Source organism: Phoca vitulina, unplaced genomic scaffold (assembly GCF_004348235.1).
Source record: "Phoca vitulina isolate PV1807 unplaced genomic scaffold, GSC_HSeal_1.0 scaffold19, whole genome shotgun sequence".
In the NCBI taxonomy this organism is placed as follows: Eukaryota; Metazoa; Chordata; class Mammalia; order Carnivora; family Phocidae; genus Phoca; species Phoca vitulina.
In genome coordinates this window covers 4,387,349-4,459,437 of record NW_022589722.1, presented here as the reverse complement: position 1 = coordinate 4,459,437, position 72,089 = coordinate 4,387,349, and positions in this window count along the sequence as shown.

Here is a 72,089-nt window from a genome sequence, read left to right as displayed (position 1 = left end):
AAAACAAACATTAAGGACTGAAGACCAAGTGATGTGGGAAGATTCTTGAACCAGAAAGCCTGGGTTAGGGATGATTACTACAATGACACATAAAACTTACTGCAGTAGTTCCTGGCAGTTAAGATCAAAGCACTTGAATAATTTTCTTTACAATAATTAACTAATTCTCTTTATAAACAAAATGAAACATATCAATTTATACTGGATACATATTCCCTGGCTTTCTGCTCTGATAGGGAAATTTATCATGTACACAGTGTCCACAATAGTAGTTATTACTAGATGAAGCAATCTCTTTTATAAACCTCCATAAAAGGAGCACCTGAGTGGCTCAGTCAGTTAAGCGTCTGACTTTTGGTTTCAGCTCAGGTCATGATCTCAGAGTCCTGAGATCCAATCCCGCATCAAGCCCCACATCAGTTTCCGAGTTCAGTGCGGAGTCGACTTGGGATTCTCTCTCTCTCCCTCTCCCACTGCCCCTCCCCCTGCTCTCTCTCTCAAATAAATAAATAAATCTTTTTAAAAAAAACCTCCATAAAACTTGAGGACTCTGAATTTAAAATTTTTATTCTCTGAAGGCATTCTTTGTTTCCACAGGGAACAAAAGTAATAAAAAATGATACAGTCCAGGAATTTGGCTTTCTGATAATTTAAGAAGACAGCTTACACTGACTGGTAAGAATATCACTTATACGGGACAGTCCCTGTTGAGTATTTATTCACTAATAAATTTTAGTCCGATTTAGGAGAGCAACTTGAGATAGAAGTGATCATATGTGCCTAAAATATAGTTATTCTCAACTGTTAGTTAAAGGACATCCATCTGCTTTAGATAAAATGCTTGGAGTGTGTTCAATCAAACTATCTATTTTGTTATGAAAATTAAAGAACAAGACTTCATTCTTATGTAAATTGAAGGTGACCTTCACAGGTGGGTTGCAGGTAGGCAGGTGGGCCAGGGATAGTAAAGAAGCCTCCCAGGAATCTATCTGAATCTCAAACGCTTGAAGCCCCAGAGCTCCTTCCCATTAAGCGGTAGTTCTTACCTGGAGTCCACAATAGAATCACTTAGGGAGTATTTTCAGAAGATGCTCTTCACATACCCACCAAATTTGAATCTCTAAGAATGTGGCCTGGATGTGAGTATTTAAAAACAAAGTCCCTAAGAAATACTGATGCAAATCCAGTATAAGAGCTCTGGCCGCTAGAATATCAAGAGATATATGGTTTGAGAGGGTATGTCTACTATCTAAAGACTCCTAAGGTGGTTTTTCTAGAATACTTTGTTTTGAGGAGAATAGAATTTCAGTAGTTCTAGTAATTCAAATTAGCTGCACAATATACTGCAAGACAACTAAATGGATTTTCTGTAGAATGAGATTTATTTAGAATTATCCTTCTGTATGTCAAAATATGACAAACACCACTGGTTTTGGTAAAAATGATATTGAGCTTGGTAATAGGTTTAGGTTGACATACTATTTAAGGCCACTCCTAGAATGCACAGTCATCACATAATCAGTACAGAAAAGATTAACTTCCCATTTGGCACGGCAGGAAGGCACACATCCTATAACAGATGATTTACATTATTTATTTAAGACCCATAACGATATAAAAAATATAAAAATATATAAAAAATATAAAAAATTAAAAAAAGACTTGCAGTGGGATACAAATTCTTCATAAGCAACTTGAAGAGGAGGAAGGCTGGGATAGAGTATAATTGTATGCCATTTCTTTAGGCATTTGATCCACCAAGGGCTCATTTCTAGTTTAATTCCTGTGCTGGTTTGAACACGAAAGCCTTCTAATAAGCTCTCTGTCTACACTCTTGCCCTTGGGATCTTAGCTATACTTTCAAATTTACATCTTCTGTCCAAAACTGTCCAATAACTTCTTAAGCTCTCCACACAGATGTCTAATAGGCAAGTTAAACTTGGTATGTTCAAGACAAATCTCTCGATTCCTTACTTTCCCCACAAACCCATTCTTTTTCTAGTCTTACACATTTCAGTTGTTCATTCTTTTTTTCTAAACTACTTTATTGAGGTATGATTGACACAAAAAGCTGTACATACTTAATATATACCACTTGATGACTTCAGAGATAAGTATATGTGAAACCATCACCACAGTCTATGCCATGAATATATCCATCACCTCCAAAGTTTCTTCACACTATTTATTATTGTTATTATTTTTTGTGATAACAAAACTTGAAATAAGATCTACATTCTTGGGGCGCCTGGGTGGCTCAGTCAGTTAAGTGTCTGCCTTCCGCTCAGGTCATGATCCCAGGGTCCTGGGATGGAGCCCCGCATTGGGCTCCCTGCTCAGTAGGGAGTCTGCTTCTCACTCTCCTTCTGCCCCTCCCCCTGCTTGTGCTCTCTCTCTCAAATAAATAAATAAAATATTTTATAAAAAAAATCTACATTCTTAGCAAATTTGAAGTATACATTATGTATTATTAACTGTAGGTATTATACTATGCAGTTAGACTTACTCATCTTGCATAACTGAAACTTTGTACCCTTTGCCTAATACCACCCTATTTCCTTTTTCTAGCCCCTGGCAACCATAATTCTACTCTCTGCTTCAGTGAGTTTGACTATTATAGATTTCTTATATAAGAATTTTCATGCACTATAGATCTTTCTGTGTCTGGCTTATTTCACTTAGTATAGTGTTCTCCAATTCCTGTATGTTGTCTCAAATGGCAGGATTTCTCATTCTAAAATCTTCATATTTATCCTACTTCTCTCCATTTCCTTGCCACCACCCTAGACAAGCTACTACCATTTCTCACTTTGTTCACTCTAATAACCACCACACTAACCTCTCTGCTTGCATTCTTGTACCCTAGAATACATTCTTTACAAAACAACCCTAGAGATGCTCTCATTAAACCCCTGTTTATTAATAGCCTCTCACCTTAGAAGATCCTTCAAGAAAATCTTTAGCTACTACACTCATTCAAATGCATTAAAGACTAAAGTACCCTAATATTGGTGAAATTAAAAAATACATGGGAGCTAAGGAGAATCTTGTAATCAGCAAAACACAGGATGAATGAAACAGGTCTACAGAGTTGACATTTGGGAGTAGTCCACTTAAAGCTGAAATTAATGAGAGTTGATTTGCAATCTTTCAATGGAGGTAGTCAGTATAACAAAAGTGTAAAACATTCTGCCTCATTAGATCATAATAGTACCATGATTTTTCAAGAAGGGCTGAACAAGATGATTCAGAAGAATAGCTATTTGTTGATTTAGTCTGTTCTAGAAGAAAATGTTTTCTAAAATTCCTCTTTGCTGTAGTATATGTATTTAATATAATGTGTTGTTTTCCCTGAATCCTCTGTCATATATATGAGACCTTATTAATCATGCTGCCTTAGTTCTGCCAACCACAGTACTTTGAAGGAATGTAGCTCCTGAGTTGGCGCAAGATTTGTAGTTCTCTGTGGCTTGAAGGGAGAGTGTGAAATGGGGATTGGTGTCAGATGAGGCAGGGGTTTGGTCACATATCTTTCAAACTACCTTAAGGAGTTTAGAGTTTATTCTGAAAGCAAGGAGAATACACAATTGACTCCCACTTAACTTTCATTTGTTTTTAAAAACTTTGTTGCTAAGTGAAAAGCCATTCAATGAAAAGAGGGATTCCATTACTTTTAATGGGACATGTTGTTATGTGTCCCATCCCAAATGAAAATACATAAACAATTTTTCCATATAGACAAATATATATCACTTGAACACTGAAAACTTTGTGTAAGTATATAAATGGATATTCTTCTTCCAATCTCCAGTGTGGTGGTGGTGGGGTGTTTCCCTATGCCAACAAGCAGTGTTCTGACACCAGCTGGGTGTCCCACAATTTAACTCAGTCCTAACATTGTCTACTTGGAGATACCATCAGATCCCACAGGTTATGGATTCAGCCCTATAAGACGGCCCTGCCCCCATGTCAGATGCCAATCACAAGCCTAGGTTGTCACCTGTGCTTCTTACCAACTATCTATAAGTCAGAGGTTTCCATGAACTCTTCCTTGGTTTCCATTAATTTACTAGAGAGGTTCACAGAACTCAAAGAAACATTTTACTTAATAGATCACTGGTCTATAACAAAAGAATATAATTCAGGAAAAGCCAGATGGAAGAGATGAATAGGGAAAGGTATAAGAAAAGGGGTGCAGAACTTCCCTGGGTTCACTAACCCAGATGCTCTCTGAACCCTGTCCTTTCAGGTTTTTATGAAGACTGCATGACATAGACATGATGGATTAAATCATTGGCCATTGGTAATTGAACACAATTTCCAACCTCTCTCCCTTCCCTGGAGGTTGAGGGCGGGGAATGGTGGAGCATTAAGAGTTCTAACCCTCTAATCTCAAGGTTGGTTCTCCTGGCAACCAACCCCCATCCTCAGGTTACCTAAGGGCTTTCCAAGAATTACCTTGTTGACATAACAAAAGATGCTACATCCCCCCCCCCCCCCTTATCACAGGAAATTCTAAGGGTTTTAGGAGCTGTGAGCCAAGAACTGTGAACAAAGACCAAATATATATGAGAAATATATTTGGTCATCTGTATGACTAAATATGTATTTCTTATAAATCATAATATGACAACGATAAACAATCTGTACATATAATATATAATAAAATATTCTGAAGATTTATGGTACTTGCTAAAGAAGGATTTGCTTGTGGGTGGTGGAGGAGAATGTGAAGGAGAAAGTCTAGGAAGGGGCATATGATTATCCTGCACTCAAACTGCACTAAAAATGAAGTTTTCACACACAAAAACATACACATGCGCACACATACCAGCTATAAGCTAAAGTAAAGGCTAACATGAAAATGGTGCATGCTCACAAGACTAAAGAACATAACTCTTCATCACTTTCATTTGGCCTCTGTAAGCAAAACAACATGTTTTAGATTCATCCAAAAATTGCATTCACATCAGATTTGTCTTCCTGTGTCAAGTAAATTGGTAAATATGTCTTTGCCTAAAATTGTACTGTCTAAATATTATTCCATATAGTGTATTCATTTAGTGTGCTTAAATGTAAAAAATAAAGCTGTTACACTGAAAAATAAGTTTTCTGAAAAATAATCTAACTCTTCAAGAGCCATTATGGCAAATAGTCATTAGTAGTCATCATGGGATGTACATACATCTTTGGGAACTACAGAGGAAGGGAAAGACATAATCAGATTTGGTTGTTATGAGTAGAATTGATTATAGGCAAGCACTTACATAATTAAAAGAAATGAGATAGAGTATGGATGGATTATAGCCCTAGTTAGTAGATGGATTTGACAGGACTTGCTGGTGTGTGAAAGTGGAGAATGTCAAGAAAAAATAGTTGAGGGGTGGTGGTAGTGCACATACTGAGAAAGCATCTCAGGAGCAGATGCAGCATCAAGGTAGGGCAAAAGCTGACAAAGTCTACTTCAGACTTGTTGGTTTTGAAGTCCCCATAGGAACCCTAAGTGGAGGAGTCCAGTAGGTAGTTATGCAAGTTTGGAGCCCAGGAATGAGATCTTGGCTGAAGCTGGAGGTTTGACGGTATTTGAATGCCAGATGAGTAGATCGGATTGCTTACAGGGAGAGAAGAAAAGGGACATGGGGGAGAACCTAAGGGTCATCAAATTTTAAGGGATGGGCAAAAATAGAGTTCACAAAGGATATTGAGACACAGCTACCAGAGTGTGTGGGGTCACAGAAGTTAAGGAGAGAGAATTTTCCAAGGATGAAGGGTCAAAGATTGAGAGGTCAAATGGGATAAGACTAAAAAATGTATATTGGATTTGCAACAAGAAGATCACAAGTTATCTCCATGAGAATGATCTCAAGGGGATGTTGGGAACAGAAGCTATTTGAAATGTGTTAAGGAATGTGTTAAGTTGGAAAGAAACTTGAGAAAATCACCTATAGAGCTGACATCCTTAAACACAGAAGTCGGAATATTTATATTGAGAAATTCCTTTGGGAAGGTCTCAAAGCACCTATTATTTCTCCACAAACTGCTTGGCTGCACGTTGAGAGATGAAAATAGCTCTTACATTGATCTCACATCCTCTTTTCCCTTCTAAACAGAGACTAAAATGGATTCTATTTTACTGCATTTACTTAAAAAATTTAACTTGACTTTTGGTATATTCTAGATTCATGTCCCAATTCAACAAACCTTTTTACATGATTGGAATAATTTTTAAATGGGCAAATTGGTCCTCTCTTCTGATAGCTTCACGCAAGGTGATCCTGGGATCACCAGGAATTTCTCCATCATCAAAACTCATATGAGTGGTCACTTACACGGAATTTAAACAAAGATGCCAAATATTTTTTTAAATCAGTTCTAAATAGTCTTAGCAAAGACAGAAGTTATAGATTTAAAACAAATTGTTTTTTGGTAAGACGCATTGTTTTTGTTTTGGTGGTGGTGTGTTGGTTTTGTTTACTGTTAGAATCATGTTCCTAGATTAATATTGACTGCTTTCAAATGTAATTTATAGATCACTCTACAATTTGGAAAGTAATTTTTGTTCTGCTATTTTATTTAATTCTTTCAACAACTATGTGAAGTAGATACTAAGTAATTTCTCTACTAGTTACATTCTTAATAAGTAGAGTCAGAATGAAAATCTGAGCCTTCTGGTTTTAAGTCTTTTGACATTAAATTTAGGAACACCTGGATTTATAAATAATAGCAAGATAAAATAATTCAAAATAAATAAGAAAGAAGGTGAAAGGAAAATTAAGGACAAAAATGTCTAATAATTTTAGGTCGTTATACCAGAAAACTTGAGTTTCCTGTTGAGGAAAATGAGGTTGACTGTTTAATAATTTGCCTGAGGTCAGATAAGTGATTGGTGGTGTCATGGAGGATGACAGTTCTATTCATTTCAAAAGCTAAAATGTTTTGTACTGTATTAGTTTGAAAACTGGTTTCCCCCATAAGTTTACACAAGAGATTTTCATACCCAATAGGATACTAGGTAGAATGTAGGTTCAGCCATTGGCATTTCTAAGTTTAAACTTCCTTGTCTGTAAACTGGGGATAACAAATACTCACCAATTTAGGGAATTATCAGGAGGATTAAACAGCATCTAAGGAGAACCATTCTAGGCATGTAGTAGATGTTAAGTCAATGTTAGTTGTGCTAATTTTGGATAGATGAAAGAAACAGTACTTTGCATATCAATGGAACTCTGAGTATATATCACTTGTATATTAAACTATGGCCATGCTTTTAAAATAAGTAATATAAGTTTTTTTTTTTAATTTTGTATTGATAGCCCAATGAGCTTTACTTAAGATTTTGTTCTTAATATGTCTTTCCCAAATTGGTATTTATTTTGATTTCTACCCTCATAGTTTATGTGACCACTTTATTAGAATCCAAAACAAGGACCCCCAAAACACATTTTGAACTATATAGTACCCTGAAGTAGCAATAAAATTTGCATGCGGTAAATTTGCTCTTTTGGGGGAAAACCAGTTTGTAAAGGATAAAATAAAGTAATTCCTTCACTGAAGGAAGCAACATTATGCTCAGGTTAGAAATACACTGCATTTTGAACATAATAACAGGAAATAAAATAGAATTTTGAGTTACCTTGGCAAGATTCAAAGTTAAAGGTATACATGGCTTATAAAATGGCTCAAAGGTATTATGGAACATCAAAGAACTATTGCTGAATAAAAATTTGATCGAAAATGAATCAGGGGCGCCTGGGTGGCTCAGTCGTTAAGCGTCTGCCTTCGGCTCAGGTCATGATTCCAGGTCCTGGGATCGAGCCCCGCATCGGGCTCCCTGCTCAGCGGGAAGCCTGCTTCATCCCTCTCCCACTCCCCCTGCTTGTATTCCCTCTCTGGCTGTGTCTCTCTCTGTCAAATAAATAAATAAAATCTTTAAAAAAAAAAAAAAAAAAAAAAGAAAATGAATCAAACTTCAGAGCTAAAGTAACTTAAAATGAACATGGATGTGAATTTTTTTTATAAAAAAAGACAATGGTAAAAAGTGAAAATTAGACTGGGTTTTAAAAATTTCAGAATCAAGTGTTTGGTAAATGCAAACCTAGATTTAATGCAATTCTGCCAATGTCAGAATGCAATAATGAGGTTATATATGGCATTCTAGAGGTGTCATGTGAAGGAGTTGATTTTGGTCTGTGATCCAATACATGATGTTGTGTGAGGACAGATAGAGTCAAATAGTCTTGAGTTAATTGGTGTGTGTCAAACTAGGAAGATGCTGACCAGGAAGAAAAGTTAGGTTCATAAATTTGAAAAGCTATGCAGGAATGGAAGAGAATCTCACCAGAAACAGTTCTAGGGTGATCTGAATAATTTACTCTGTCGGTATCTTTTCAGCCTGGTAATAGTTTATGTACTAATTATTTAGCAGCATCCATTCAAAAACACATATTCAGCATTCATAATGTTTTAAGCATCACACTAGGCCATGGGGATACAAGGTCAAGCAAGATGCATTAAATATGCAATATTATTGCACTGAGGCAGAGAGGGCCATGAGACAGCATTGCACAGATAAGAATAAAGTGTGCTGGGTAATGATTCTGGCCTTGAGGTCTGTTATTGCGTGTCCTTAGGTGGATTAGGTGCCCTGAGTTCAATTTCCTCATCCAGATAATGAGAATGATTGTAACACCTGCTCTGCCTCCTTCATACAGAGTGGATGTTAGGATCAAAGGAATAGATTAAAAAATAAGTTCTGAGTTTTAAGATGTTCCACAAATGCTAGATAAATGAGAAACAGCAATTAAATAACACTATGGGTTTAAAAAGAATAATACATTTCCAGATTTGACTTAAAACAAACAGAAAATAAGTTGTGTCTCTGGAAAATCATACGTATTACCTATTAACTATTGCTATCTATATTTACTGATACATAATTAACCACTCCAAAATTTACTTGCTTAACTTATTTTAACATCATTCTGTGGGTTAGTAATTTGGGCTGGGTTCATTTGCACAGTTTTTTTGCTGTTCTAACCTGGAGTTATTCATGTAACTGCAATCATCTGGAGACTTAACTAGAATTGGTTGGTATAAGAGAGTTATGTTTCTGGTGGTTACTACTGGCTGTTAGCTAGTTGGTCTAGGGGGCTTCAGAGGGTTTTCTTGCTCCATGAGGGCTTTCATTCTCTAGTTGGCTAGATTAGGCTTGTTCACATGGTAGTCTCAACATGGTGGTACAAGAGAATGAGAACAGGAACTATAAGTTCCTTTGGAGCCTAAGCTCAAAATTCCTCTATCATCATTTCTGCTGCATTCTGTTGGTCAAACCAAATTTCAGACCAACTGAAATTTAAGGGCTGGACAATAAACCCTGTCGCTTGATGTGGGGGGAGTAATAGTCACTTTGCAAAAGCCCACAGGGTTGGGAGAAAGTACTGCAGCCATTTTTGTAGATGGTTTATCACACCATCAATCTGGTGTTTGATTACTGATCTTTTAAACTATTGGTATAGGAAGAACAATCCTTGAGGAGGGCTCAATGGCAAAAATCCCAAAGAAAAAGTCAAATTTTCAATAAAGACACTTCATTAAGAATAGTAAGTCAATGGCAAATGTGAATCCACTGGAAATCTGTGAAGGAGTTCATGTAACAAATATAGGAATGAGTTAGGAAAAGACAAGACAGAGACATGGTCAAGACAGCCATGATTGAGAACAATGTGGGTTAAACCAAAGGAAAATGGCATTAAGGCCATGTGATAGAAACAGTTATTTCAGGGTAAAAGTTTAGAAATCATAGAAAAGGGATCATTGGAAAGAGTTTTAGAGGAACAGATAATATAGACAAGAGCTTTCTCAACTGGTCCCAAGTAGAATTAAGCAGGGTGTGAATCAGGATATATGTGGCATCATTTCTAGAGGTGTTATGAGCAGGTATTGAATTTGGCTCATGATCCAATACATGAGGTTGTGTGAGGACAAATAAGGTCAAGTAGTCTGAGTTAATTGGTGTATGCCAAACTAGGAAGATGCTGACCAAGTGGAAACAGTTCTAGGGTGATCTGAATAATTTTCTCAGTTGGTACATTTTCAGCCTGATAATAGTTTATATACTAATTATTTAGCATCATCCATTCAAACACACATATTCAGCACTCATAATGTTCAAGCAAGATGTATTCATGGGCCCACAGACAGTATCAATACAAGTAATAACAGTTATAATAACACAAAATCAAGGAGTCATAGAGGGGAACATTGATATCTAAACTGGAATTACAAATGTGGGAAATTATCTGGTCACAGTGGAGTTAGGAGTGGTGGGCAGAAGATACAGTATAACTAAAGGAAACATAGGCGAAGAAATGCTGGGCATATTTATAGAATTCTATTGCCTAACAGTTTTGCTCTCAGAATTATAATAACCATAATTACAATTGTTATCAACTACTAAATTCCTACTCATGTTATGTATTGTACAAGGCACCCTATCATCACTTGTTTTCAAAAAAACATATAACATGGAGTATTCCAATGTATGTACACCCATGTGCATGCACACACACACACACACACACATATGGTTAATTAGGTTATCAAGATAAAGAAAATTGGTTTAGTTCCAAACTATAGCTCTTTACTCTAGGGTACACAACCTTTATTGCAAGACCATGACAGACAAACCAGGAATTGTGTTTACCATCTTTGCTTCTCTCAGAAAGCCCATCAATTAAGCCCAACTAAGGGACTGCCTATTTCCAAGAACTTGTTTGTGTATTATATTTGTGTCTCAAATTTTCTGATTTCTTCAACAAGGAAATAATGGTCATATTCAGATACTTTCAATAAATAGGTAGATGTTGCTATTTAATAATGTTTTTCTTTTGAGAATTGAAAGCAGTGTTTCTCAACAGGAGTGTGTACATTTCAATATTTCTGAAGGGATAGCTTATTAGCTTATAAAGCTTACTTGATATCATACTTTTAAATTTTAAAAAAGAAAAATCAGACTTACTGTTTTTACAGTATTAACAATAGAAATGAGCAACACAGAATTTTCTGGGCTGATAGTGGATAAGCAGATGATATTGATTCTGAGAGGGCCAGTGTTGGGGAGAGGAGAATTTTTGCCACTATATTAGAGTTTCAGCATAGTACAAAGGATGAACACCTAACACACACACACACACACACACACACACACAGCGTCCATGCCCTTAATAAAAAGATGGCAAGTATTTATCTTACAGAAAGAATGAACATATCTTTTTGGGTATTTTCTGATCTGCTGATTAATGTATTAGAGTAGGAATTAGTTAATTGGGGGAGAGGTTTAGGGTGCATTTGAATCACAATTTGGATCTTTATCTTCATTCCTAAGCTTTGCAGGAAATCTTTCAAAATACAATACTGAGAATCTATGAGACTGCTTTTGACTTATAGTGGCCCATTTAGTAAGTAAGAAATCTTAAACTAAATTCTCATTACAGCAAATTTATACATTCTTATTGTTTGATAAACTGGATATGAAAATCTTTTGGATTGCAGCCTTCATTTGTAAGGTTACACTTGAAAACATTTTAATGAAGACTGTATCTCTGAGAACTTGTATATATTTATTGAGAATGAAAAATCTGCATAGTTCACTTAAGCAAGCCAAGGCCCCAAGTTAGAATTCTGTATCCCACAAGACATCAGAAAAATTTCTCTCATCCTTGGTGGATTGTGAAAGAAGCGACTTTTCCACTGAGAGTCTCTTCTCATGCTTTTTATGAAGGCATCTGTTTCACCCCTGCCACCAGATATAGTCTGTTAGATCTTGACAATGGCTTCTGAATCTCTACCAGTCACACTGGTCTTCGTTTCAAAGGTTTATTGTAAGCAGGGCAGTTGGTGGCAAACCGAAGAAATAAAATATTATGGAGCAAATTGGGTTGGCTCATTTTTTGTATTTTGTCAAAATATAAGCCTTTCTTGACTATCTTTTTCTTTGCTATTTATTGAGGAAAGGTTATGCATAAGATGTGACTTTTAAATTTAAAAACTCATGATCATAGAACTAACATGTGCATGCATCATTGTAATACAATATCCACTTAAGATAATGCATGTGAAACATATAAGAAACCACTCTACTCATACTAAAGTTTCTCTAACTGTTATTATTAGTATCATTTCTTTTGGTCAATGGTACAATATGCACATAAATATTTTTGTGGGATCATTTTTTTAAATGTTTTCTTCTAAAAAAAATAAAATAAAATGTTTTCTTCTGCAGGGATACATTCTTATTAAAAGAAATGAAGAATAGGGGCGCCTGGGTGGCTCAGTCATTGAACGTCTGCCTTTGGCTTGGGTCATGATCCCAGAGTCCTGGGATTGAGCCCTGCATCGGGCTCCCTGCTCAGTGGGGAGCCTGCTTCTCCCTCTCCCACTCTCCCTGCTTGTGTTCCCTCTCTCGCTGTGTCTCTCTCTGTCAAATAAATAAATAAAATCTTTTTAAAAAATGAAGAATAATTTTCTCTATATTTGACATTAATAATTTTTTCACTTGTGTGGGCGCCTGGGTGGCTCAGTTGGTTAGGCAGCCGACTCTTGATTTTGGCTCAGGTGGTGGTCTCAGGATCCTGAGATCGAGCCCCACCTCAGTGGGGAGTCTGCTTGAGATTCTTTCCCTCTGCCCCTCCCCCCATTCACATGCACTCTCTCTCTCTCAAATAAATAAATAAATCTTTAAAAAATAGTATTTTCATTTGTGTAATATGACATAGCCACATACAACAATCTTTAAGCGGCTGACTAAATTGTTGTTGTACTATAATGTCTAATAATAAGCATTGTTTGAAAAGAAAAAAATCACAGTCTGTGAGATAATTTTGCCCATTGCTTAGCTGTGATGTAATAGCATTTCCCTGGGGTTAAAGTGGATGAAGGAAGGGGAGGGCTTGGATACTGGGGATGGTAAAAGATAGCAAGAATTCTGCAAACTTTGAAAATTACCCCTTAAAGAAGAAAATACAATCTTGGAGATAAAACAAATAACAATGATCCCTTCAATTTAAAATATCAAAAATAAAAATACTATAAATAAAGAAAGAATAATTCATCCAAATCTGTCACATGATAGCTACTGTAGATACTGTCAGTGGCAACCTCCATCTCCCCACCTCCTACTTCCCCACTATCCCTGACCTCCTTGCAGGCCCCATTTGCCTGGCTATATAAGATATTAGCTGCTGAGGGCTCACGCCTGTATCTTTCTCTGAGGCCCTCCCTTGGTTGATGGGAGCCTCCTTACCAGGAGAAGCTTGGAAGACCATTACCACAGATTGATGAGGTAGGGATGGAACAGCCCTCTAAGCAACACAGCCTCTGTGATACAATCCAATCTCCAGAAGTCCCTACAAGGTCAGGAGTCTAGGCTTCTCAAAGGCCATCACTGCCTAGCATTTTCCCTACCTTAGCTGGCTCTTCTCACATCGTTATAGGTTTCCCATAAAAACAGTTCCTCAAAAAATTGCTTGTGGGGCACCTGGGTGGCTCAGTTGGTTGAGCGAGTGCTTTTGGCTCAGGTCATGATCCTGGAGTCTCAGAATCGAGTCCTGCATTGGGCTCCCTGCTCAGCAGGGAGTCTGCTTCTCCCTCTGACCCTTCCCCCTCTCATGTGCTCTCTCTCTCTCTCTCTCATTCTCTTTCTCTCAAATAAATAAAAAATCTTTAAAAAAAAATTGCTTGTATAAGAATCCCCCTCTCATACTCTGCTTCTAAAGAGACTGACCAAAGATAATTACCAATATCACATAGTTATCCTGTTGTGTAAACAACAATTTGAATTTTTTAGTACTGAAACTGTTTTTTCTAGGACTATTAATCTACCTTGACATTGCTAAATAGGTATCATGGTAATTTTCTAACACTTAGTTGCCTTATTCTTTGAATTTATTAAATTTTCTGATATTTTCATCAAATAGAAACTGTACAGGTTGGGATAATGCATTTGCATAAGATGAAAATCTAAGTACTGAAGCTTATGAGTGTAGTCGATAGTGCACAGGATTTGGAGCCCACAGAGTTTTATGCATTAATCTCAATTTAGTCATTTATTAGCCATTCGACCTTGGTCAAATTACATAAATTTTTTAGGCTCTATCTATTTTTTTTAAATCATTGTTGTGATGAATGATATCATATAATGTAGATAACATGCTTAGACTAGTGTCTGGCATCATAGGTGCTCAGTAAATGGTATCTTACCAATGAAAAATAGTTTAAATGCAGATGCCAGCAATTTAGTTAATGAAGCCTGAGTTTGCACCCACTCCGCTTCCAATCTCTTGGTCAGTTTTCTTAACTGATGATGGATGTTTGCAAATAGGACCTATTTAGCCTGGATAACAGTGTACATGTCAATATCTTAAGTGGAGCCTGACATTCAGACTGGAGGAGATAAGAAAATAGTGTTATTGAATCCCCAAACTGTAGGAGTTCTAGGCCAAAAGAAGTTGTACCTGGGTAACCCATAGAGAAATCTCTCATCCAGACAAGTTTCTTTTTTTTTCTTGTAAAGTAAATAAAGAGAAAAAGAAAAAAGAAAAAAATTAAATATTGGGAGATTGTACCTAAAAATCCAAATCTGGCTTCTCTTGAAAAAAGCACAGATCTTCATTCCTACATGACAAGTTTCTTTTTTTTTTTTCTTGTAAAGTAAATAAAGAGAAAAAGAAGACAGTTGAACTAACATTAAATATTGGGGGACTGTACCTAAAAATCCAAATCTGGCTTCTCTTGAAAAAAAGCACAGATCTTCATTCCTACATGACAAGTTTCTTTTTTTTTTTTTTCTTGTAAAGTAAATAAAGAGAAAAAGATGACAGTTGAACTAACATTAAATATTGGGGGACTGTACCTAAAAATCCAAATCTGGCTTCTCTTGAAAAAAGCACAGATCTTCATTCCTACATGACAGTAATTGACTGGAATCCAGTAGAAGCTCCCTTCTTTAGTATAACATATGCCCTCTATTTTTTCAGAGTTAGGGTAGCCATACAATTTATTGCTAAAACCATTAGAGTTTTAAAATGACCGGGGTAGAATCAAAACTTATGCCAGAACAACAGCCACAAATCAGAAGCAGCCTTGGGCAAACTGGGATATAATCCTACCATAGCCAGAGTCCCTTCCACTCCCTATTGCTTCTCACACTGAATCCTTTTATTCTACTGGATTACTTGCCTTTCACCTGGAGGTATCATGAGATTCTCTTCAAGAACATCTGCTCCTTTGGGGTGCCTGGGTGGCTCAGTTGGTTAAGCGTCTGCCTTCAGCTCAGGTCATGATCCCAGGGTCCTGGGATCGAGCCCCGCATTGGGCTCCCTGCTCAGCGGGAGGCCTGCTTCTCCCTCTCCCTCTGCCTGCCTCTCTGCCTACTTGTGTTCTCTCTCTATCTGTAAAATAAATAAATAAAATCTTAAAAAAAAAAAAGAAAAAAAGAACATCTGCTCCTTTGAGTGAGTCCAAGAATCAGTTAATTAATTGATTGGGTTCAGCATTCTCATAGGTGAATTGCTCTTAAGTAAAAAATGCCTATAATAAAGTCCAACTGGTATTCCCAAGATGGTATACAATGTTCAAATATTTATATTTTTCTCTAAAGTTTTCCATGAATTCAAAATACTTCATAATTTAAATATATTTTTTAAAAGTACACAGACTCGTACATATGAAAGCAGCGAGAAAAAAAATGACTCTTTTCATATTATTGGGATATCAGTTACTTCTCTAACTCAAGCAGTTTTGTGGATTTTATTAAAGAACACATTTGTTATGCATGGTGAAACATCTTTTGAAAAGAGTGATTGGTGACCAAAGGAAAACACACATATGGAATACAAAGTTGGAGACGTGGACATGACCAGCTTATATAAGTGTATTTAGAATGGACAGCAGGCTTTGCAATCTGCTGCATTGGAGTTTTAGGGACTTACCACAGACAGTGTTTGTTATTGCAGAACGTTTTGCTTCCCAGGAGGAAGGAAGATTAACCAAAAGAAATACAACATTAAAAAATACACAGATGATCCAGCAAAATAGACTATAAACCACAAAAGGACCAATATATTTGCTTGGGAATTACTGGAGTGGCCCAAAATCTAATGCTTCCATCCTAAGGATGTTTACTGAAAGAGAAGATTGAGTAATGCTTGCACTGGCATTTTGGCAAAGTCCCCACTACCACCCTGCACACTCCCCACTCTCTTGTGGCTTCTTGGACATCTATAATTTCCTTCTGGCACATTTGACTTTTTGTCTCCTAAAATCAGGCCTGCCTGTGGAATGTGGGTCAAGAAGCAGGCCTTATTTACTCATTGGGAAACCGACCAGTACTGTGGGGTTGAGCATACCTGATGGGAAGAAAGACAGAAGGGCCACATGCTCACCCACCCACCATATAGGACAGCCACTTCTGGGCAATGGGACATTTTGCTCCTACCACCACAGTGAAAACTGCATGTTGGGCCAGTTGATGTCTCATGCCTAGAGTACACTGGTTAGTTGGTCTTCTAGTCAAAAGTCTTCTCTAAGTTCCAGAAATTCCTTCTTTGTATTCTGAAATGTCTGAAATTCTTTTCTCTCCCTTAAGAGGACAATCCCTTAGGGTTGTTTGAAAACATTTTGCTCTTTATTTCAACCACAGTTGAGATGGTTAAGTTAGGGTATAAAGAATATTTTCTATGACATTTAACCTAGGTTCTTAACTCAGCAATTATTTTCATTTTTGTTTGTTCTTCCTGATATAGTAATTCTATGAAGAATGGATGGAATATAAATTATTTAAAATAGCTCTATTTCATTATGGCTGGAGGAGTTGTGTTATTTTTCCTTCAGATTCATATTTTAAAATTCTGAATACTATGATGGCAAAAGCTAGAGAACCTCATCAGTTGACATTCCTACATGTATACTAGCCATGCCTATACTTCTTATTGGCTCCCCACAAAAACAATAATACTAACAGCAATAATGAAAAAAATAAATATATCAAATGAAAATAATAAAATTGAAAATTCTAACTGGAAAACTTATAATTCCTCATCAAATAGCTTATTATTGGCCCCTATTATCTTATGGGCAGTCAGTCATTATAATGCCAGTTGATACTTACTGTGGGTTTACTTTGTACTAGGTGGCTTACTAAGCATTTTACACATTATTTTCATATTTAACCAATGTGACAGCTCTTTGAAGTAGTACTAGTAATCTCTATTTTATAGATTTTAAATTGAGGTTTACAGAAATAAGCAATTATTGAGGTCATGTAGCTTACTAGTGACAGAGCAGAGATTGCAATCTGTATGTCTAACTCTAAAGTCCCCAAGATCTTCAACCACTGCTATTCTGCCTCTACCATTCTTAGGTTCTTAGACAAACAGGTTTTCTTAAGTGCTTGTTTGCTCTTTGATTTTAAGTTCAACTAAATTCTACAAATTCTACTAATACTTATTGAATACTTACACAGTCCCAGGCATAAAAACAAAATATTTTTCTTGACAGAAGTGTCTTTGCCTCTCTATTTTGAACTTTCCTCAGTGTAAATAAAGATAACAGCACCTACCTCATAGGATTGTTGAGTATATTATCAGAAAAAGATAGCTATTATTATCACCATCATTATTTAATAATAAATTCTTGGCATATAGGGGGCAATGAATAAGTGTTGGTTCTATGAATGAATGATTAAATGAATGAATGAATGAATGTGGAAGTGAGACAGGGTCTTGCCTATAAGATGTTAATAGTCTGATAATAGCAGCAACAGGAATGCCTAGTTATCTGTGCTTCAATGGTTTAAGTTTTATACCAATGGAACACATAGGTTCTATTGGTGCAATAACGAGCAAATAATTAAACTTGGGCAGAAATGATAAGGCAGCCAATTCAGAGAGGCTTCACAGAAGGAGGAAAAGAAGGAAAGAAAGAAAGAAGGCAGGGAGGAAATGTCAGGGTAGCTCAGGGATTAGAGTCGGAGAGACAAGAAATAGGAAACCCAAACAGGGGACTATTTGATTATTATAATTGTTAACACAAAAATAAAAGTTTAAGCTTGGCAGTGACAGGGAATGAAAAGATAAGAATGAATTCCAAAAGCATTTGAGTGAGTTGGCAAGGCTTAGGGAGGAGGTAGAGAAGGAGACAGTGCTAGGTTTCTGGCTTGTTCAACTGAATGGATGATGACAATGTCTTGAGATGGAAAACCAGGCAAGTTATTATCTTCCTAATCTTTACTTTCCTAGTTGTAAACTTAAAATAGTTGTAGCCCTTATCACATATAGTTTGGGTGAGGATAAAATGTTATAACATATGAAGAGCCTAACACAATGTCTGGCACTCTTACTTCGTGTGGGATTGGCAGTAGGAAGGGGTGGAACAGCAAAGAACAAATATATTTAGTGCTGGAGTATTCAAGTTTGAGTTACTTGTAAGTCGTCTAGGTCAGGATGTGGAAGTTCTGAAAGAACATCTGGTAATTTGTGAATCTGAGGAAAAGACAGACCCTATTGGTTGAAATGTGCTATTTTTTAGTGATGTTTTAAATTTAAATCAGAGATAATAAAATCAACCATGGCCTGTTCTGAGGCAGAGTGATAAAGTCAGATGGTAAGGAATGACTTGGGGAATCTGTAGATCCCAGGAGAGGACTAGTTTAGGACTCTTCCAGCTATTTATAACTCCCCATATTTGAAAGCAGACTATGACTGAATGTTTCTTGAATTCAATAGTCATCACCCAAACCCAGAGAACCACCTCCCTCCTCCAAACTGCACATAAAGGCTCATAATCACTCTTGACTTAATGGAGGGTCGGAGGGGGGTGGGGAGAGTTAATTCCCTTTTAATCCAAATTTAATTTGGTATTAGCCATGCTTAACATTGCTCTTTTGTATTTGAGTACAGCTCTATAGTCTAGTAATCATTCTCCTATTTTCTGTGTATATAATTTTTAATGATTGAAACTGGTTGCTTAGTTTAATATTATCATTTAAAATTGTCTCATGGTGTTGATTTTTAAAAGAACCTATGGTCTTAAGCTCTTTATGGATAAGATAAAATTATATCTATCTTACTCCTTAGTGAAACTCATCCTCTACTCTAATCAGCACCTGGAGTGGAAGGTAGATACTCCTTGTATTCTGTGGGATTTTTGGTGGCTGAATATATTTTAAGAGTAAGTGAATAGGAAAGATGAATTCTTTGTCTATACCAAATCCAAACATTTAGCATTCAGCTTTTTTATTTAAGATTTTATTTATTTGAGAAAGAGAGCAAGAGAGAGCACGGAGAATGAGAGGGAGAAGCAGACTCCCCGCTGAGCAGAAAGCCCCAATGTGGGACTCGATCCCAGGACCCTGAGATCACGACCTAAGCCAAAGGCAGATGCTTAACCGACTAAGCCACCCAGGGGCCCCAGCACTCAGCTTTATAAGAAAAGAAAACCCATGATATCTAATAGCTAACTATATACAAATCAGTGAAATACCTGGCTGTAGGATTTTTATGTCATTTTTTTAATAACAAATAACTAACTTGTATATTAACTTCAATTCCTAAGTTATCATGTAGACCTGTAAATGTATTGTTTTTCCTTGGTATGCAGACTAACTCAAGTTATAGAAAGTCTACTTCAGTTTCTTTATGAGGCAAAGTGAAGCACAGTTTAATATATATAATTAATATATATATTTATATATATATATGTATGTATTTGATGAACTTATATATGTATGAACTTTCTGAGGAACTTATATAATATGAACTTTCTGAGGAAAGTAAAGCAGAAATATTTCTATGTTAACAGAACAATTAACAAATGCAAAAAATAATTTGAAGAACCTTTTTGGCTAAGGAATTTTGGGCAACAGATTAATAATACAGCCTGTTGAATCTTTGCCTGACATGTATCGTGTATGCAAAATGTTGCCAGTAGACTTATATCTTAATTCACCTAACACCAAATGCAGCACAGACTGTTTATATAACCTGAGGATGCACCCTATAAGTGACTGTTTTTCTTGAATTAGCATTTATGAAGCAAACCACTTAACTATTCACAGTAAATAAGTAAACAGACATTTTCAACCTTCCTTCGATATGGGGGCTATGTAACTTAGAGAACTGAATAAGCTTGAAATTTGTTTATGAAAAAGAACATCATTATTTCTCTTCTGCAGTCTGTACCAAGGCACAAAAACGGATTTCTTTTTATTATTATTTTTATTTTATTTATTTATTTATTTTACAGAGAGAGAGAGCGAGAGAGGGAACACAAGCAGGGGCAGTGGGAGAGGGAGAAGCAGGATTCCCGCTGAGCAGGGAGCCTGATCTGGGGCTCGACCCCAGGACCCTGAGATTATGACCTGAGCCAAAGACAGATGCTTAACCGACTGAACCACCCAGGAGCCCCTAAAAGCAGATCTCTGATTAGACTTCACACATTTTGGATATTATGGAGTGCACATTCATTTTTATTTGTCAAAATCTCAATCCATTTTTTTATGTTGCAAGGTACCTCATTGAAGATTTATCTTGTAGATTTTTTCCCCCATTTTTCTTTCTTGCACTAGAAATTCACCTTGTTGTCTTTAGCATGGTAAGCCACCTTTGAGAGAATAAATCACTCCCTTTCTGACTCTGTGTGTGTATGTGTGTGTGTGTGTGTGTGTTTGTGTGTGTGTGTGCAGGCATGTGGACAGGTGTGAAGGGGAAATTACAGGGTTCCCAGAAGTAATCAGAATTACCACCCCAGCTAGTTAAGCAGGTTACCCCATGGCAAGTGTTTACTTCCTAAAAGTATGATCCCATTTATATATCAAGAATAGCAAAAGAATACCTACCTGAAACTTGGTGGTGAGACACACCAGTGTAGGAAAGGGCACAATGTTTTAAGTTTCCAGATGAACACCTGAATTAATTCTGACACTTTTGAGGCAGCTAGCATTTTAAGAGATTGGCCTGAAGAAGTTGTCAGTTGAAAGCACCAGCCTGAGAGGCGTAAACAACACTAGGCTGACTTTGGCTTTGGAGAAAAAACATAGTTCTCTACAGGGACCTGAATCTGGTGCACATCATCATCATCTCTATGACTGGAAACAGAACCAAAGGCAGTGATAGGCTCCTCTCCTTGGGGTGTGGAGGTCAGAACTTCCCTCTCTTCAGGTTCCTTGAGCCATGGGCTTCCTATAAATCTGGAAGGTGAGAATTTGACTAGTTCTAATTTTTTTTAGTAAGCAAAACTACCCTATTTTAAAACTGGCATAGCTGTTCATAGTAGCTTTATTTTGGGTGACTTTAGCATTTTTGCTTTTTCTTTTCTTTCTTTCTTTTTTTTTTTTTTTGCAACATATACCAGCATTAAACACTATGCTCTAGAGTTGGAGCCAATTCCATTTTCAGACAGTGGCCATGAATTGTTTGTTCACTACACAATGTGAACTTGATCAGAGCTGATCTGGGAAATCTACAGTGGACTGTGAAGAGACTGAGCTTACCAGGATGGTGTAGAATGGCTTTGACATCTGGACAGCAGAGTAGTCAGATGGAAATAGGTGACAAATGGAGATTAATCACTGTTTTCTAAAAATCTAAATCTGTTTTGTCTTTAGGAAACTATCTAAAATAGGGACATTCAAAGTAATTTGATGACTTTATATTTATTTTAAAAAGAAAAAAAAGAATAAAAACATTAAACTTCTTTAAGGACATATCCTGTCAATCATCACCTGAGTGGGCAGTCCTAGGGTATAAGAACACCTTATTGGCCCAAGACAAAGAAGTAATAGTACTATTATATGAGAAGAAATGTAAATATAGGAAGAGATGGAGATAGAGATCTTTATATTAATTTACTGACATAAATATAGAGATGTTTATGACAGCATTGTTTGTAGTGGAAAAAAAAACTGGAAAATTGAGGACAATAATCAATAGGAGAATAAATACACTTTGGCACATTTGTGGTATACAATATTATCCAAAATTAAAAGGATGAAAATTTTGTCAAGGAAAGAACATTAAAAAATATATATCTACCATCAATATTTTATACAAGAAAAGACATTAGATACAAAAAGGAAGGAAGGACTCAAGCCAGAGGTGTTCTTTGCAAGAAAGGACAGCTGGAGATAGATAAACACATGTGATGTTGCTCTTATTTTCCTCATTTCAATACAAGCAAGAGAAAATCTGATCAAGGACCAAGTTTATGAATCATTTGTTTAGTGGAAAACATTGCATTCAGCGTCAGGACACCCACATTCCAGCCACCCACTTCTTCATCTTTAGACAACTTAACCCCTCTGGTCTATCTCATTAGGAAGGTACATCAGATAAGTCTCAAGCCCCTTTGCCTTGTAACCTCCTATTACCCATGATGATTTCATTTCATAGTCTCCATAATTCCTCTGTTCTTTGTTTTCATTCATTTATTTAGCAATTGCTTAATCGGACACCTATGTGTATGTATATATCAGGCATGGTGATCACCAAGGGAATGAAGGCATGAACAGTGCAGGTGAGGTCTTTCCTTTCACAAAGCTTGTATTCTCTGGGGAGACAATAAGCAAGCCAATGAGTACATGGAAAGAGAATTAAAGATTGTAGCAAGTGGGAGGAGGAGCAAGATGGTGGGGGAGTAGGAGACCTAAATTTCATCTGGTCCCAGGAATTCAGCTAGATAGGGATCAAACCATTCTGAACACCTACGAACTCAACAGGAGATCGAAGAAAAGGATAGCAGCAACTCTCTGAACAGAAAAGCGACCACTTTCTGGAAGGTAGGACATGCGGAGAAGTGAATCTGAGGCGATATTCGGGAAGATAGACTGCGGGGGAGGGGGCCTCCCTCAGCCGCTACTGGCAAGTGATAGAGTAGCAGAGCAAAAATCAGAACTTTTAAGAAGTCAGCTCTGCTGAGGGACATCGCTCCAGTGGCTAAGCGGGGGGTGGAACACTCGCTGGGACAGTGTGGTCTCAGGACCCTTGGGGTCACAGAAAGACTGGGGGTGCCTGAGTGCGGCCGAGCTCCCAGGTACCGGATCGGGGAAGCTGGCTGCAGAGACGGAGCCGAGGCGCAGGCTCTCAGCTCGGGGGTTGCCATAAACCGTGATCCGCGGCACAGTCGGGCCACTGCTCTTCCAGCAGGGACCCAACAAGCGGCAGATCCAGGGAGACTTCCCTTCCTCCCCGGGAGGAGCGGCGTGGGAGCGCACCGCAGGGATCTGCTGGGTTTGGAGACTCCACACCGAGTCGGGTGCCAGAGATAGAAACGCTTGGTCACAGGCCGGGTGGGCACGGAGTGCGGCCAGAGACCAGGGAGACCGGGGGAGACGGGAGTGATTGACTGCTTTTCTCTGGGGGTGCACTGAGGAGTGGGGCCCCGAGTTCTTGGCTCCTCCAGAGCAGAGACTGCGAGGCCACCATTTTCACTCTCGTTCTCCAAAGCTGTACGGAAAGCTTGCAGAGAACAAAAGCTCCCGAGAGCAAACCCGAGCAGATTACTTAGCCGGGACCGGCAAGGGTGGGGCAATTCCACCTCCGGCAAAGACATTTGGGAACCACGGCAATAGGCCCCACCCCCAGAAGATCAGCAAGAACAGCCAGCCAAGACCAAGTTTACTGATCAATGAGAACAGCAGAACTCCAGCACTAGGGGAATACTGCACATAGAATTCATGGCTTTTTTACCATGAGTCTTTAGTCTTTCAAAGTTAATTTTTTAAATTTTCTTTTCTTTTTCTTTTTGAGTTTTTCTTTTTCCCTTTTTCTTTTTTAAAGATTTTATTTATTTATTTGACAGAGAGAAGGAGAGCACAAGCAGGGGGAGTGGCAGGCAGAGGGAGAGGGAGAACCAGGCTCCCCACTGAGCAGGGAGCCCGATGCGGGCCTCAATCCCAGGACCTTGGGATCATGACCTGAGCCGAAGGCAGATGCCTAACCAGCTGAGCCACCCAGGTGCCCCTCTTTTTCCCTTTTTCAACCAACATCTTATCAATCCCTTTTTTAAAAAAATCTTTTTTATCTTTCATTTTTAGAGTCAGAGTCTATCCCTTCATAGTAGTTAACCTTATTTTTGGTGTATATATATATGTATATATATATATATATATATATATATATATATATATATATATACATATGTTGTTCTTTCTTTAAAATTTTGGGATACAGTTTCTTCTAACAGACCAAAATATACCCTAAATCTCTAGTGTATGGCTTTGTTCTAGTCTCCTGCCTGATCACATTCTCTCCCTTTTTTTCTTTTTAAATCCTCTTCTTTCTTTTTTCAACCAACTTCTTATCAAATCCTTTTATAAAATCTTTGGGGCACCTGGGTGGCTCAGTTGGTTAAGCATCTGCCTTCGGCTCAGGTCATGACCTCAGGGTCCTGGGATCGAGCCCCACATCGGGCTCCCTGCTTGGCGGGAAGCCTGCTTCTCCCTCTCCTACTCCCCCAACTTGTGTTCCCTCTCTCGCTGTCTCTCTCTCTGTGTCAAATAAATTTAAAAAAATAAATAAATAAATAAAATCTTTTATAATTTTCATTATAAAATGAGTCATATTCCATCCCTTCATCATATTTACCCTTATTTTTATACACACATAAGTTTTTCTTTCTTTAAAATTTTGGGAGGCACGTTCTTCTAACAGACCAAAATACGCCCAAAATCTAGTGTGTGGCACTGATGTATGCACCAGCCTGATCATATTTGATCATATTCTGTATTTTTTTGTTTGTTTATTTTTATCTTTATCTTTTTCTTTTCTTTTTCCTTTCTTTCCCTTTCTTTCCCCCTGGTTTCAGGTCTCTTTTGATTTGTTTAGTGTATATTTTTCTGGGGTCATTTTTACCCTGTTAGCATTTTGTTCTCTCATTCATCTATTCTCCTCTGGACAAAAAGACAAGATGGAAAAAATCACCTCAAAAGAAAGAATAAGAGGCAGTACCGACTCCCAGGGACCTAATCAATACGGACATTAGTAAGATGTCGGAACTAGAGTTCAGAATGACGATTTTAAAGATACTAGCTGGGCTTGAAAAAAGCATGGAAGATATTAGAGAAACCCTTCTGGAGAAGTAAAAGAACTAAAACTAACCAAGTCGAAATCAAAAAGGCTATTAATGAGGTACAATCAAAAATGGAGGCTCTAACTGCTAGGATAAATGAGGCAGAAGAGAGAATTAGTGATATAGAAGACCAACTGATGGAAAATAAAGAAGCTGAGAAAAAGAGAGATAAACACTTACTGGATCACGAGGGCAGAATTTGAGAGATAAGTGATACCATAAGACGAAACAATATTAGAATAATTGGGATCCCAGAAGAAGAAGAAGAAAGAGAGAGAGGGGCAGAAGGTATATTGGAGCAAATTATAGCAGAGAACTTCTCTAATTTGGGGAAGGAAACAGGCATCAAAATCCAGGAGGCAGAGAACCCCCCTCAAAATCAATAAAAATAGGTCAACACCCTGACATCTAATAGTAAAACTTATGATTTTCAGAGACAAAGAGAAAATCCTGAAAGCAGCTCGGGAGAAGAGATCTGTAACCTACAATGGGAGAAACATTAGATTGGCAGCAGACCTATCCACAGAGACCTGGCAGTCCAGAAAGGACTGGCATGATATATTCAGACCACTAAATGAGAAAAATATGCAGCCAAGAATACTATATCCAGCTAGGCTGTCACTGAAAATAGAAAGAGAGATAAAAAGCTTCCAGGACAAACAAAAACTAAAGGAATTTGTAAACACGAAACCAGCCCTACAAGAAATATTGAAAGGGGTCCTCTAAGCAAAGAGAGAGCCTAAAAGTAACATAGACCAGAAAAGAACACAGACAATATACAGTAACAGTCATTTTACAGGCAATACAATGGCACTAAATTCATATCTTTCAATAGTTACCCTGAATGTAAAAGGGCTAAATGCCCCAATCAAAAGACACAGGCTATCAGATTGGATAAAAAAACAAGACCCATCAATATGCTGTCTGCAAGAGACTATTTTTAGACCCAAAGACAGCTCCAGATTGAAAGTGAGGGGCTGGAAAACCATTTACCATGCTAATGGACACCAAAAGAAAGCTGGGGTGGCAATCCTTATATCAGACAAATTAGATTTTAAACCAAAGACTGTAATAAGAGATGAGGAAGGACACTATATCCTACTTAAAGGGTCTATCCAACAACAAGATCTAACAATTGTAAATATCTATGCCCCTAACATGGGAGCAGCCAATTATATAAGGCAATTAATAACAAAAGCAAAGAAACACATCGACAACAATACAATAATAGTGGGGGACTTTAACACCCCCCTCACTGAAATGGACAGATCATCTAAGCAAAAGATCAACAGGGAAATAAAGACCTTAAATGACACACTGGACCAAATGGACTTCACAGACATATTCAGAACATTCCACCCCAAAGCAACAGAATACACATTCTTCTCTAGTACCCATGGAACATTCTCCAGAATCGATCACATCCTAGGTCACAAATCAGGTCTCAACTGGTACCAAAAGACTGGGATCATTCCCTGCATATTTTCAGACCACAATGCTTTGAAACTAGAACTCAATCACAAGAGGAAAGTCGGAAAGAACTCAAATACATGGAGGCTAAAGAGCATCCTACTAAAGAATGAATGGGTCAACTAAGAAATTAAAGAAGAATTAAAAAAATTCATGGAAACCAATGAAAATGAAAACACAACTGTTCAAAATCTTTTGGATGCAGCAAAGGCAGTCCTAAGGGGAAAGTATATAGCAATACAAGCCTTTCTCAAGAAACAAGAAAGGTCTCAAGTACACAACCTAACCCTACACCTAAAGGAGCTGGAGAAAGAACAGCAAATAAAGCCTAAACCCAGCAGGAGAAGAGAAATCATAAAGATCAGAGCAGAAATCAATGAAATAGAAACTAAAAGAACAGTAGAACAGATCAACGAAACTAGGAGCTGGTTCTTTGAAAGAATTAACAAGATTGATAAACCCCTGGCCAGACGTATCAAAAAGAAAAGAGAAATGACCCAAATCGACAAAATCATGAATGAAAGAGGAGAGATCACAACCAACACCAAAGAAATACAAACAATTATAGGAACATATTATGAGCAACTCTATGCCAGCAAATTAGATAACCTGGAAGAAATGGATGCATTCCTAGAGATGTATCAACTACCAAAACTGAACCAGGAAGAAATAGAAAACCTGAACAGACCTATAACCACTAAGGAAATTGAAGCAGTCATCAAAAATCTCCCAACAAACAAAAGCCCAGGGCCAGATGGCTTCCCAGGGGAATTCTACCAAACATTTAAAGAAGAATTAATACCTATTCTTCTGAAACTGTTCCAAAAAATAGAAATGGAAGGAAAACTTCCAAACTCATTTTATGAGGCCACCGTTACCTTGATCCCCAAACCAGACAAAGACCCATCAAAAAGGAGAATTACAGACCAGTATCCCTGATGAACATGGATGCAAAAATTCTCACCAAAATACTAGCCAACAGTACATTAAATTCTCACCAAAATAGGATCCAACAGTACATTAAAAGGATTATTCACCACGACCAAGTGGGATTTATCCCTGGGCTGCAAGGTTGGTTCAACATCTGCAAATCAATCAATGTGATACAATACATTAACAAAAGAAAGAACAAGAACCATATGATCCTCTCAATAGATGCAGAAAAAGCATTTGACAAAGTACAGCATCCTTTCTTGATCAAAACTCTTCAGAGTATAGGCATAGAGGGTACATACCTCAGTATCATAAAAGCCATCTATGAAAAACCTACAGCGAATATCATTCTCAATGGGGAAAAACTGAGAGCTTGCCCCCTAAGGTCAGGAATGCGGCAGGGATGTCCACTATCACTACTGCTATTCAACATAGTATTAGAAGTCCTAGCCACAGCAATCAGACAACAAAAAGAAATCAAAGGCATCCAAATCGGCAAAGAAGAAGTCAAACTCTCACTCTTTGCAGATGATATGATACTTTATGTGGAAAACCCCAAAGACTCCACCCTAAAACTTCTAGAACTCATACAGGAATTCAGTAAAGTGGCAGGATATAAAATCAATGCACAGAAATCAGTGGCATTCCTATACACCAGCAACAAGACAGAAGAAAGAGAAATTAAGGAGTCAATTCCATTTACAATTGCACCCAAAACCATAAGATACCTAGGAATAAATCTAACCAAAGAGGCAAAGGATCTGTACTCAGAAAACTATAAAATACTCATGAAAGAAATTGAGGAAGACACAAAGAAATGGAAAAACGTTCCATGCTCATGGATTGGAAGAACAAATATTGTGAAGATGTCAATGCTACCTAGAGCAATCTACACATTTAATGTAATCCCTATCAAAATACCATCCACTTTTTCAAAGAAATGGAACAAACAATCCTAAAATTTGTATGGAGCCAGAAAAGACCCCAAATAGCCAGAGGAATGTTGAAAAAGAAAAGCAAAGCTGGTGGCATCACAATTCCGGACTTCAAGCTCTATTACAAAGCTGTAATCGTCAAGACAGTATGGTACTGGCACAAAAACAGACACATAAATCAAGGGAACAGAATAGAGAGCCCAGAAATGGACCTCAACTCTATGGTCAACTGAACTTTGACAAAGCAGGAAAGAATGTCCAATGGAAAAAAGACAGTCTCTTCAACAAATGGTGTTGGGAAAATTGGACAGCCACATGCAGAAGAATGAAACTGGACCATTTCCTTACACCACACACAAAAATAGATTCAAAATGGTTGAAAGACCTAAATGTGAGACAGGAGTCCATCAAAATCCTAAAGGAGAACACAGGCAGCAACCTCTTTGACGTCAGCCACAGCAAATTCTTCCTAGAAACATTGCCAAAGGCAAGGGAAGCAAGGGCAAAAATGAACTATTGGGACTTCATCAAGATGAAAAGCTTTTGCACAGCAAAAGAAACAGTCAACAAAACCAAAAGACAATGGACAGAATGGGAGAAGATATTTGCAAATGACATATCAGATAAAGGGCTAGTATCCAAAATCTATAAAGAACTTACCAAACTCAACACCAAAAGAACAAATGATCCAATCAAGAAATGGGCAGAAGACATGAACAGATATTTTTCCAAAGAAGACATCCAAATGGCCAACAGACACATGAAAAAGTGCTCAACATCGCTCGGCATCAGGGAAATCCAAATCAAAACCTCAATGAGATACCACCTCACACCAGTCAGAATGGCTAAAATTAACAAGTCAGGAAATGACAGATGTTGGCGGGGATGCGGAGAAAGGGGAACCCTCCTACACTGCTGGTGGGAATGCAAGCCACTCTGGAAAACAGTATGGAGGTTCCTCAAAAAGTTGAAAATAGAGCTACCCTACGACCCAGCAATTGCACTACTGGGTATTTACCCCAAAGATATAAATGTAGGGATCTGAAGGCAGATGTGCACCTTGATGTTTATAGCAGCAATGTCCACAATAGCCAAACTGTGGAAAGAGCGAAGATGTCCATCAACAGATGAATGGATAAAGAAGATGTGGTGTGTGTGTGTGTGTGTGTGTGTGTGTATGTGTATATATATATATATATATATATATATATATATATATATATAATGGAATATTATGCAGCCATCAAAAGGAATGAACTCTTGCCATTTGCAATGACGTGGATGGAACTGGAGGGTATTATGCTGAGCGGAATAAGTCAATCAGAGAAAGACATGTATCATATGATCTCACTGATATGAGGAATTCTTAATCTCAGGAAACAAACTGAGGGTTGCTGGAGTGGTGGGGGGTGGGAGGACTGGGGTGGCTGGGTGATAGACACTGGGGAGGGTATGTGCTATGGTGAGTGCAGAGAATTGTGTAAGACTGTGAATCACAGACCTATACCTCTGAAATAAATAATACATTATATGTTTAAAAAAAGAAGAAGAAGAAGAAGATAGCAGGAAGGGAAAAATGAAGGGGGGGAAATCAGAGGGGGAGATGAACCGTGAGAGACTATGGACTCTGAGAAACAAACTGAGGGTTGTAGAGGGGAGGGGGGTGGGGGATGGATTAGCCTGGTGATGGGTATTAAAGAGGGCACATACTGAATGGAGCACTGGGTGTTATACACAATCATGGAACACTACATCAAAAACTAATGATGTAATATATGGTGATTAACATAACATAATTAAAAAAAAAAAGAAGGCAGCCTTATCTATGCACATATAGATCTGAGAGAAGTAGCCCCCAAGGAGATTTGTTTTACAATTTTAAGGAGCAGAAATTCAGCAGATGAACTGGGGTGGGGCAGGGTGGTGAGTGCATTTCTGGCAGAAGAGGTTATCTTGGGCAAAGGAGGAGGAAAAAAGCAACATGGCGGTACCTTGTAAAGGCTCAGAGAGGGGGCCTGAAACAAGGCTGAAAAGGCGATGATTGTGAAAGCCATTAAGAATCAAATAAAATATCTAGGTTTTTCTTTTAAAAAAAAAAAGATTGTAGCAAGTGTTTAGAGGAAATAAATGGGCTCATGAGATCGAATATGAAAAGTGGAGAGTTTAGGGAAAGGTAGTCTGAATTGAGTTTCCTTCCTTTCTGAGGATTTGAATGGAGACCTGAAAAATGAGTTAGGCACCAGCCTCATACGGAGATGGGTAAGAGCACATCAGGCAGTGGTGACAGCAAGTGCAAGGTTTATGAATTGGTTAAGGACTTGGTTAATCAGGGTTAGAAAAGGGGCCAGTAAAACTGAAGTATAATGAGCAAATGGGGGAATGTAGTAAAGGCGTAGGTAGGACAAAAATAGGATAGAGAAGTAGGCAGTCAAATCATGGAGGACATGGTAGGCATTTGAACTTTCATATACATGCAACAAGAAGCCATTAAAAGGTTCTAAGCAAGGGAACAATATGACCTATGTTTTAAAATGAGCACTGGCTACTATGTGAACAATGGATGGCAGGGATGCAGGAAGCAAAGGAAATAATTTGGAAGCTATTACAGCAGTCCAGATAAGAAAGGATGCTACTTTGGGTTAGGACTTGATGGGGACAATGGAGTGATGTGGAACAATCAGAGAAATATTTTGGAGGTCAAATAGACTAGAATTTCTGGATTAGATGCAAGGTTTAAGAGGAAGGAAAGAAGCAAGGCTCACCCCATTGTTTTTGAGTTGGGAAACTAGATAGAAGGTGGTACCATTGATTGAGATGGAGAGGACCCAGAATGTAACAGGATTTTTTCCTCCTTATTGGGAGCTGGGTACAGGAATCAAGAAATATGAAGAATTGAAACTGCAGAGTAGCTATCTACAGGGAGATGTCAACGAGGTGGTTAAGGGGCTCAGGGGAAAAGTCAGGGCCAGAAACAGGTATTTTGAGATTCATCATCATATGGGTAGTGTTTAAATTCATTTAAGGAGGAAAAAGATGTTAAGCTTCAGCCCTAGGCAGCTCACTATTTATAATTGATTTCAGGCCTATCAGCAAAGCTAAGAAACAGTGACCAGTGAACTAGGGAGATAAATCAATGGTGTGCTATGAAGTCAATAATTTATTTTAAAATACCTCAATGTAGGCACTGATATGATATTATGTGTCATCTATTGCTTTACTCAGGAGTTCACAGGGAATAGTAGACTCAGCATTTAACTAGAAAAGTCACACTCCAGGACATCTTTATCTTATGCTGACATGAGAGGCTTTACTAATATTGGAAGTGATGTTTCATTGGTGAATTAGTTTTTTAATTAGCATAAAGGATGTTTATAAATGGATTTACATTATTGAAATTGGTTGTATTTAAGATATGTGAGACACTTCTTAGATTTGTAAGAAACATATAATTTGTAACTGGTACATAGAAGGTACTCAATAATTGTGTGTGTGTGTGTTTTATTCATTACTTTGAATCCAAGATTTCTCCAAAATTCCTGATTTGCCTATAATGTTTAAAACTGTTCTTTAATGGCTCTATTACTCTAGTATATAAAAAAGTTTATGTGTGTGTGTATATATATATATATATATATATGATGTTATTTCCTCCTAGGGGCTTATTACTGAACATTTAAAATGCTGAAGGAAAGTTTAGTGTTGATTATGGGGGACAAAACTTAAAAAAAATTTAAAAGAGTAAAGTAGGAGAGCAGAAAAAAGAAAAGAAAAGAATGGTTTGAGGAAGAGAGAATAGAGGGCATATAGCTCCTGTGCAGGCAAAACATGAAGTATTTCTGTCAATGGTCATTTTTGGTACAGGGCCACAGAAATGGACCACATAACATAGTTCCCTGGAGATCTTTAGCTGGGGTAAGGAAGATGGTTTGCTGGTATTTAACCACACTAAATATTGTCCCAGGAGAGCTTGTGTTTGAAGTTTGTAAGAGATCCAATCACACTGTGGTTTGCGATTTGAACAAGCTGCCCTAGAATGAGCTCTGAAACTGCCCAAATATTGCAGCCTAATTCATGTCCTGGCTAAAGCACTAACAGTCAAAGACCAGGAAAGTACCCCAAATACCACAGAGTGGGCCCTTCAGATAACACTATTTTACTGGTGGAAAATATAAACATGTTTTTGCCCAAATTTCCACTGTGATCAAGGAAATTTGCTGAGGACACAGAACCAATCTACAGAGAATTGTGAAACTGATGAGAGATTCAGATTACCCACAATTTGCCTTTGAGCCCAAACAAATACAGTATTTAGAAGCTTCCCATAGGTACCTAAGGGAAAGGGGTAATTTTCACTGTGATGCAAATATTTCCTTTAGGAAAAGGGTATCATGGTCCTGATAAGAGAAAACATGTTCCTAGTCTGTCTCTGGAGTACATACACGGGATGAGCACAAATAATGAGTTATTTTTTAAACCTAAAATAACTCTTCACTCCATACCAACTATCTATAGGTTTTCTAATTAAATAAAGTAAGGCAGTTACTTAGCCAGACTCTGTGCCCAAGTATTTTCACTGAATCTCTTAACAAGAATTTCTGTGCAACAGCTTGTTTAAAGAATCATGTTAAACATTTAGGCCATGAAAGTAAAGCTATTGAAAGTATATGGACATCCTATGTACCAATATAAACCTGTGTGCTTCTCTTTGAAATAATCTCTTGCTGCTTTATAGAAATGGTCTAATGGTATAATGTATGCAAAGTCACAGGTTCAAAAAAGAAAAAAACACAATTTTGTTTGTTGACATTAGACAAATATTTTAGGTTCAGATTAACACAGACAAACCCAAAAGGAAATAAAAAGCAAATGCTCTTTTGAAATATAGACTTCCAGGGGCGCCTGGGTGGCTCAGTTGTTAAGCGTCTGCCTTCGGCTCAGGTCATGATCCCCGGGTCCTGGGATCGAGCCCCGCGTCAGGCTCCCTGCTCGGTGGGAAGCCTGCTTCTCCCTCTCCCACTCCCCCTGCTTGTGTTCCTCTCTCGCTGTGTCTTTCTCTCTGTCAAATAAATAAATAAAATCTTTTAAAAAAAAGAAAGAAATATAGACTTCCAGGAAGAAGATTTAGTAAAAATACTTGTAAACAATTTAAAGATTTATAAGATATTATAATTCATACATATATATGCTTTATAACACGGTGAATATTAGGGTTAGTTTTTATGGTATTCTTCCCGGAGGTAGTGAGATGGTCACATTCCTAAAAGAGAAATGCAGCCTGTTGCAGTTTTATAAGTTCGTGTGGAATCTTTCTCAAAACTCTTTTTTTTGGAGGGTCCTTTTGGGAAGCAGCACAAAGTAGGTGTTAGAAGCACAGACCTTGAAGTCACACTGTCTTCCTATTCTAGGTCTATCACCTGCTCACTGTGTGCTATTGGTCATGACTCAATCTCTCTGTGCCTCTGTGTTTTCATAAAGCATGTAGCCTTTTCAGATTAGCTTTTTTCACTTAGTAATATGTTTAAAATTCTTTCATGTCTTGATAGTTAATTTTTTTCAGCTCTATTGAGGTATAATTGACAAATAAAATTGTAATATATTTAAAGTGTACAAGATGATTTGATAGATGTACACATTGTGAAAGGCTTCCCACAAGTTCATTAACACATCCATGATCTCACACAATTACTTTTTTTTTTTTTTTGGTGAGTACACTTAAGTTCTACTTTCTTAGCATAGGTTATATAATACAGTATTTTCAACTATAGTCACCATGTTATACATTAGGTCCTCAGACCTTATTCATCTTATATAAGTTTGTACCATTCTACTTAGTGTTTCTATGAGTTTGATTATTTTTTTTAAAGATTCCACATATAAGTGATACTATGCTGTATTTGTCTTTGTCTGGCTTATTTTACTTAGCATAATGTCCTCCAGACTGACCCAAGTTGTCACAAATGACAGGATTTCCTTCTTTCTCATGGCTGAAAAATATTCCATTGTACATATACCATATTTTCTTGATTCATTCACCTCTTGACAGACACTTACCTTGTTTCTATACCTTGGCAACTGTGAATAATGATGCAATGAATGTGGGATGCAGATATCTTTTCCAGTTAGTGTTTTCATTTCCTTCAGGTAAGTACCCAGAAGTGGAACTGCTGGATCACATCTATTTTTAATTTTTTATTCATACTTCATACTATTTTCCATAGTGGCCGCACCAGTTTACATTCCACCAATGATGTACAAGGGTTTCCTTTTTTCCCACCTCCTTGCCAACACTTGCGATTTCCTCTTTTTTTTTTTTTTTGACAACATACGTCCTAACAGTGTGAGGTAATACCTCATTGTGGTTTTGATTTGCATTGTTTTGATGATTAGTGATGTTGAGCACCTTTTCATTTTTCTGTTGGACATCTGTACATCTTTTTCGGAAAAATATCTATTTAGATTCTCTGCCCATTTTTTTAAACATTTTTTCCTCTGCCCAGTTTTAAATTGAATATTATTTTTTTGCTATTGATCTGTATGAGTTCTTTATATATTTTGGATATTAACTACTTATCAGATACATGATTTACAAATATTTTCTCTCATTCAGTAGGTTGCCTTTTCATTTTGTTGATAGTTTCCTTTGCCATGCAGAAGCTTTTTAGTGTGATATAGTGCCACTTGGTTATTTTTGCTTTGGCTGCCTTTGCAAATCCAAAAGATCATTGCCAAGACTGATGTCAAGGAACTTACTACCTATGTTTTCCTCTAGGAGTTTTATGGTTTCTGCTTTTACATTCAAGTCTTTAATACATTTTGAGTTACTTTTTTACATAGTGTAAGATGGTGGTCTAGTTTCATTCTCTTGCATGTGACTGTCCAGTTTTCCCAGCACCATTTACTGGAGAGATTATTCTTTCCTCACTGTATATTCTTGGTTCCTTCGTCACAAATTAATTGATCATATATGCATGGGTTTGTTTCTGGACTCTCCATTCTGTTCCATTGATCTATATGTCTGTTTTATGTCAATATAATACTGTTTTGATCACTACAGTTTTGTAAAATAATTTGAGATCAGGGAGCAAAATGCCTCTATCTTTGTTCTTCTTTATCAAGATTGTTTTGGCTATTCAGGGTCTTTTGTGGTTCCATACAAATTTTAGGATTGTTTGTTCTATTTCTGTGAAAAATATCATTGGAATTTTGATAGAGACTGCATTGAATCTGTAGATTGCTTTGGGTAGTATGGACATTTATTAATTTATTAATTCTTCCAATCTGTGAGCACAGATTATCTTTCCATTTATTTGTGTATTTCTCCATTTCTTTCATCAATATCTTATAGTTTTTAATGTCTTTTACCAAGCTGGTTAATTTGTTCTTAGGTATTTTATTCCTTTTGATGCAGCTGTAGATGGGGATTGTTTTCTTAATTTCTCTTTCGATAGTTCATTATTAATGTATAAAGTGCAACTGATTTTTGTATATTGATTTTCTATTTTGCAACTTTACTGAATTCATTTATTAATTCTAACAGTTTTCTGGTGGAGTCTTTAGGGTTTTCCTTATAAAATATGTCATCTGTAAATAGTGACAGTTTTACTTCCTCCTTTCTGATTTGAATGCCTTTCATTTCTTTTTCTTACCTAATTGCTCTGGCAAGGACTTCCAGTTCTATGATGAATAAAATTGGAGAGAGTGGACAGTCTTGCCTTGTTCTTCATCTTAGAGGAAAAGCTTTCATCTTTTCACCATTGAGTATCATGTTAGCTATGGGCTTGTCACATACAACCTTTATTATGTTGGACTACATTCCTTCTATACTCACTTTGTTGAGAGCTTTTACCTCCTCCCTGTAGATAGCTGGGGAGAATGCCCCCAAGCCCATTTGAAAAACTGATTCTTTGTTTGCTATAGTATTTGAAGACTCATGAGTGCAAGCCCTATGGACTCTAAGAGCTATGAGGTTTGGGGGCCTGTCCCTCAGGTGGTAGTCATAAAATTTAGGACATTAGATGCGTGGACAAGCTCCTTCTAAGTGAAACTGGCAACTTTTGTTGTTGTTATTGTTGTTGTTACTGTTGTTGGAGCAAACCAGAAGGAGAAGGTGAGGGAAATGCCCACCAACTCTTTCAGGCTCTGGGGAGATCCTGGTCAGCAAATAGATATGCACTAATTAGAAGCCTGACTGTCAGCAGCAGCTGAGAAAGTATGCTATCAACCCCCTTCTAGGGCTGACTAGTGTGAAATAAAGAACATATTAAACTGTATCTGGCTAAACAGTGCCAGGTGACTGTGACAAAAGCAACAGTAGCTATAGAATAATGGAGGTCCACATTTCTTGCTGATTTTACCGAAAGTTTGATATTTAATTCTTATTAATGCAAATCAACATCAATCCAATGTCACAGTCTTTCTCTCTGCATAATAATATAAAATCACAGTACCTGTAGCCTAAGTTTACACAATACCAATACATTCACTGAACAGAATTAGAAGAAACTAGAAATTCCAGTTTCTGCCAGTTTCTTGTCAATCAAAGAAAACTGAGAACATTGGTATTTGCTTATCTCATTCAACATGCACTAAAACATCTGAATACATAGAACAGAGAATTGGGGTTGGATTAATCCTTTGTCTAAATATGGATCCAAACAAGTATTTGGGGAAAGATGATTGCTTAGTTTTCTTTGGAATTATAAAATAAAAATGTTTGAGGCATTATATTCATAGATTGTTAACCTATCAATAACATAGGTATTCATATGAACATATCAATATATGCATTCATATAGCATCTTTATTCTACAATAATTTCCAAGGGGCTAGATATCACATTTTTTCAAATGTTAATATTACAGTTAACATATATTTTAAACACACTTACAGATTTCCAAAAATTATGGGACAACTATAGTAATTTCAAAATCTTCTTTCAAATGGGTTGATGTAAATTTGTTTCAAAAGTTCATTTGGAAATGTATATAAATGAGAATATCAAAACATTTTTAAAAAGAATGCCTGCCATCTGGATATCTAAATGTATTACAGAATTATAGTAGTTCCCAAAGTATGACATTGCCATATAAATAGACTGATGACTGATAAAATAGAATAGAGAAACCAACAAACAGATCTATGCATATTCAGGAATTTGACTACACTAAGAGTTGCATTTCAAATCAGTAAGGTGTAAATGTGTTATTAAATAAATGGCATTGGGAAAATTGAATATTCTTTAAAAAGAATGGGATGTTTGACCCTTACCTCATACCTTATATAAATACATTCCAGATGGATTAAAGAGCTAAAAAAATTTTTTAAAGATTTATTTATTTTAGAGAGAGAGTGAGAGAGACAGAGATAGCAAGCATGAGTGGGGGGAGGGGCAGAGGGAGAGAATCTTCAAGCAGACTCCCCATACAAAGCCTGATACAGGGCTGCATCCCACAACCCATGAGATCATGACCTGAGCCAAAATGCTTAACCGACTGAGCCACCCAGGCATCCCAAGAGCTAAACAATTTTTTAATTGAACAAATATGTTAAAGGAAATATAGAAATTTAATGTTGTAATCTCTAGGGATGAAAAAGGTCTCCCAGGCAACACAAAACCCAGAAGTCAAAGGGAAAATATCAGCATTTTTGCCTAAGTATAAATAACTCTTTATTTAAATAAAGTTACCATATATAAAGACACCATAAAGTTACACAATAAGCAGCAGTCTAGAAAAAATATTTGCCAAAATATAACAAAATAATTATCACGCATATGTAAAGGTTTCCTACAAATCAAAAAGAAAAAAGATAAACCCTTTATGGAAAGTTTGGCAAATGACAGAATAAAACAGATGAAAAAAAAGAAGAAGAAGAAGGAGAAGAAAAAAAAATTTTTGTCAGCATTACTTGTAATCAGGGATAGGCATATCAATATATCTATTCAGTTAGAATAAACTTAAAATTGGTGAAAACCTGTATTTATAAGGATATACGTAAGTAATTCTTGTCATGTATTCTTTGTGAAACAGTAAATTGATTAAGCCTTTTTGTAGGGTAATAAGGAAGTATCTTTCAAAATCAAAATAACATATATCCCTTGCCCAAGAATTCCATTTCTAGGAATCTAACCTAAAAAATAATGCTAATAACATGCACACAAACACATTTCTATGAATACATCATTATTTCCTCAAATCTTTTTGTGTAAATCTAAAAATTTAGATTTCTTCCTAAGCAAGAGGGAAAAATTGATATTGCAGGACAACTGGTAGTTTCTCCCATGGTCTGGCCATTTGTCCACTCAAATACTCACCCATAGCTTCCTTTTGACACATAGAGCCTTTTCCAAGAAAGACCATTCCATATAGTGATGACTGCATGACTGCAGAATCTCTGGGTTATGTGTAATCTTATGGTCTATCAACAGCTAAAATAAGAGGTAGGCTATCTGCTCCCAAACACATCCAATATATCACGGTACAATTGGAACAGGATAAATACAATAAAAGCTCCATTTAGAAAAAGAGGAAAATAAAAATCACACAGTCATTGGCCCTTAGCAGTGATAAAATTCTCTGTGATGGCCTCCTACTATGGCTGTTGTTACTTTTATCTCTTGCTATGGCTATTACTTTAGATTCCCACTAACTGCTTCCATTTTTAGGTTAAAATAGGCTTCTTAACACTTTGAGGAACCACATTACTGCACCCACAGTCAACCTAGGGTAGACCTAGGCAGAGAGCACCTCCTGAAAGGGATTGTATTTCCTTCCATCTCTGCTTGCAGACTGGCTGGCTTTAGACTGTGTATATGACTTTCCTGTAGAATTTTGTTTAAAGGTGAGAGAAGCAATCAACACTGCTAATATTATTAATTGCCTCTACCATTTTCCTAATTGCTACAGTCACGGTCAGCAAATTGTACCACAGGAAATAATTTTATTACTTTTTATCATCAAATAACAAAATTTATCATCCTTTTTAGACTGCAACAACAGAGTCCTTCCTATCTTTGACTTGATTGCTAAATCAATGCCAAATAGATGGTTTCTGTCACACAAAGACTTCAATTTCAGTTTCTAAATTCTTTTGCACTTAATGTTTAGTTACAGATAACAGGAACAACTCTAGCTAGATTTAGAACGGAGAATTAGGCATTTCAAAATCATTGGAAAGACAAAAAAGGCAGTGCTTTTTAGTCTTTAGACACAGACTTATGCTGAGTCTCTAGAAATGACTCCCAAAACACCCCCACAGAGTTGTGCTAACAAGCAAGCTTCTATCTCCACCATGACCAGGAAAATCAGGAAACTGTGCTATTACAAAAATGTTCTGAGACCCAGCTTCCAGTGTGTGATGAGGAGGAGCTCCACACACTTCCCATCAACAAACAATTCTCAGGACACCAGCTGGGTGTCCTATAATTCAACTTAATTCTGACATTATCTACCTGAAGATAGCATCAGATTCCACAGGTTAAGGACTCAGTCTTACAAGGGTGCCCCTTCCCATTTCAGATGCCAATTACGATTTCAGGTTGTCACCTCTGCTTCTGACCTACCAGCTATAGATTAAGGGTTCCAACAACCCCCTCCTTGGACTTCAGACATCAGTCACAAGTTCAGCATGTTACCTGTACATATGACTGCCTGGTAACAAATCAGAGGTTCCTATGACCCCCTTCTTGAGTTCAATTAATTTGCTAGAGCAGTTCACAGAACTCAGAGAAACATTTTGCTCACTACATCACTAGTTCATTTTAAAAGGGTATACTTCAGAAACAGCAAGATGGAAGACATAAATAGGGCAAGAAAAGGGGTGCAGAACTTCTATGTCCTCTCGGAGCGTACCATTCTTCTCAGATCTCCATGTGTTCATCAACCCAGAAGCTCTCTGAACCCTCTCCTTTTTGCTCTTTATGGAGACTTCATTATATGGGCATAATTGATTAAATCATTGGCTGTTGGCAAGATTCAAACTCCAGCCCCTCTCCCCTCTCAGGAGGTCTGGAGGTGGGACTGAAAGTTCCAACCCTCTAATCACATGATCTATCTCCTGGCAACCAACCTCAGTCCTTAGGTGCAGTCCAAATGTCACCTTATTAACATAACAAGAGACCTGTTTTTGCTTTCATCAAGAGAAATTCCCAGAGTTTGGGAGCTATAAACCAGGAATTGTGGATGAGACCAAATATGTGTAAGAAATGTATTTTGATCATCTAAATGACCAAATATATATTTCTTATAAATCACAATATTGCACAAGTCCCATGTCCACACTTCTGCCACCACCGCGTCCAGTTCTACAACTGCTCTTGCTTAGAAAAGATTCAGGCCAGCAAAGTGATGCCAAGCACCCTGCTTTACAACACTTATGAAGCTAGGTACCATGCATAGGCCAGTAACTACTGTTTCATGAAACCAAATACCACTACAACTGAGCTCACCAGCAGAAACAGCAGAAATACCAGACTACCTTTCCAATATATGACTGTGTCTGCTCATTGAAAGTTAAGCCCATTTGGAACCTGAGTTGTTTGTTAAGGGAGTCTGAGAAATGTAGTCTGTAACTCTTCAGCCTCTGTCATTCAGTCAAACATGTTCGGAAGTGTCTGAAATGGACTGAAGTGAGTGAATGTGTAATATCTGTCACAGGACCTAAAAGTCCACTGAGGGAAAAGGAGCTAAACGAACTATGGAACACGAAAGCTAAGAAATATTAGCATGCTATTAAAAAGAATACAAACAATAAAATAGAAAAATTTATAGTCCTTCTTTTAAGGTTTATTATAAAATCAAGTGTCAGAAAAACTAAGTATACGTATACTTAAATATACATATTATAGTGTTATATATATGGGGATATATAGTTATATTGTGTATAAACACAATTGAATAAATTTAATTATGTAGAAAAAGACCAAAGTTTGCATAACAAACTGTTCACAATGTTGCCTCGGAAAAGATGGCAGAAGAGGGAAAGAGGTAGCCAAAGTGACAAATGCACATTTTTCTATCAGTATTTCTCTATTACTTAATTGTAGATATAAAATAATAATTTTTAAATTATAATTTTACAGTTTGTATCTATGCACTGACATGAAGAGATGTCTATAATGTATTGTTAAACCAAGAAAAGCATATTGCAAATTATTATATTCAACAAGATCTCATTTGGGGGAAAATCATATCTACTTCCAGTTATATATGTGTGTTATATTTCCAGTTATATATACTGAATCTGCACACATTTGTATGTATATATATATGTGTGCATAAATATATATTACATATGTATACATTTGTATGTACATATATACATATATCTACATATATGTGTAAATACACATACATATTTATATACTTAAATGCTTGTATGTACACTGAAAAAAGAATGGAAGTATATACATCATTTAACAGTGGATACCCCTGGGAATTGGGTTGTATTGAATGAAGATAATTTCCACATTTTTCTATCTACACCTTCATGTTATTTGACTTTTATAATAAGCATATATAATAATAATAATATTTTTAGATTAAGGACCATTATTTTCATAAAATACTGCAAGCTTGTTATTTAAAAAAATAAATAAATAAAGCAACGTGTAAAAGAACAAAAGGAAAAGGAAAAATTAGTTCCAAAATCTATTGCAGGGGTGCTCAGTCGTGAAGTGTCTGCCTTCGGCTCAGGTCATGATCCCAGGGTCCTGGGATCGAGTCCCACGCTGGGCTCCCTGCTCAGCGGGGAGCCTGCTTCTCCCTCTCCCACTCCCCCTGCTTGTGTTCTCTCTCTCGCTGTGTCTCTCTCTGTCAAATAAATAAATAAAATATTTAAAAACAACAAAAAAACAAACCAAAAAAACCCCACAAAATCTATTGCAACTCTTACTCCCCAGAAATAAGTAACAAAATTTGGTAAATATCATTCCAAACATCTTTATATGCCTTTGTCCATATAAGATAACTATACAGATGGATGAGTAGATAGGAAAAATGGAATCTATTTCTGCTAATATTTGGATAATACATTAAATTTCACTTTACTTGATTTAGAGATGAAAATTAAGACTTAAAGTAAAAACCAAAGTAATTTTTATACTTCTCAGGTAATTTTATCCATAAGCATCCTGCTCTAAATAAGCCAATATTGTATTAGAGGTTGTAGCTTGTCCATAAAGACAAGAAAAAGTAATGACTGGCTTAAGGATTGGAAAAGAAAAAATGAAAGTCATTATTCCTAATGTATGATATGATTATCCATATGGGTAACCCATAGATTCTCATCCAAGTAACTAAAAATAATCAAGTTGGGCAAATTGGCTGGATGTAATATCAACATATAAAAGTCAATTAATTGGAAATTTGTTTCTGGCTATAATAAAGAAACATGGACTATAAATATTCTTTATTTAGAGTATTTTCTAATTAGAAATAGTTAGAAAAGTGGACAAATGGAGAAAACATTGTTTTTACATATTGAACAACAGGCAGCACTGAACTGTTATCTACGTGAGAAAGGAAGCAAAGAAGATAAGCAATAATCACCCTGGCTTTCTGGCTGGAGGCAATATTCAGACCACGGGTGCAGGTAAGGAGAAAACAAAAAAAGCTTGGCAGTCTCACTTAGTTTAGCAGATGGAGAAGGAAATACAAGAAAGTTGAGACAGCTGGAAACTGTGTGGCAGAATTTTGTGGAAGAAGGAGATTTTAAGAAAAAGAGTTTCCAAAAGTGTCACTGTGGCCCCTTAGTTCTTGCTATGTACTAGGCTATGCAAGTGTAACGTAAAACTCAATGAAAGGCAAAGGGCTGTAAGATGAACAATTCTCAGATCTTAGACAAGGCAGCAAAGCATATGAGCTTTGACCAGCCAGTGTAGAGATTCTTCAGTCATCACCAGGGCACTCAAGAGACCCCACTGGGGTCATACCTTGGTAACAGGATTGAAGTATGCCTAAAATGAAAACTACTCTAGATATGCCATAGAAATGCTTAAAAATAGTAATTAAGTGGATCAAACTAATCTTTAAGTAAGTTAATTGCCTACCAGAACAAAGCACAACACTCCTTAAAGCAAGACATCAAATTATAAATACTCAATAATTTAACTTCATGTCTACCATACAATAAAAAAATTACCATACATACAAAGAAGCAGGAAATTATAGCACATAATCAGTAGAAAAATCAATCAATAGAAGCAGACCAAAAAATGACAGGGAGGACAGATTAGAAAACAAGGATATTAAAACACCTATAATAAATATGCTTAATATGTTCAGAGATTTAAAAACAAAGTAGGATATGATGAAGGGAGAAATAAAAGATACAGAAAATTAATGAAATGATTAGAGATGAAAAGCAAGTTATATGAAATAAAAAATTCAGAGGATGGGATAAAGAGCAAATTAGACTGTGCAGACCTAGCAATAGTATCAACACAGAGAAAGAGGGGGAAAAAATACAAAACCAATAAACAGAGCTTCAGTGACCTCTGGGACAATAGGAAGCAGTCTGTCTGGCCTGCATTTGGAGTCTCAGAAGAGAAGCAGTAAGTGAATTAAGCAAGATCACAAGACACAAAGTTAGGACAAAGTCAATTTCATTTCTCTATACTAACAATAAATAGTTGGGTGTTAAAGTTTAAAAAATTATTTACAAAGCCATAAAAATGTGGACTACTTCAAAATATATTTAGCAAAAGATGTGCACATATTGCACATTGAAAATTATAAAATATTGCTAACATAGAGATCTAAATAAATGGAGAAGTATGCCATATTCATGAACTGAAAGATTTAACATTGTTAAGATGCCAATTCTCCTCCAATTGGTCTACAGATCAACTCCATTTATAGGCAACTGGAGGAAAGACAAATTTTACTCAAAATAAAGAAAGCAGATCAGTGATTCCAAGATCTGGTAGGATGTTTGACTGCTAAAGGTCATAGGGATCTTGTTGTGGTTACATGGATATGTGCATTTATCAAAATTTATAGAACTGAACACTTAAAATGGATACATTTTCTTATACAGGTAAATTATACCTCAATAAAGAAGATTTAAAAATAAGTCAATTGCATTTCAATACTCCAGCAAAAATTGGAAACTTAAAAAAAAACATAACAACTAAAACAAAAATTATCTAAGAATAAATCTATCAAAAATATGTATCTCTGTGTGTACATGTGTGTGCATGTACATGTGTGCACATGTGTGTGTATGTGTGTTTTCCTCCAGTCTATTAAACTATGCTTGATTGTATTTTCAGTTATTAGTATTAGTATTAGCTATTAGTATTCTGTTTTTTTATGGTCTTTGTACTTGAAAGGGTTTTTATTTCTGTAATTAATTTTTTTTCTCTTCAATCTTTTTCTACAATCATGATAATCTTTTCAAATATTCTCATTATCTTATCACATTTTGGCTACTTTATTCTTTGAGATTCTTTTTACTCAGGTTAATATGTTATTTTAATGTCTTTGAAATTATGGAGAGCAACGGATCTGAACTGTTCTTGTCTCTATTGCTCTGGGTAAATCTTTACATGATATAGATCTTTCATTTTCTTTTAGCTTGTATACATTTCCTGCATTTATTTATAGCATTAATGTTTAGATTGTTTTGTTTTGCTTTGGATTATTTCTCATTTTAAGATATATATATATATATTATATTATGTATTTATAACATATTTTATTTATATAATTATATTATGGTATAATAATTATAATATATTAAATAGGGTAGGTGGTATAGGGAGAATAAAAAGGGGGTAGTTCATGGTTCTGTTTCTGATTTATCATTTTGAAACCATCCCACCAAATGTTTTATCTTCTTTGCCCTGATAGCTCATTTTTCCTTAGTGTTTGATGTTTAAGAGATTTAAATAGCTTAAAACAAAGCCTTAAGTGACAGGATTTTGATGCTAAATTATAGCAATTACTGTACCACCTCCATAATTTACCCCACAGCTTGTCAGGAAATTTCCCTTGTCTAGGGTTATAATTCATAGAAAATGTAAATGAAGAGTAAATATAGTTTCTCTTTCAGCTCTACCTTCTTTGCCATTATGCTGTGTGTAACTGGTTTATATGATACTCCTTACTTGTGTCATGATCCAACCACACCTGAAAATCTAATCACTTTAGTCAACATATTTGGATAGGACTACATTTTTAGGGAAATTGGTTTCCTACGCAAATTCTGAAAAAAAATATATTCTACTTCTCAGTTTTGTCCAGTTGAGTCCAATTTCAATGTAGTTGTTGTATTTTATACATTTTAGTATGTAGCTAAATCCATACTAAAATGCATAAAGTAACTTATACATATATACATTTTTAAGTGTATAAATGCCTCATTCATTGGTGACAACATAAATTTTCCTTCTACCTTTCATTCATTTTTTGTGTGGTTTCTGACAAAAGTAACTGAAATAAAAATGTCTCTGCCAATTTTCATATGGTAATTGAAAAAATTAACCAAATTCATAAAAAGAAAAAAGTACACCAGAAATGAATTCATACATTAAATATACAGAAAGGCAGCAGTTCCTCCAAATAGATTAGTTTCGCTCAGTTGTGTCTAACACTGGATTATGCTGCTTAGAAATAAAGTGCTTATTTATACCTACTTTAATCAAAAGTTTCCACGGGCACCTGGGTGGCTCAGTCAGTTGAATGTCAGACTCTTGATTTGGGCTCAGGTCATGATCTCAGGGTTGTGAGACTGAGCCCCACTTCAGGAGTCTGCTTGTCTCTCTCCCTCTCCCTGCTCTCTCTTTCTCTCTCTCTCTCTCAAGTAAATAAAATCTTTTAAAAAACATTTTCCACAAATAGGGTATCCCTTAACAATGGGCAAGAGCAGTGACTAGGTGATCTCCAGGAGGTAACTAGCAGAGACCTAATTGTTCACATGATGGTCAAAACAAATTGAGAATAAGTGTTAAAACTTCCATTTTTATTTAAACACACACCCACTCTACTTGTGTCACTTTTATTTCTTCATATGCTGTTAGCTTCAGTGATCCTCAAGAAAAATTTTCATCAATATGTTACAAATAAGTGAACATACCCTTAAAAGGATAGTTAATTTTTAAAGAAAATATTTGCAAATGATCTATCTAATAAAGAGTTAATATCCAAAATGTATCAAGAACCCATATAACTCGGGGCGCCTGGGTGGCTCAGTCGTTAAGCGTCTGCCTTCGGCTCAGGTCATGATCCGAGGGTCCTGGGATCGAGCCCCGCATCGGGCTCCCTGCTCCGTGGGAAGCCTGCTTCTCCCTCTCCCACTCTCCCTGCTTGTGTTCCTGCTCTCGCTGTGTCTCTCTCTGTCAAATAAATAAATATCTTTTTAAAAAAAAAAGAACCCATATAACTCAACACCAAAAAAAAAAAAAAAAGACAGTCCAATTCAAAAATGGACAGAGGACAAGAATAGATATTTTTCCAAAGAAGACATATTGATAGCTAACAGATACCTGAAAAGATGCTCAGTGTCACTAATTTTCAGGGCTACGAAAATCACAACTATCACCTCATATCTGTCAGAATGGCTAATATCAAAAAGGCAAGAAATGGCAAATACTGGTAAGGATGTGGAGAAAAGGGAACCCTTGTGCACTATGGAAATGCTGCTACTATGGAAAACAGTATGAAGGTGGCTGAAAAAATTAAAAATAGGAATACCATACAATCCAGTAATTCCACTTCTAAATATTCACCCCAAAAACGAAAATGCTAATTCAAAAAGATATGCCCTCCTATGTTCACTGCAGCATTATCTGCAATAGCCAAGATATAGAAGCAACCTAATGTCCATCAATAGATGAATGGGTAAAAGAATGAAATCTTGACATTTGCAACAACACAGGTGGACCTAGAGGGTATTTGTTATTTCTGGAAGGGCACTTTGCCTTTGTATATAAAAAAAATTTTAAGTGGGGGTGCCTGGGTGGCTCAGTCGTTAAGCGTCTACCTTCCGCTCAGGTCATGATCCCAGGATTCTGGGATCAAGCCCCGCATTGGGCTCCCTGCTCGGTGGGCAGCCTGCTTCTCCCTCTCACACTCCCCCTGCTTGTGTTCCCTCTCTCGCTGTCTCTCTCTGTCAAATAAATAAATAAAATCTTTAAAAAAATTTTTTTTAAATGGACATACCAGTTGCTCTAACAACTTTATTTCTGGAAATTTGTTATAAGAAAACCATTATAGTATGTGTAATGATTTAGCTACAAAGAAGTTGCAGAATTATTCAAATTAGCCACAATTTATGGACATTATTTTGGTCATTCTTTTTCTTTTTTTTCATATTTTCTGCCATGTGCTTATGTTATTTACTTATCATTTTAGATTTTTAAAATTATGTCAGAGAAAAAGGTACTACCATTAACAAGACAATTTAACAATTCTATGGGCACTAAAGTCAAGAAGAAAAATGACTAATAATCATAAAATTTTATGATTATAAAAAGAGTAAAACAGAATTCTGACAACTATTAAAGAGAATTAAAATAATTTTTAAATGATGCCATTGAAGACCTACATAAGCGTTTTGGCAACATCTTTCCAACCCCTCCTTTAGCCTCGTTGCCATGCTACCATCATTTTTTTTTCCTTTGCCTCCAAGTAATTATTTTTCTGTCTAGTTGTTCTATCAATTATTGGCAGTGAAGTATTGACCTCTTCAGCTATTAATATTAAATTGTCTATTGCTCTTTAATTCTGTTAGCTTGGGTTTCATATATTTTTTTGGCTCTGTTATTAAGCTGCATAGGTTTATAATTGTTATATCTTCCTGGTGAATTGACCCTTTATCATTATAAAATATACCTATTTTTCTCTTAAAGTCTATTTTGTCTGATATTTGTATGGTCACTTTAGCTTTTGATTGGTTTAATCTATTTGAATTTAATATGTCTCTTACAAGCTCCATATATCTGGATTCTGTTTTTCAATCCAGTCTCATAATCTATGCTTTTAATTTGGATTGTTTATTTCACTTTTAATTAACATAACTATTGATATGGTAGGATTTACACCTGCCATTTTGCTATTTGCTTTCTATGTGTCATGTCATTTTGTTCTTCCATTTCTCCATTAGTCTCTTTTTTGTTAGGTATTTTCTAGTGTACTATTTTATTTCCTTTGTTGTTTCTTAAACCATGTTTTTAAGTTACTTTCTTAATGGTTGTTCTGGGGATTGCAATGTACATCTTAATTTAAAACAATCTAGTTCAGATTAATACTAAGTTAATTCCTATAGAATAGTAAAACTTTGCTCCAATATAGCACTGTCTCCCTCCTCTACTTTGTTCTATTGTTTTCACACAAATCACATTTTTATATAAGCCTATCAATACAGTTTTCTAGTTATTGTTTAGTGCAATTGTTTTTAAATCATAAGAGAAGAAAAGAGTTAATATTTCCCAGTGTAAATACCTCTACTGATCCTCTTTACTCCTTTGCGTAGATTTGAGTTACTATCTAGTGTGCTTCCTTTTCAGAGTAAAAGGCTCACACAATAGCGTACTAGCAACATATTTTTTTCAGTTTTTGCTTATATACTAAGGTTTGTTTCTCCCTCAATTTTGAAGAATAGTTTTGTTGGATATAGAAATCTTGGTTGACACTCTTTTCTTTTCAGAATATGTCATCACCCTCTGGTCTCCATGGTTTTGATGAAAAATCAGCTATTAATCTTATTGAGGATTCCTGTATTTGTACTTGAAGTGCTTTCAAGTAGTTCTGTATGTCACGTATGTGTGTGGATGTGGATCTCTTTGAGTTTTTCCTCTTTGTAGTTCATTGAGTTCATTGAACTTGTTAGATGAGTAGATTAATGTTTTCCATCAATTTTGGAAGTTCTTGGACATTATTTCTTCAAATATTTTTCTGTCCCTTTTTCCAATCCTTTTCTTCTGGGACTCCCACTATGCATAAGTTGGTAAATTCATACATGCTCCATAGGTCTCTGAGGTTGTGTTCATTTTCTTCATTTCTCTTTCTGTTCCTTATACTGGATAATCTATTAATTTATCTTCAAGTTCACTAATCCTTTCTTCTAACTTCAAGCTCACTGGTTCTTTCTTTTGCAAGCTTAAATCTATTGCTAATCCCTTCTATTTTTTTTCACTTTAGTTATTTTTTTTCAACTCCAGAATATTTGCCTTTTCTTCTGTAATTTCTATCTCTATTGATTTTCTCAATTTGGTGATATAGAGTTGTTTTACTTTTCTTTAGTTCTATAAACATGATTTCCTTTAGTGCAACATTTGGGTTCCCTCAAAGATAGTTTCTATTGACTGTTTTTATTTTTCTGTGTATGGCTATCCTTTCCTGTTTATTTGCATGTCTTATAATTTTTGTTGAAAACTGGAACATTTAGATAATATCATTGATTCTCCTTATTCATGGTAGTCATGCTCTATAGAGTCATTGCAAACACTGAATTAGTGAATACTGAACTATTGTTCCTAGAGGATATATGTACATATACATATCTCACATAGATTTTAAACTTAAATCCTGAAAAAAATATATCCTGGTAAACTCTCTCTTTTTTTTAATTTTACAAAAGAGAAAATGACGTTTAGAAATGTTAAGTAACTTGTGTGAGGCTGCCCACTACTATCTCCATTCTTTTTTTTTTTTTTAAGATTTATTTATTTATTTTAGGGAGAGAGAAAGAGAGAGCATGAGCAGGAGGGGAAGAGGGTGCAGGAGAGAGAATTTCAAGCACACTCTATGCTGAGCACGGAGCCCAAAGGGGGATTGATCTCACAACCCTGAGATCATTACCTGAGTCAAAACCAAGAGCCAGACACTTAACCGACTGTGCCACCTAGGTGCCCCTGTCTCCATCCTTTGATCATCTCTGTATGAAAGCTAAAACAATAAGATTGAGTATCACCTTGTCTGACTTCATCTGGGAATACGTGCATTGGGTGACTTAAATTTTTTGCCATTCCACACATTCACAATCACGTGAATGACTGGGAAAGCACCATGAGTATTGATTTTAATGTTACAAGTAAGTTTTAGCACATAGGTGAATTTACAAATACAAAATCCATGAATAATAGGAATCAACTGCATATTATAGCAACTCTACAATCAGACCCCCTCCCAATTTTGTTGTTACTATTTTGTTGTTGTTGCTGCTGTTGCTATCTGTTTAGTGACTTTCCAGGACTAATTCCAAACAGTATTCTATTTCCAGAAGTGTGTGGCCCCTGAAATCCTTGCTTTTTATCTATCTATCTATCATCTATCTATCTTTCTATCTATCATCTATCTATCTATCATCTATTTTGTTGTGTGTATTTTTAAGCCTGGATTTGTAGGGTTCACCCATGGGTCAGTTAGTAGTTGGTCAAGAGATTTCCTTGAGCCAATAAACTTTCCACTTTTTCCAAGGGCTCTGTATCCATGCTGAGGCACCCATGCAAGTTCAGGCAGTTTACATGTCTGCATTGGCCTTCATTGCTGCTTGTACAGGGCCCCAAGGTCAGCCAGATATTAATAAATAATTGGTGATTCCTTTCTGTTTTCCTGGGCATGTGCCCAACTCACATATGTATGTGGATTTCTAGATCCCCAGGAATATGTTGAGACTTTTCAAAACCCTTTTCAAAACGCTTTAATTGCACTTGTTTTTGACAATGACCTGAAAATAGGGTTTTCCTATCAAGCTGAACTCCAAGTCAGGCTAAATTTAACAATGTTCTGGAAATGGGACTTTTCCAGAGAGTAGCAAGTTTTGTCCAATAATGACAACACTCTGGGGAATGGGGCTGTTTGCAGAGCTCCAAGACAAATCGGTGGCTCTGATGGCTGTGAGGCTGGTAGTTGTCAACAGCTACTGTGCCATGGAAGGTGGGTAGGCATAGGAATGTCCTCAAAATAAACTCCATAGACCCTACTCTTGTTACTAAAGTTCAATAGCTTTTCTCAAACATTTCCTATTTTGTAGTATGCCTATGGTTAATTTCTAGAATTCTGAAATGGTTGATTTTTTTTTTAAAGATTTTATTTATTTATTTGACAGAGAGAGAGAGAGCACAAGCAGGGGGAGAGGGAGAGGGAGAAGCAAACTCCCTGTTGAGCAGGGAGCCGGATGTGGAACTTGATCCCAGGACCCTAGGAACATGACCTGAGCCAAAGGCAGACACTTAACCAACTGACCCATCCAGGTGCCCCTGAAATGGTTGATTTTGATAATTTTTTCTAGTATTTTTTTTTGTTGTTGTTCTTATGGAGGAGATTTACCAAGGTTCTCACTCTGCCATTCTGAAAGTTCCATTTTGGGCAATTCTATTTTTTTTTTAAGATTTATTTATTTATTTGAGAGAGAGAGAGAGAGAGAAAGAGTGGGAGGAGGGGCAGAGGGAGAGAATCTTCAAGAAGACTTTCCTGCTGAGAGTGAAGCCAGACACAGGGCTTGATCTCACAACCCATGAGATCATGACCTGAGCCAAAACCAAGTCCAATGCTTAACTGACTGAGGCATCCAGGTGCCCCCAGGCAATTATTTTTATTGCTTTGCTTGGAAACTAATTTTTGTAGCAGCAGCCTATATCTTTCTTCACCATCATATTATGTTTACCTTATATACCTTTCCTAGTTAAACTGATAAGCTAATCAATTTTAATATAGTGATTTAGTTTTTCATTTATTCAACAGTTTTTTGAGCATGCACAACACACACAATTCTTTGCTATTTACTGCAGGAGATATTTAAGAAAATTTCAGACACCTACTTCACCCTCAAGGACTTACAGTTAAATTGATTAAAGATAGGCACAATATGGATGAATATACAAACTTGAATTATGTAATAAGTTCCATAAAATAATAAAATACTCAACTCAAACAGTTCTAAGGAGTGATAATATACCTGCAGGCATTGTGAATGCTTCATGAAGTCATGGCATAAAAGTTAATATATTCATGAATGATAATATCCCATTCTAGTTTATAAATGTTTATTTTTAATAGGTCAACTTATCCAAAGTGTTACATGAATGTCACAAATCAATAAAGAGACATTTTGGAGCAAGCAGGTTTTCAATGCCCCTCAAATCTTACTATACCAGTGACATCCTATTCCAACTGTTCTATGGCATAATCATCCTTAGTTATTTTCACTTTTCTTTCAAGGTTACAAACCTGTTTAGTATTTGCCTATGTCTATTATTATTACCCATTTGAAAGTTATAATGAGAAACACATTTTTATTGGAGGACAAGGCTAGTATTCCACATAACTGGAGAAAACTAAAAGCATAAAGTCCTAAATTAACAGCCCAACATTGCAGATATTTACACGATAAGAAAGTGCTAGCTTTTATTTCATCTGAGAGCAAGTTGCTCGTGTCCATATTTGGTACAATAGAAAATGTTGAATGAACGAATGTGGCATCTGTGGAAGCCCAAAGAGAACTAACATCTTCCAAATAAATGTCTGGGTAAAAATAAACAATCAAAGAACAGGTCTGTTCAATTCCACTGTGGGCTCTAAAAATAGTTATACATGAAAATAGAGTCAAGTGTTTTACAAAGGACCTTGGCAATAAGAAGTGCTATTCCAGTGAGGTGTAAGTCCTAGGAATTCAAAGATTTGAGCACAGCAACTAAATGGCTAAGTTATAAACACAGGGAGAAACATTAGTAATAATGACATGCATGGTGGGAACCCCTGTACAGAGCACCATAAATCAGACTGACTAACGTCAGCAAGACACAAAACAGCAACCGAAACAAAAGATCTGAAAAACTTGCTGAGAAAAGGTCAGTGGGGAACTGTGAATAACTTAGCAGGAATAATAATGGACAATACCAGCCAGTCTTTCTACATGATCAGAGCATTACAATTTGAAAGTACTCAAATAAAGATGAAATACTAGATGTTAAAATGCATTCTGTGTGTTTACTGGAAGGTGGTTCATGTTAATCCTTTTAAATCTCTGCTCAGTATTAAAGCTTAGAGAATCCTTCATATGGCAGCAAGGAGTCATTTTTCAAAAGAAGTGTAATGGAAGGATAATCCTAATATTTGTTGCTTGATTTTTAGTCTTCATTCAGCTCATGTGAAATTGGGACTCATTTTGCAGGTTGTTTATAAATCTCAAAATTTAGCCAAAGCATACATGAGTGAGTTCCAAATTATCCATCATGTGAAGTAGGGGAGTGGAGATGTTGAAGCTTCAGCTCTGATAATGATGCTGTCATTTTCTATAAATGTGCTACTTTCTGGATGCCTTAAGCCATCAAGAATTTCTTACAATAACATACTTATTAGGCAGAATAAATCTGAATACCACAACAAAGACTACTCCTTGAGACTGACTTCTGCATTGTTCCCATGGGGACACTTTGTGTGGAATAAAATGGCTCAGCAGCTCCTGGTCACTTAATGTGGCACAATAGCACTTGAATTAAAAGCCAGGTCTACTGATGCTACTCTGTAATTCTCCTAAGCATGCCAGCAGTAGTGGCTAATTTTATGTATTGTCTTGGCTAGGCCACAGTACTGAGTTTTTTGTTAAACATCGGTCTAGATGGTGCTAGGAAGGTATTTCTTCAATGTGACTAATATTTAAATCAGTAGACTTTGACCAAGGCAGTTTACTCTCCATAATATGGGTGGGCCTCATTTAATCAGTTGGAAGGTCTTAAGAGAAAAGACTGAGGTCGTCTGAGGAAGACAGAATTCTGCCTACATACTGCCTTTGGACTGGAGAACACAACATCAACTCTTCTTTCAGTCTCTAGCTTGCTAGTCTGCATGTAGATTTTGGATTTGCCAACCCCCACAATCACATGAGCCAACTCCTTAAAATAAGTTTTTCTCTCCATCTCTCTCTCTGTCTATATACACACACATCTAACTGATTTTGTTTCTCTGCAGGACATAGATTAATACACCAGGCAAAAGAGGAACCCTCTGACTTCTTTCATGTTTGTCCATCAGCGTGTCTGAATCACCTGTAACAGTAAATGGGTTGACCATCTTTGAGAAATGCTGGCCTGTGGTATAGATATATATGCTGAATAGAATTCCTGTAGCTATTGACTTGTAGTACTAGGCTTTCCCTTAACATTGGGGTGAATAATATACCTCTGAACACTTCTGTTTTCCAGTTGCCTAGTAGAAGTGAAAGCAATTTATTATTAGCACAGAAAATTGAATTGCAACATAAACCTGCTGGTTTTCTGCATAAAAAAAAAATGATAATGATCCTATTCCAAAACCACTACAAAGTGTTTTGATATGTTTTTCTAGTAGGGGTAATGTCTTGAGATACGCTTTATGTCCACATTTTCTTAGTTCCCATTTTTTTAAAGATTTTTATTTTTGCGAGAGAGAGAGTGCGAGTGAGCACATGCTAGTGCGCACGCAAGAGGCAGGGTGGGGGGCAGAGAGAGAAGCAGACTCCCTGATGAGCAGGGAGCCTACTGTGGGGCTCGATCCCAGGACCCTGGGATCATGACCTGAGCCAAAGGCAGATACTTAACCAACTGAGCCACCCAGGCACCCTGTTGGTTCCCATTTTTGACCAACAGTAGACAATATAAAAGATATTTACAAATTCAACCCATTTCACCTCAATTCAAAAACATTTGGTGAGGGCCCACTATGTTCAGTGGTAAAGATAAAAAGATGAGTAATAACTTTGCTTTGAAAGAGGTCACTACTTCAGTGGGAAGATAACATATAAAGAGGTTTTTGGTTTTTTTTTAAAGAATGAAAATGTCTAAGGCAATGCGTTAAGGGTATTGTTAGTCCACCTTTCTACTTAAAACCCCATCAAAAAAAGAAAGTAAGTAAAAAGAAAATCTTCATTAAGACAAGGAAATTGCCTGAACTCCTAACCTTACATGATGACACACACCTGGACTGAGAGAAGAAAACATGCATATTATTTTAGATATTGAGCCAGAAACAAATCTCCCTCCCCCAATTGTCACATTCTAAGGGACATATACTATAATGTATATTTTTATTAAAATGCTCTGTTAGACTGACTGAAACACATATGTTAAAGGAAAAACCATGGTGTACATGTCATTTCTATTGTTCATGACCTAGCTTCTCTGCCAAGGAGATAACTCAATAGAAAGCAGAACTGAAGAACTTAAAAAAACATTATTAAGGCCAGGTTGCTACACTTAGCAATCTAAGAAGACATTTGCTCCTCGAGTAAAGGAAATAACTTGATGAGAGCAGTATTTGTAATAAATTTCAAAACCATCCTTCAGCAGGTCCTACCACCATTCAAAGCCCAGTAATATTCAGAAAAGATATCATCAAGAGACTATGCCTGAAAAGCATAAAAAGAAAGGATAGACTGGAAGCAAAAAAGAAAGAGAAAGGGAACATGAACAAAAAGCAGCTGAAAAACATAGGAATAGTGGGGCGCCTGGGTGGCTCAGTCGTTAAACGTCTGCCTTCGGCTCAGGTCCATGATCCCAGGGTCCTGAAATCAAGCCCCGCGTCGGGCTCCCTGCTCAGTGGGAAGCCTGCCTCTCCCACTCCCCCTGCTTGTGTTCCCTCTCTCTCGCTGTGTCTCTGTCAAATAAATAAATAAAATCTTAAAAAACAACAACAACAAAACATAGGAATAGTTAAATCACATAGTTCTACATAGAATTGTAGAGAATAATTTATCGTTTCTAAAATAAATTTAAAAAGTTCAAAATAATCATATAGGTGTACAAAAAGTGATCACAAGGCCATGAAAAGAAACGAAAAGCATTTTTATAAGACTTGGGAATTAAAGACAAAAACGTTCTAGAAATAACCACCAAAATGGGATAAATGCAGCTGAAAAAGTCAGAAATATGGAGAGTAAGTTACAGAAAATATCACCAAAAGAAATGAAAAACTCTATATGGGGAATTTCAGAGAAAATAATTTGCAGAGATCTAACATATACAAGATGATTGTTTCTAAAGAAGAGAAAAGAAATGGTTTGGAAGTCATAAGGACTGTTCACATGGATTTCTGATTCTCTGCTCATTCTAGGCACATGGCATGATTGCAATTCCTCATTTCTTTGATAAGCATGTGGCTAGATTGGACCAAAGAAATGTGAACAATAAAGGCTTTAGGAGTTAAGAGTGTAATTTACTACATTTTCTTTTCTCCCCATTTGGTTCAACAATAGAAGGGTGTGTCAAAAAGGAGTCTTAAATACCACCTGGTATCACTTAAGTACGATAGTAAAAAAAGAGTCTTAACTTCTCTTAGAAAGTAGAAAAGTGGTTGCCAGGGGCGAGGGGATGGGGGGAAATAAGGAGAGGTGGATGAAAGGGTACAAACGTTCAACTATAAGATGAGTAAGGTCTGAAGATCTAACAAATAACAAGGTGATTATAGTTGGTAACACTGTATTATGTGACTGAAATTTGCTAAGAGAGTAGAACTTAAATGATGAGTAGAACTCATCAAAAAAAAAAAAAGGTATGTGAGGTGATGATATGTTAACTAGATGGTGGGAATCCTTCCACAAAGTATACGTGTATCAAATTACCACGACGCACACTTTAAATACATCTTACAATTTTATATGTCAATTATACCTCAATAAAGCTGAAAAAATAAAAAGGAAAAGGAAGAAGGCTTCATTACCTTGGCTTCTTAAGTAACAATAATCATCAGAGCCCTGATGACCCATGTTGTACTTGTATTATTAGCAAGAAATAAACTTTCATGTGTCAAGCCAATAAGATTTTAATTCTGTAGCATAACTTATACAAACTGGTATGGAAAAATCTTTCAAGAAAAACAGGATATTGAAAAGTCTTAGAACAGTTTTAAGCTTTAGAAAGTTCAGAAGCATAAATGATACCAACTTACAAAAAAATAGTATTTGAAAGTTTAATTATCTACATTTCCTCTATACTTATTTTTGTTAACCTCACTGATGCATTTAATTTTTGTTATTCTTTCAATGTGTGCCATCTTAAATCAGAAGTAATCAAAGACTTAAAACTACAAATTTTTTTGCTTGAAATTCACAAAACTAAGTATAAAGACATACATGACTTTCAAGTGATGAATTGGCGAGGAGTTATTTGCTTCCCTCACTAGTGAGCTACTTAAAGCAAGACTGTTTTTTCTTCTTCTTCCTCCCTTTCTGTCTCTTTCTCTCTCTTTCTTCCTTTCTTCCTTTTTTTCTTTCTACCAAATATGTTCCCTGGCATTATATAGATGTTAAATAAAGTTTTCTTGAACAGAGTTGAATTATTACTTCTTTCAATATTGGCATGTAGATCATTCAGACTGATTTGTTTGACTAAGAATTATGATTGGAACCATTTGGAATCTACATACCTATGCATGATTAAAAAGATTTCTAGAATATGTCTTGCCAGCCCTTTCTGGCTTGCCAGGTGTCTGTGGATAGGTCTGATGTTATTCTGATGTTCCTCCCTCTGTATGTAAGGAATCTCTTCCTTGTGGTCAATAATTTGGACTCTGTACAAATTATTGGTTCAACAATAGAAGGGTGTGTCAAAAAGGAGTCTTCAATACCACCTGGTATCACTTAAGTATGATAGTAAAAAAGGAAAGTAAAAAAAAAGGAAACCACCTTAGGTGGTTTCCTTCATTCTAAGATTTGCAAGTTTTACTATTACATGCCGAGGAGTTGGTCTGTTTTCCTTGCTCTTGGGAGGGGTCCTCTCTGCCTCTAGGACATGAATATTTGTTTCATTCCCCATATTAGGGAAGTTCTCAGCTATGATTTGCTCAAATATATCTTCTAGTCCTCTCTCTCTCTCTCTCTCCACCCCTCAGGGATCCCAATAATTCTGACAATGGAACGTTTCATGGCATTACTTATTTCTCTAATTCTGTTTTCATGGATTTTGAGCTGTTTCTCCCAAGCCTCCTCTTTTTCCTTCTTTTCTATCAATTGGACTTCTAGATCACTAATTCGTTGTTCTGCCTTGTTTACCCTAGCTGTTAGAGTATCTAGATTAGATTGGATCTCACTGATAGCATTTTTAAGTTCTGCCAGTTCAGCTTTCATTTCTGCCCTTAGAGACTCTATGTTGCCATTAATCAATTTCTCCATTCTAGCTCTCATCTTCATAACTGTTACCTTGAAGTCCATTTCCGACATCTTGGTTATATCTGTATCCATTTGTAAATCTGTGGCAGAAGTCACAGTCTCTGAGTCTTTCCTATTTTGGGGGTTCCTCCTCCTAGTCATTCTGTTGAGGGGTGATTGAGGGAATGTACAGAGTCCAAATTATTGACCACAACCCAAGCAAGATGCACCTGTTTTATAGGGACCTTAGAGTTGTCGGCCTCTTGTTTTCCCAGCCTGTCTTCTGGGGGAAGGGCCTGCGCGCTGTTACCCAGGCAACCCTGTTTGGGCAGAGTTGCCCTGCCCCCTGTGCAGGGGGGGTATGGGCTCAGTGAAAACCAGTTTTTTGGGGCTTTTGTTCTCTGGAGGTTTTCCTTGGTGGCTTTCTGCAACTCTTCCGAGAGTCAGAGCAGATGAGACTTCATCAAGATAAAAAGCTTCTGCACAGCAAAGGAAACAGTCAACAAAACAAAGAGGCAACCCACAGAATGGGAGAAGATTTTTTGCAAATAACACTACAGACAAAAGGCTGATATCCAAGATCTATAAAGAACTTCTCAAACTCAACACCCAAAAAACAAGTAAGTCAAAAAATGGGCAGAAGACATGAAGAGACACTTCTCAAAAGAAGACATACAAATGGCTAACAGACACATGAGAAAATGTTCATCATCATTAGCCATCAAGGAAATTCAAATCAAAACCACACTGAGATACCCCCTTACACCAGTTAGAATGGCAAAAATTGACAAGGCAAGAAACAAGTGTTGGAGAGGTTGTGGAGAAAGGGGAAACCTCTTACACTGTTGGTGGGAATGCCAAGTTGGTACAGCCACTTTGGAAAACAGTGTGGAGGTGCCTCAAAAAAATTAAAAATAGAGCTACCCTATGACCCAGAAATTGCACTACTGGATATTTACCCCTAAGACACAGATGTAGTGAAAAGAAGAGCCATATGCACCCCAATGTTCATAGTAGCAATGTCCGCAATAGCCAAACTGTGGAAAGAGCCGACATGCCCTTCAACAGATGAATGGATAAAGAAGATGTGGCCCATATATACAATGGAATATTACTCAGCCATCAGAAAGGATGAATACCCAACTTTTACATCAACATGGAGGGGACTGGAGGAGATGATGCTAAGTGAAATAAATCAAGCAGAGAAAGTCAATTATCATATGGTTTCACTTATTTTTGGAACATAAGGAATAGCATGGAGGACATTAGGAGAAGGAAGGGAAAAATAGGGGGGGAATAGGAGGGGGAGACGAACCATGAAAGACTGAGGGTTTTAGAGGGGAGGGGGGTGGGGGGATGGGTTAGCCCGGTGATGGGTATTAAGGAGGGCATGTATTGCATGGAGCACTGCGTGCTATACAAAAACAGTCATGGAACACTACATTAAAAACTAATGATGTACTGTATGGGTACTAACAGAACAATAAAATAAAATAAAATTAAAAAATAAATAAATAAATAAGATTTCTAGAGTTTCCTTACTTTTGATAGCATGGCTTTTATTTAAATCAACTTAGCTGAATGTATTGTAAGTTAAGTTTGGGATTGAACAATTGTAAAAGAGATGATTGATAGAAGCCATTATATAAGTATGTCAAAGTAATCCTTCATAAATTGATTTAGAAATGACATAACAGCATTTTACAATTAAAATGAAGTTCAAATTGAGACATCTGAAAATGTAACTGACAGGGTTTTACTCTTTCTGTCTTTGAAAGCAAAGTGATCAGTCATGTTCTGGCAAAAGAATTATATGCATGAGACTTACCTTTAAATATTTAAAATATCTCAGTTTAAATCTTTTTTTTAAAATACCATAATTCTTCTCCATTACACACCCAATTCTATCTGGATAATATATGTGGTCCTGAGAAACCTCCAAAGATCTTTCACCTTTATCTTTAATACAGAAGAGAGGTGGCTAGAGGAATTGTTTTAAGGTAAATCATGTAAGTACAAGTGAACTCTGATACTCTTTGGGCTCACACTTTAGTTCCTGTCCTTGACCAAATACCTTAAAACACTGTCCTTGATCTCCCCTGTGTCTCATCACTATTATTCACTATCCTTTGCTCTTTTTTTCTCCTCTTGCGCTTTGATTGTAGATAATTTATTGAATTCAATTCTGAGCTCTACTGTTTTGCTCCCCTTGATAATTTCTTCAACTTCTATGACTTAAAATATCATCCCTACACTGAAGATTTCCAATTTAATCTTATAAGCCCTAACAAATTTCCTGAACTCTGTATCTTCATTTTCAATTTCCTGCCAGACATGCCACCTGGAATTCTCTGCAAACTCAGCATATCTAAAACTGATCTTACTATCCCCCTGGGCATTTATTATCAGATTGTAGAGCAATGGTTCTCGATTCAAGTTTTGGAGAGGGAACTTGGGGTTGTTAGGAGGTTAAGGTTGAATCAGAATCATGTATGGAGGTTTTCAAAGAAAGTTCTTTCTACACAAAATGTGCCAGAATTTCCTGGGACAGGGAACTGAGGAAGTAGATATAAAGTGAAAAAAGGCTTATGGGTGATTTTACCCAACCTTAATCCCCCACTACCTCACACTGATAAAGGCTGTATTAGGCTCATGGATATCCAAACTCCTTCTTCCTTCTCCATTCCTTGCAATTGCCACCACCATATGTGACCAAAGGTGAGGAATTTCTTATTTACACCAGAAGAAAAGAGAAAGAACAGGGGCTGGCAAATTCTGTGAAATGGTCCTAATTCTGAAATATCTCCAACATCTGTTTCATATTCTTTACTCCCATTCCTTCTACAACTGGCTTTCTTCAGGATTACCTTGACTTCTGCAATGACCTAATAAATGACTTCTCTACCTTTAGTCTTTTTTTCTAATCTCATCCACTCTACATACTGCTACCAGATGTATAAACATAAGTTATGTCTCTGTGTGTATATATATGTAATTGAAGTATTATATATGTTATATTATATACATATATATTTATGCTATTACATATTACATATATTGCATATATATTTATGCTGTATATTATATTATGTTACATATATATTTATGCTACATGTTATATATGTAACATATATTATTTGTATATATTGTAACATATACGTATATATGTAATATATAATGTACATATTATATATGTAATTCAAGTATAATTTAAATGCAGTAATATTAATCAATATTTGGTGTACACTTGGATGAATTTTAAAACTTCAGATAGTCACATAACCACTCAGAACATTTCCATTGCCTGAAAAAGTTTCTCATGCCTCCTTACAGTATATCCCATCTCCCATCCTCCAGTCCCTACACACCACTGATCTAATGTAGTTTTATTTTCTTCTAGATTCAAATAACTGGAAACATACACCATGTAGTTCTTATGTCTGCCTTCTTTTATTGAGTATAGTGCTTTTGAGATTCATCCACATTATTGCATATATCAGTATACTGTTTCTACTTATTGCTTAATAGTTATTTCAAAGTATTCCCATATCACAATTTGTTTATCCATTCACTAGTTGTTGGGCATTTGAATTGTTTCCAATTTTTAGGTAATATGAATCCAAGTATTAATGTGGACTTATGCTTTCATTCTCTTAAATAAATATTAGGAGTAGGACTGCTTTCTCCAAAGTGACTATACCATTTTACCTTTCCACCACCAATGAATGAGCATGCCAGTTGTTCCATACCCTTGCCAACATTTGGTATTAGCTTTTTTTATTTAGCCATTCTAGTTGATGTGCAGTGGCATTTCACTGGGGTTTTAATTTTCATTTTCTTGATGACTAATGATGTAGAACATTTTTTCTGTGCTTATTTGACATTTATGTGTCTTTCTTTCTGAAATGTTTGTTGAAATCTTCATATTTTTCAAAATTTTATCTTCTAATTATTAAGCTGTAATAGTTCCTTTTGTAATACGGATACAAATGTATTTCAGATATATGTTTTGTATATATTTTCTCCTACCCTTTGACTTACCTTTTCATTTTTTTAAGTGTCTTCTGAAAAGCTAAAGTTTTAATTTTGATCAAGTCCAATAAAACCATGTTTTTCTCCCATGGTTCATTCATTTTGTGGCATATCTAAAAAAAATCTTTGCTTAACCTAAGGTCACAAAGATTTTCTTCTTCTTTTATCCCAGAATTTTTATGGTTTTAATTCCTACATTTAATTCTTATAATTCTTTTGGGATAATTTGTGTATATCAAATAAGAGTCAAAGCTCCTGTTATTTGCATAGAAATCTCCAATTATCCCAGCACTATTTGTTAAAAAGACTATTCTCTGACTACTGAATTACTCTGGGTCCTTTGCTGAAATTGTGGCTGTGCATTCTATTTCACTGATCTAAAGTTTTATGATAAGCCATAAAATCAGGTATTATAAGTCTTTTAATTTTGGGCTTTTCATCAAAAAACATATTTTCATCAGTCATCTTGGCTATTCTAGATAGTATTTCTATACAAATTTAAGAATAACCTTGTCAAATTCTATAAAAAAAACCTCATGGGTTTTCATTGGAGTTATGATCCTATAGACCATATTGGGGAAAATTTGAAATCTTCATACAATTAATCCTTCCAAAAACCTGAATATCTCTCATTTATTTAGATGTTCTTTAATTAATTTCAGCAATGTTTTCTAATTTATAAGATTTGAACATATTTTATTAAGTGTTCCTAAGTATTTCATATGTTATACTATTTTAACTGGTATTACTTTTTATTTTTTTATTTTTAAAATTTTAAAAGATTTATTTGTTTATTTTAGAGAGGGGGATGCCTGGATGGCTCAGTTGGTTAAGCATCTGCCTTTGGCTCAGGTCATGATCCCAGGGTCCTGGGATTGAGTCCCACATCAGGCTCCCTCTGCCCCTCCTCCCACTCATTTTCTCAATCTCTCTCAAATAAATAAATAAAATCTTTAAGAGAGAGGGTGTGTGAGTGGCGGGAGGGGCAGAGGTAGAGAGAGAATCCTCAAGCAGACTCCTCACTGAGCACTGAGCCCAATGCAGGGCTCAGTCCCAGGACCCAGAGTCATGACCTGAGCCAAAATCAAGAGTTGGATGCTCAACTGAATGAGAAACCCAGGTACCCAAGGTATTGTTTTTTAAATGTCATTTTCTAGTTATGCCTCTAGTTATACCTATTTACATAAACAGAAATACAATTGATTTTGCATATTGACTTTGTGCAATCTTGTTAAATTCATTTATAAATTTTTGTTGCTTTTTTTGTAGAATCCTTAGGATTTTCTGTGCCTTCAACAAATAAAGACAGTTTTATTCCTCTATTCCTATTTATATGTTTTTATTTGTTTTATTTTGGTTTTGCCTTATTCCCCTGGCTAGATCTTCCAGTACAATGTACAAAAGAAGTGGAAAGAGGGGACATATTTAGCTCTTTCCAAATCTAGGGGGAAAATATTCAGTGTTTCAATATTAAATATCATGCTAGTTGTAGGTTTCCCATAGACGTCCTTTGTCATATTGAGGAATTTCTATTCAATTCCTGGTTTACTGCGAGTTTTCAATCAGGAAATTATATTAAATTTTGTCAAATGCTTTTTCTATATCTATAGGGATGAGTATATCATTTTTTTCTTCATAGTCTGTTAGTAGGTGAACTCCATTGAATAGTTTTCAAATGTTTGAACCAACATTGCATTCCTCAGATAAATCCCACTTGGTCATGTTGTATTTTTTCTTTATGTATTGCTGGATTGTGTTCTTTTGCTAAATGTTAAGGGTTATAGTTCGACTCATTTGATCTACTACTTCTTCTTGCTCAATTGCTTGCATTGTTTCTGACAATGCTATGTCTTATTTTTGTTCCTCTGTATGTAACTTTTTTTTTTTTTTTTTTGGCTACTTTTAAGATTTGATGATTGGTATTGATTATTATGCACTTTGATGTAGTTTTCTTCATGTTTCTTTTGTTTGTGATTTGTTGAATTTCTTTGAAACTGTGGGTTAATAGTTTTCATCAAATTTAGAAAATTTGGGCCATTATTTTTTCAAATATTTTTCTCTCCTTCCTTCTTTCTTCTATCCTTCAGGGATTCCAAGTACATGTAGATTAGGTTGCCTGAAGTTGTCCCATGATTCCCTGATGCTTTGTTCATATTTAATATATAAAAACATATTTAATGTCTTTTCACGCTGTCACAATGACAAATACTACATTGTTCATTTTGGAGAAAAAAAACAAGATTGAAAAGGTTGACTTTCTTCAAGTTTGTTATTCAGCAAATATTTTTATTTTTTATTTTTTAAATATTTTATTAATTTATTTGACAGAGAGAGAGAGCAAGCACAAGCAAGGAGAGCAGCAGGCAGAGGGAGAGGGAGAAGCAGGCTCCACGCTGAGCAAGGACCCTGATGCGGGACTCGATCCCAGGACCCCGGGATCATGACCTGAGCCAAAGGCAGACGCTTAACCAACTGAGCCACCCAGGTGCCCCTCAGCAAATATTTTTAATCATCTATATGTTGGACACTGGGGATACAGAAGTAAATATGACATACTCCCTGATTTTTTAAAACTTTTTATTATAAAGAATTATATACATATATAAAGAAATATATACAAAATCAGACAAAAAAGGATAATAAACGTCCTCATATCCATCACTTTGCTTTAGTGATTATTAACTCGTGACCAGTATTCTTTCATCTGTGTCTTCACACAATCCCCTCTCTATTATATATTTACATTTTATTTTGAAATTATAAACTCACAGGAAGTTACAAAGATAGTACAGAGAATCCATGTACACTTCACCCAGTTTTCCATAATGGTTACCTCTCATATAACCATAGTACAATATCAAAATCATTGACATTGATACAATGTGTGTATGGAGTTTTGTTTCTTTGTTGTACTCACATATTAGAATCATTTAACTACCATTTTGATCAAAATACAGAACTGTTTGATGAAAGATCTCACTTGTGTTACTCCTTTATTATCACACTCATCCTCTTCCTCCCCACCATCCTAACTCCTAGAAATCAGTGGTTTAAATATCATCTCTATTATTTTGTCATTTCAAGAATGTTGTATGAGTAGAATCATAAAGTATGTTATTTTTGAAATTGGATTTTATCATTTAGTGTAATGTCCTTAAGATCCTCCAAGGTGTTGCATATATTAAGAATTTGTTCCTTGTAATAAGTAGTATTCCACAGTGTGAATATACTACAGTTTATTTAGTCATTTGTTAGTTGTAGGACATTTTGACTATTTCCAGTGTTAGGATATTATAAATAAAGCCACTATTAACAACTGTGTACATGTTTTTGTATGAACATAAATTTCATTCTCTGGATAAAATGCTCAGCAGTGTGATTGCTGAGCCCTATCATTAGGTTATGTTTATTTATTTATTTATTTTATTTTTTTAAAAAATATTTATTTATTTATTTTAGAGAGAGAGAGAGCATGAACAGGAGGGGCAGAGGGAGAGTGGGAGAGAATCTCAAGGAGACTCCATGCTAAGCACAGAGCCCAACATGGAGCTCTGTCTCATGAATCTGAGATCATGACCTGAGTCAAAACCAAGAGTCAGATGCTCAACCAACTCTGCCACCTAGGCACCCCATGTTTAGTTTTTTTAAAACAGAAACTAATTCAAATAGACTAATTTCCAAGTGACTGTACCAATTTGTATTACCATCATCAATGTATGAAAGATTCAGTTTCTCTGCCCTCACCAGAATTTGGTATTGTCACTATTTTTAATTTTAGTTGTTTTGATAAATGTATAGTGTTATCTTATTTTGTCTTAATTTGTATTTCTATTATGACTAGTGATGGTGAACATTTTTTGTGTGCTTACTTGCCAACTATATATCCTTTTTTGGCAAAATGTCTCTACATATTTTTTGCCCATTTTCTAAGTGGACTGCTTGGTTTTAAGTTGTAAAGTTTTGAGAGTTCTTTATACATTCTAGAGATGAGTCCTTTGTCAGATATGCTGTTTACAAATATATTCTCCCAATCTGTAGCTTGTTTTCTCATCTTCTTCGCATGGTCTTTCACAGTATAAAGGTCTAATTTTTGACAAAGTTCAATTTATATATTTTTTCTTTTATATATATCATGATTTTTGGTGTCACATGTAACAACACTTTATCAAGCTTTAGGTTCTAGAGATTTTCTCCTATGTTTTCTATTTTTTAAAGTCTTATAGTTTTACATTTTGTGAACTAATGACTTATTTTGAGTTCATTTTTTACATACAGTGTAAGGTTTAGTTTAAGGCTCTGTTTTGCCTGTAGCTCTCCAATTGCTCCTGTGCCATTTGTTGAAAAAGCTATCCTTCCTTCATTGTATTGTCTTTGTACCTTTGTCAAAAATAAGTTGGCTGTACTTGTGTTGTCTATTTCTGGGTTTGTTATTCTGTTCTATTGATTTGTTTTATCCATCATGCAGTACCACACAGCTTTGATTACTGTAGTTGTATAATTAAACTTGAAATCAGAAAAAGTGAATCTTCCCATTTCCTTTTTCTTTTTCAAAATTGACTTAGCTACTCTAGTTCCTTTTTCTTTCCATATTACTTTTAGAATAATCTTGTCTAGATTTATTAAAAAAAAACCTCACTGAGATTTTGATAAGAATTGCATTAAATGGCAATTGGAGAGATTTGACATCTTTATTACATTGAGTCTTCTAATCCATGAACATGGTATGTCTCCCTGTTTAATTTGACATCTTTGATTTCTATCATTAACGTTTTTTTTATTTTGTACTTTTCTTCAGCATACAAGTCCTATATATGTCACGCCACGTTTACATTCAGGTATTTCTTTCTTTCTTTTTCCTTTATTTATCTATTTTTTTTTTTTTTTTTTGAGAAACTGTAAATGGTATTATATTTTTATTTTCATTTTCTTCATGTTCCCTGCTAGTATATAGAAATACAATTGATTTCTGTATGTTGATATTGCATCCTGCAGTCTTACTGAACTCATTCATTAATTTTTGAAGGTTTTAATTTTTCTTTTTTTTTTTTTTAAGATTTTTATTTATTTATTTGACAGAGAGAGACACAGTGAGAGAAGGAACACAAGCAGGGGCAGTGGGAGAGAGAGAAGCAGGCTTCCTGTGGAGCAGGCAGCCCGATGTGGGGCTCAATCCCAGGACCCCGGGATTATGACCTGAGCTGAAGGCAGACACTTAAAGACTGAGCCACCCGGGCACCCCTTGAGGTTTTAATTTTTCATGTAGAAGTATACCCATTCTTTTTACTGGCTTATGGCACTGGATAGAATTTTTAGTACATGTTCTTTAAAAAGTTAAAGAAGTCCCCCCTCTATTATGGGTTGAATTGTGTTTTCCCAATTGTTGAAGTCCTAGCCCTCATACCTCAGAACAGGATTTTATTGGAAAGAGGTTAACTGTAGAGGTAACTAGTTAAGATGAGATCATAATGGAGTAGGATGGGCCCCTAATCCAATATTACCAGTGTTCTTATCACAAGGGGAAATTTGGAGCAGACACATAGGGAGAATTCTATGTAAAGATGAGGGCAGATATCAGGTGATGCTTCTACATGCCAAGGAATGCCAAAGATAGCTAGAAAACCACCAGAAAGTAGAGAAGAAGTATGGAACAGATTCTTCCTCACAGCCCTCAGAAGGAACCACCCAGCTGACCTTGATCTTGAATGTCTAATATCCAGAACTGTTAGACAATATGTTTCTGTTGTTTGAACAATTCAGGTTTTGGTATTTTGTTATGGTAACTAGAAAACTAATATACCTGCTATTCCTGGTCTTCTGAGAAGTTTTTGTGTTGTTTGGTTTCATTTTGCCATGAATGTATGTTGAATTTCATCAAATGCTTTTTCTGAATCAATTCATATGGCCATGTGATTTTTTTTCTCTGGTCTGTTGATATAGTGGATTACAGTGATTCATTTCTTAATATTGAAGTAGCCTTGTTGCTGAAATAAATCCTATTGGTCATGTTGTATAATTTTTTAGTGTATATTGTTAGATTCAGTTTATTAATATTTTATTGGGGATTATTTTTTAGTCTATATTCATAATGAATATCAATCACTGGTTTTGTTTGTTTGTTTTTGTTTTGGACTCTTTTTTTGTTTTGTTTTGTTATCAGAATAATCTTGGAAATAACTATGAGATGACCTTCATTGTCTTTTTGGAATCATGGTATTTCAAATGGAATTCAGTATACCCAAGTATATCAAGTATACCCAATCAAGTTACAAAGTTTTGATTAAATATGGTGGAATGACCATAACTCCTGTATTTTTTCTTAAAACCATACTAAAATGATCATAATGGATTTCAAAAATGGTACAAGTCAACAAGGACGATGTACACAAGAAAAAGGTAATAACTAAATTTTAGAAGCTGAAAATGAATAAGTTATGATTGATCTAATAGACTAGAGAAAGCTGAAGCTTATCCAGAAGGGTGTGAACCTCTGAGGTAAGCTAATTACAATGCAGAAATCCAGCAAATCTTGGGAGGTGGAAACACCAGTTATACTGAATTGGGTTAGGGCACAAGTGGGTCTGAAAACTAGGAGATTGCTCAAAAGGTTATATAAATAGTACTTCAAAAAAAATAGTAGCTCAAATCCCAGATCCACTCCCATGCTATTCTGTCAGGAAATTACTCCCAGCAGAGGATTAAAGTTTATTTTCTAGAGAAGTTGAAAATGGGGGATACCATATACAGATGAAGGCAGGAAATCACTATAAATATAAGCAAGAAAGTAAAAGTCTACATATAAATAGTAGGCCCACTTGACTCATTTATTTATAAATGAGTGGCTAGTAACCAGTCTCTCTGGGCAGGCCACTGTAGGATTCCTCTCTGGAAAATTGACCAACTTAGGAAAGGAATCTGCAGATATTGATAGTGTTCAAAATGGTTCTCCAAAGAAGCAATTCAGCCAGATCACTCTACAGTGAAACACAGAAGTGGAGAAGCCTATTTTAATACATTAAATATCCAATCAGCTTTTTGGGCTCTCTTAAAGATGAGTAAGAAGCCAACAATCACCAAACATGAGAGAAAATCCTTTAACATGAAAGGCAGAGATCAAAATAAATAATAAAATAGTTGAAACAGATACAATGAAAGAAACACGAGAAAACTTTCTGTAAAAATTATAAAGAGAAATGAAATTGCATTATGTAAGAATAAAAGGCAAAAAGATTCAGAGAACAAAGTTAGCCTTGGAAATTAAAAAGATAAAGGAGCAGAAATAAATTTATAGGAGAATTTGGAACACAAATTTGAAAATAAAAAATTTTTAGATAAAATAAAGAGCTAGACCATAGGATGTAACAGATAAGTCTGATTTTCCTTATAAACCTTATATAACTATTTCACTTTTAAAAGTATGTAACAGGTTTTTAAAAATTAAAAGTGTAAGAACCAGGCTGGAAATTGGGCATTAACCCAAACAGATTTGCAACTTCTTAAAAAACTGGACTCCTTCCTGAAAGAGGAGAGGGTGTATAGCAGGCAGAGTTAACTGACTAAGGGCTATTACCTTGACCCACCTGCAGAGAGAGGAGTCTATCTAGACTGTTCTGGTAAGGCTGGTTTTCAAGTGTGCATTGAATCTTTTATTTGAGGCTATATGCTATTAGGAACTAGAGATACAGCAGGAAACAATAGGGCAGAAAATAGGCAGGAAGATTTCAAATTGTGGTTATAAAATGCCAATAAAATATAAGAGGACTGGCATACTGCTGAGATGGGCTAAGTCACCACAATTATAGAAGGTTTTCAGCATCTAGGATTCGTAATTCTACATGGTCTCAAAGTTGTCAGTGTATGAATTTTGGTAGCAGAAGGATATTTAATAACATGGAGAAAAAGTCAATTAAAGATGTCCATATTTGCATTAAAATTTAAGTGACATTTTTAGGGACCCATAGGACAAGATGCTATAGAGCATAGCCTAAGAAATTAGCCATAATTAGTGCTGGTTACTGCCAAAGCAATTGACAACAAAGCCTTAATGAGTAGTCTTAGGTGTTTTTTTTTTTCAAGATTAACTGATGATTAACTTGGCAAATATACTGTGACTTTTTTTTTTAAAGATTTTTATTTATTTATTTGAGAGAGAAAGAGAGAGCATGAGGGAGAGGTAGAGGAAGAAGCAGACTCTCTGCTGAGCAGGGCGCCTGATGCGGGACTCAATCCCAGGACCCTGAGATCATGACCTGAGCTGAAGGCAGCTGCTTAATCGACTGAGCCACCCAGATACCCCAGTGGTCTTAGTTGATATTGAATTACATACTTGTCCCGTCCCTTTCTCCCTAAAATTACACACTCATTCATTCAACAAACATTTATTAACCACCAGTAGTTATTAGGTACTGTGCTAGGTACCAGAGCTGCAAAGAAAATGACCAGATATAGTCTTTGCCTTCATGGAGTTTATAATTCAATGAGGAAGTTTATAAGGGTGATAAGCACTTCCAAGAAAGGTCATGGTCATCAGATGGGGGTGACTAAGGTAAGAGTGACTTAATCCACTCATAACTCAGAGAAGACTTCTTTAAAAAAGTGAGATTTGAAGGGAGAACTAATGGGTAATAAATAGAGGGGTGGGTGTCAAAGTGTTTTAGGCAGAGAAACAGTATGTGCAAAGGCCTTGGGACAGAATAAAGTATGGTGCCTTCAAGGAAGTGAAAGGACATCTATGACCATCAAGAGGTGAGAGAGAAAAGGGAACCCGTTGCAGACTGAATGGCAGGTAGAAGTTGGGTTCTACAGAACTAAGAGATATATTGTAGATTAGGAGCTTTATCCCAAAAGTAATGGGAAGATGTTGAAGAGTTTGAAGCAGAATCTGATGAGTTTTGAGTTCTTGAAATATTTCTCTGACTTCTTTGTGATGAACTAATTGGAGGAAAGAAAAAGTAAATTCAAGAAAGCCAGTTGGGAACTTCTGCAGTTTGCTAAATTTTTTTTTGTTGTTGTTGAATTTTCTATTCCTTATGTCTGGTATGAACATACCAAATATGTATGGTTTCCTTAGGTGGTCAAGAAACCCAAATCACTGAAATCTGAAATCATACTCGGAAACCAACAAATAATAGGTTAGGGACAGGTGTGTGTGTGTGTGTGTGTGTGTGTGTGTGTGTGTTTGTGTGGTCAGGAGAGGTCAGGAAGGGCAGGAACAATGAAAACTGGTTCACTCCACATCTTTTATTTCTCTTGCTATGTGTCCTCCCGACCTCAAGGATCTCTTGCTTAAGGTACCAGGCTTGTCAGCTGTGATGTTTTGTATAAAGCACTGAGTGAGTTATCACAGAGCAGCATAACTTCCTTCATGAACTATCAACCTATCTCTTTTATAATTTTATTATTTTAAGCTGAAACATGAATATGTAAACTGGGGTCAAAAGGTCTCTGTTTTGACAAGAAAATGGATCTGGAAAGTTAAGGGCATGCCCTCATTTTCACTGATATAAACCATTTGCCTAATTTTAAGTGTGTAATATCAATCAA